This window comes from Coregonus lavaretus, assembly GCF_964263955.1.
Source record: "Coregonus lavaretus genome assembly, contig: HAP1_SCAFFOLD_419, whole genome shotgun sequence".
Lineage (NCBI taxonomy): Eukaryota > Metazoa > Chordata > Actinopteri > Salmoniformes > Salmonidae > Coregonus > Coregonus lavaretus.
Window position 1 is genome coordinate 362,870 of NW_028160234.1, and position 62,659 is coordinate 425,528.

General features: G+C 43.3%; 1 protein-coding gene across 1 annotated transcript; it reads right to left on the reverse strand.

Moving 5' to 3' along the window:
• Nucleotides 1-22,876: 22,876 nt before the first annotated feature.
• lcor (ligand dependent nuclear receptor corepressor) lies at nt 22,877-58,739 on the reverse strand. Its single transcript, XM_084196435.1, has 6 exons — nt 58,678-58,739; nt 51,006-51,085; nt 47,801-47,927; nt 45,320-45,718; nt 43,385-43,481; nt 22,877-24,145 (listed from the first exon to the last, which is right to left on the reverse strand). The coding sequence occupies exons 4-6, from the start codon at nt 45,663-45,665 to the stop codon at nt 22,954-22,956; spliced, it is 1,635 nt and encodes a 544-aa protein (XP_084052561.1). The 5' UTR covers nt 45,666-45,718; nt 47,801-47,927; nt 51,006-51,085; nt 58,678-58,739; the 3' UTR covers nt 22,877-22,953.
• Nucleotides 58,740-62,659: the final 3,920 nt, after the last annotated feature.

Here is a 62,659-nt window from a genome sequence, read left to right on the forward strand (position 1 = left end):
ATGACTTCCTGTTTCCCTGGGGTATAAATATGACGTGACACAGAGGCCTAATTCTCTTACCCATTTGTCAACATGGCAAAGACAAGAGAACACACCATTCAAGTAAGGCAGATTTGTGTCGACCTTCATAAGTCAGGCAATGGCTACAAGAAAATAGCCACTCGCCTTAACTTGCCCGTATCTACAGTCAGAGGAATCATTAAGAAGTTTAAAACAACTGGAACAGTGACAAACAAGGCTGGAAGAGGTCCCAAGTTTATCTTGCCACAACGCACAGTGAGGAGGATGGTAAGAGAAGTAAAAAAAAGTCCTAAGCTCACTGTCACAGAATTGCATCAAAGAGTGGCATCTTGGGGTCACAAAGTCTCCAAAACAACCATCAGACGCTCTCTACATGCCAACAAGCTGTTTGGGAGGCATGCAAGGAAAAAGCCTTTTCTCACTAACACTCACAAACGTAAACGTCTGGAGTTTGCTAAGCGGCACTGGGACTTCAACTGGGATCGTGTGCTTTGGTCAGATGAGACTAAGATTGAGCTTTTTGGCAACAAACACTCTAAGTGGGTCTGGCGTAAAACAAAAGATGAGTATGCCGAAAAGCACCTCATGCCCACCGTGAAGTATGGTGGAGGATCTGTGATGCTGTGGGCCTGTTTCTCTTCCAAAGGCCCTGGGAACCTTGTTAGGGTGCATGGCATTATGAACGCTTTGAACTACCAGGACATTTGAAATAAAAACCTGATGGCCTCTGCCAGAAAGCTGAAGATGGGTCGTCATTGGGTCTTTCAGCAGGATAATGATCCAAAACATGTGGCAAAATCTACACAAAAATGGTTCAGCAGTCACAAACTCAAGGTCCTCCCATGGCCATCTCAGTCCCCAGACCTCAACCCAATCGAAAACCTGTGTGGCGAGCTAAAGAGGAGAGTGCATAAGAGAGGACCCAGGACACTGGATGATCTAGAAAGATTGTGCAAAGAAGAATGGTCAAAGATCCCTCTCTCTGTGTTCTCCAATCTTGTGAAATGTTATAGGAGGAGATTAAGTGCTGTCTTGTTGGCAAAAGGGGGTTGTACAAAGTATTAACATCAGGGGTGCCAATAATTGTGGGACACATGATTTCAAGTTTTTTTTTTTTCTAAATGTGTGATTTTTTTTTTTTACACCAAAGTAATGTACTTAAATAAAAGGTTGGATTTTTCTCTTTTTTTGCATTTGGGTTCTATGTTGTTTTAAAAAAAATGATAATTTTTGGAAGTCCTCGGCCACATCTTAAACAGGGGTGCCAATAATTGTTTATACAGTAATATTGCCCTAAAATACTCACCCATACTGATTCACCCCTTCACACACACACACACACACACACACACACACACGTACTACTAATACTGCCCTGAAAAACACACAAAAACAGATCAACATTCACAAATCGAAACGAGGACAATCAGATAATTATTTTCACAACAAAATTTATTAGAAGAATAGTACAGCTGAAATGTGTTGCGAAAATGGCATTTATTCCAAATTTGAATAATAACATAACCAGTAAAATATTTTTTTTTACACATGCACAAAGACGGATCTAATCAGCCTTGCCCGAAGTTCAATGCAAAATAAAAACAAATAACAGACCACAGATTTTTATTTTTATTTTTTCACATTAGGAAACAGATTTTGTATTATTTAATTAGCCCATTTTGTAAAATCAGATTCAAAAAACGGGGAAAACAAAAACAAATAGTGCATTCAATCAATCAACCAATCAATCAAACATAATTATTGTGATCCTCTTTTAAGTGCTCAATTAAACAGACATCGATCAATCATACAAGCCTAGAATAAAAACTCCAACTCACACAGTACAAATAAAATTGAGAAATGTACATTAAAAAAAACTACAGTATGAGATAAAATATTTAAATTATACAATGTTCTGCCCAAACTGTAAACAGTAGTAGATATTGAAAAAATGAGGTCCATTCCGGTTTTTATGGAGAAAGAGAGAGAAAGCCTTCCATGTGTGAGGTTGGACTCACAGAAACAACCGAGTATAAAAACGAGCTATAAGGAAACCGTTCTATAACAGGGGGCGAGCCATCGCTTTCCACAACAACAGCACCCCCTATCTACTCCATCTGGATAGCATGAGGTATATGAACAAACCCAGAACTCTATCTCGGAAATACAGAGGAAACACCGGGCCCTGAATACAGGGCATCAGTTTGCCCATTAGAAAGTAGAGTTAGCTAGTAAGTTAGCAAAGCCTTAGCTAGGAAAAGTCACCAAGTAAGTAAGTAGAAGTAATTCATTAATTAAGAATAAACCAGTCTCGGATCATACCTGCAGTAGGGCTATCTAGAGAAGTCAGACACCCAGCGTTTGAAAACCTTTTTAAGAACACCAACCAAACTGATATCTCCATCGCAGGCATCGCAAACCAGCACCAGCACCAGCACCATACCACACCAGCACCACACCAAACATTAGGAATATATAAAGAAGAATTGCCAAGTTCAAATGCAAACTATGAAGAATTAACAACCAATGTCAGAAGAAAGCTTTTTTGAAAACGTATCACCAGGTACGTACAAGTACGCAACAAAGATGTACGTAGGCTTACCAGAATAGCAAAACATTTGCTGAAGTCCCATACCTATACAACACCAAGCCAGTTAGTCATCCATCATCAACAACACAGCAGCACTTTGAAACAGAACAAGCACAAAAAGCTGCAAATAAAATAAGCCAACTGATTTATACATTTTTCATTTTTTGTCGCGAAACTTCAACGGAACGGCGAATAAAATGACTGGCTGGCTGTGGGCGATAGTTTCTCTCTCATCTTGATGACTGTGGTTCTAGAAGTTCCAGAGGTTCCTTTTGTTTAGGTCAGATGGCTCTGTGAGGTGATTCGTTGATGTTCTGAGAAGATTTGATTGATTGGCAGGTGAGCCAGAAGGCAGTACTCACACTGTTGTGTTCAGAGGTGTTGTGTTTGTAAGAGAGGAATAGAAGGTTACACTTCTAATGAGGTGACCGTCAAAGTGCCATGTCAGGTTATAAGGTACAGTAGCTTGTCATAAGCATCTAGGACCTGTTATGTCATCCTTATGACAGCGTTATGTAGCCTTACGGCAGTGTTAAGTAGCCATTATGTGGTCCCCAGTATATAAGCCACAGAGTCTGAGGCACGGTGAGTAGAGAGGGCAGTTTACGTGCTTTGAAGACCCTCTCCACCTGAACTGAGAAGTAGATAGACATTCATTAGATTTGGGATCTTAATCTACATTTTAGAAAATATAATTTTCAAAAAATGTATTAAAAAGAGGGACCAAGGAAGAAAATAAAATAAGACTAAATTAAATGAAAGTAACGTTTCAGGACACTTAACATTTTCTTTTTACTTTGAATAATAATACAAAAGTAATATATAAAAAACAAAAACATAATAAGTACAAATATCTATAGATCACTGCTAGGCCTCAGAATCTAGAGAACGTACCTGAATAGAGTGAGAGCAGTGTTATCTTAATTCCCTGAGGATGTCTGGGTAATGTAATGTCTTGGCTGAGGATGTCTGGGAAATGTAGTGTCTTGGCTGAGGATGTCTGGGTAATGTAGTGTCTTGGCTGAGGATGTCTGGGAAATGTAGTGTCTTGGCTGAGGATGTCTGGGAAATGTAGTGTCTTGGCTGAGGATGTCTGGGTAATGTAGTGTCTTGGCTGAGGATGTCTGGGTAATGTAGTGTCTTGGCTGAGGATGTCTGGGAAATGCAGTGTCTTGGCTGAGGATGTCTGGGTAATGTAGTGTCTTGGCTGAGGATGTCTGGGTAATGTAGTGTCTTGGCTGAGGATGTCTGGGAAATGCAGTGTCTTGGCTGAGGATGTCTGGGTAATGTAGTGTCTTGGCTGAGGATGTCTGGGAAATGTAGTGTCTTGGCTGAGGATGTCTGGGTAATGTAGTGTCTTGGCTGAGGATGTCTGGGTAATGTAGTGTCTTGGCTGAGGATGTCTGGGAAATGCAGTGTCTTGGTTGAGGATGTCTGGGTAATGTAGTGTCTTGGCTGAGGATGTCTGGGTAATGTAGTGTCTTGGCTGAGGATGTCTGGGTAATGTAGTGTCTTGGCTGAGGATGTCTGGGTAATGTAGTGTCTTGTCTGTGAGGCAGAGAGTGGGCGATATAATTGTTTCTATAGACAGCATTGAAGGGTGCATTCAGAACCGCAACGCTTCGGCCTTGCGCTATTAAACCAGTGTCAGTGTTCCAAAAACATTAAAAAGAGCACTGATAGTTCTGTGTTGGCAAACGCAGCTCAGGCTACAGTATGGTTGGAGGGCACAGGCTTCACATGCCCGACAAGAGGAAACTAAAAGCATTTCACACCATCAAGCAGCAATACATACAGGCACTCACACACTCACTCACACTTTCACATTTTTTTATTTTATTTTTTTTACTTTATAGAAGGAAAAAGTGATTCTAAAAAGAGCTTTAGAAAAGAAAGACACTACGAGAGCGGTTCCAGCGACAAAAACACACCTTAAGTGCACACCTCTTTCTGAGAAAAGGATGGCTTCTTTTAAGGGCAAATATTTCATATTTAAACATTGGAATCTGTCCTGCGGACATTCCACTTTCGAAACAACTGCCCGCTCCAGCAACAATCTGTTACAAGGTATGTACACCAGCATGCAAAAAATATCCAACCAATCCGAAGCCTTGTGTCGATCCAATTGGACTCTGATTGGACACTGAAGGAGGTACATCAAGTGACATCACAAAATGTATGTCCACTTTTCCTTCCTTCCTTCCTTCCTTCCTTCCTTCCTTCCTTCCTTCCTTCCTTCCTTCCTTCCTTCCTTCCTTCCTTCCTTCCTTCCTTCCTTCCTTCCTTCCTTCCTTCCTTCCCTCCTTCCTTCCTTCCTTCCTTTCTTTAATCTGTGCCAAATCCAACGTGAAAAACACAAGACTTTAGTCAGGAGTTGACATATCGTAGGCTACACCTAACCTGACAACGGACACATTCTAATTAGACCATGAAGTGCTATTTACATCCACCCCTAACTTCTGCTTCTTCTGTGGTCCTTTCTTCTTTTGTTTCATAAATATACTGTCTTTACAGTGTCATTTAAAACCCCACCCACCCTTCACATAATCAGGTTTCAAAAGACTACCTACCGACTCTAAAGTTCCACTAGTTTAAAACTCAGTCACTCCCTGCCCAATGCTACATCATGGGGAAAACACATGCAACATACAGTCAGAAAATGAGCAAAGCAATGGGCATGGGGATACACGTGAGAGTGATATATCTGACACACTGCACTGGACTTTTGTTCCCTGAATCAAACAAAGGAAAAGGCTCTTCCCTTTCCACAAGATAAGTAAGTATCTGGGTAAGTAAGTCCTGCTGCTGGGTTGTTGCCCTCCTACGGCCTCCTCCACGTCTCCTGATGTACTGGCCTGTCTCCTGGTAGCGCCTCCATGCTCTGGACACTACGCTGACAGACACAGCAAACCTTCTTGCCACAGCTCGCATTGATGTGCCATCCTGGATGAGCTGCACTACCTGAGCCACTTGTGTGGGTTGTAGACTCCGTCTCATGCTACCACTAGAGTGAAAGCACCGCCAGCATTCAAAAGTGACCAAAACATCAGCCAGGAAGCATAGGAACTGAGAAGTGGTCTGTGGTCACCACCTGCAGAACCACTTCTTTATTGGGGGTGTCTTGCTAATTGCCTATAATTTCCACCTGTTGTCTATTCCATTTGCACAACAGCATGTGAAATGTATTGTCAATCAGTGTTGCTTCCTAAATGGACAGTTTGATTTCACAGAAGTGTGATTGACTTGGAGTTACATTGTGTTGTTTAAGTGTTCCCTTTATTTTTTTGAGCAGTGTATAGAGAGAGAGAGAGAGAGAGAGAGAGAGAGAGAGAGAGAGAGAGAGAGAGAGAGAGAGAGAGAGAGAGAGAGAGAGAGAGAGAAGCTTAGAAGTACTCACGCGGAGGATGACTGACGGGGGGCCCGTGAGAACAGTGGGTTTGTATACTTCCTGTTAGTATTCTCGGAGGGCGGTACTTAACCCTCGCTCTATCTGCAGTTAACACACAGTACACCACACACACATACTACACACATACATATACCCTGTACAATACAGTCCTAATCACACATATATATATATACAGTGCCCTCCACTATTATTGGCACCCCTGTTTAAGATGTGGTCGAGGACTTCCAAAAATGCTCCTTTTTTTTTAAACAACATAGAACCTAAATGCAAAAAAAGAGAAAAATCCAACCTTTTATTTAAGTACATTACTTTGGTGGTAAAAAAAAAAAATCACACATTTAGAAATAAAAAAACTTGAAATGATGTGTCCCACAATTATTGGCACCCCTAACAATTCCGCTGAAAATTTTAATTGATTTAAAAAAAAAAAAAAAATTCTGTAGTTGCTAAAGTTGGTCAGGGTATCTAGGAACTTTTAATTAGTAATTCATGACTTCCTGTTTCCCTGGGGTATAAATATGACGTGACACAGAGGCCTAATTCTCTTACCCATTTGTCAACATGGCAAAGACAAGAGAACACACCATTCAAGTAAGGCAGATTTGTGTCGACCTTCATAAGTCAGGCAATGGCTACAAGAAAATAGCCACTCGCCTTAACTTGCCCGTATCTACAGTCAGAGGAATCATTAAGAAGTTTAAAACAACTGGAACAGTGACAAACAAGGCTGGAAGAGGTCCCAAGTTTATCTTGCCACAACGCACAGTGAGGAGGATGGTAAGAGAAGTAAAAAAAAGTCCTAAGCTCACTGTCACAGAATTGCATCAAAGAGTGGCATCTTGGGGTCACAAAGTCTCCAAAACAACCATCAGACGCTCTCTACATGCCAACAAGCTGTTTGGGAGGCATGCAAGGAAAAAGCCTTTTCTCACTAACACTCACAAACGTAAACGTCTGGAGTTTGCTAAGCGGCACTGGGACTTCAACTGGGATCGTGTGCTTTGGTCAGATGAGACTAAGATTGAGCTTTTTGGCAACAAACACTCTAAGTGGGTCTGGCGTAAAACAAAAGATGAGTATGCCGAAAAGCACCTCATGCCCACCGTGAAGTATGGTGGAGGATCTGTGATGCTGTGGGCCTGTTTCTCTTCCAAAGGCCCTGGGAACCTTGTTAGGGTGCATGGCATTATGAACGCTTTGAACTACCAGGACATTTGAAATAAAAACCTGATGGCCTCTGCCAGAAAGCTGAAGATGGGTCGTCATTGGGTCTTTCAGCAGGATAATGATCCAAAACATGTGGCAAAATCTACACAAAAATGGTTCAGCAGTCACAAACTCAAGGTCCTCCCATGGCCATCTCAGTCCCCAGACCTCAACCCAATCGAAAACCTGTGTGGCGAGCTAAAGAGGAGAGTGCATAAGAGAGGACCCAGGACACTGGATGATCTAGAAAGATTGTGCAAAGAAGAATGGTCAAAGATCCCTCTCTCTGTGTTCTCCAATCTTGTGAAATGTTATAGGAGGAGATTAAGTGCTGTCTTGTTGGCAAAAGGGGGTTGTACAAAGTATTAACATCAGGGGTGCCAATAATTGTGGGATTTTTTTTTACACCAAAGTAATGTACTTAAATAAAAGGTTGGATTTTTCTCTTTTTTTGCATTTGGGTTCTATGTTGTTTTAAAAAAAAGGATAATTTTTGGAAGTCCTCGGCCACATCTTAAACAGGGGTGCCAATAATTGTTTATACAGTAATATTGCCCTAAAATACTCACCCATACTGATTCACCCCTTCACACACACACACACACACACACACACACACACGTACTACTAATACTGCCCTGAAAAACACACAAAAACAGATCAACATTCACAAATCGAAACGAGGACAATCAGATAATTATTTTCACAACAAAATTTATTAGAAGAATAGTACAGCTGAAATGTGTTGCGAAAATGGCATTTATTCCAAATTTGAATAATAACATAACCAGTAAAATATTTTTTTTTACACATGCACAAAGACGGATCTAATCAGCCTTGCCCGAAGTTCAATGCAAAATAAAAACAAATAACAGACCACAGATTTTTATTTTTATTTTTTCACATTAGGAAACAGATTTTGTATTATTTAATTAGCCCATTTTGTAAAATCAGATTCAAAAAACGGGGAAAACAAAAACAAATAGTGCATTCAATCAATCAACCAATCAATCAAACATAATTATTGTGATCCTCTTTTAAGTGCTCAATTAAACAGACATCGATCAATCATACAAGCCTAGAATAAAAACTCCAACTCACACAGTACAAATAAAATTGAGAAATGTACATTAAAAAAAACTACAGTATGAGATAAAATATTTAAATTATACAATGTTCTGCCCAAACTGTAAACAGTAGTAGATATTGAAAAAATGAGGTCCATTCCGGTTTTTATGGAGAAAGAGAGAGAAAGCCTTCCATGTGTGAGGTTGGACTCACAGAAACAACCGAGTATAAAAACGAGCTATAAGGAAACCGTTCTATAACAGGGGGCGAGCCATCGCTTTCCACAACAACAGCACCCCCTATCTACTCCATCTGGATAGCATGAGGTATATGAACAAACCCAGAACTCTATCTCGGAAATACAGAGGAAACACCGGGCCCTGAATACAGGGCATCAGTTTGCCCATTAGAAAGTAGAGTTAGCTAGTAAGTTAGCAAAGCCTTAGCTAGGAAAAGTCACCAAGTAAGTAAGTAGAAGTAATTCATTAATTAAGAATAAACCAGTCTCGGATCATACCTGCAGTAGGGCTATCTAGAGAAGTCAGACACCCAGCGTTTGAAAACCTTTTTAAGAACACCAACCAAACTGATATCTCCATCGCAGGCATCGCAAACCAGCACCAGCACCAGCACCATACCACACCAGCACCACACCAAACATTAGGAATATATAAAGAAGAATTGCCAAGTTCAAATGCAAACTATGAAGAATTAACAACCAATGTCAGAAGAAAGCTTTTTTGAAAACGTATCACCAGGTACGTACAAGTACGCAACAAAGATGTACGTAGGCTTACCAGAATAGCAAAACATTTGCTGAAGTCCCATACCTATACAACACCAAGCCAGTTAGTCATCCATCATCAACAACACAGCAGCACTTTGAAACAGAACAAGCACAAAAAGCTGCAAATAAAATAAGCCAACTGATTTATACATTTTTCATTTTTTGTCGCGAAACTTCAACGGAACGGCGAATAAAATGACTGGCTGGCTGTGGGCGATAGTTTCTCTCTCATCTTGATGACTGTGGTTCTAGAAGTTCCAGAGGTTCCTTTTGTTTAGGTCAGATGGCTCTGTGAGGTGATTCGTTGATGTTCTGAGAAGATTTGATTGATTGGCAGGTGAGCCAGAAGGCAGTACTCACACTGTTGTGTTCAGAGGTGTTGTGTTTGTAAGAGAGGAATAGAAGGTTACACTTCTAATGAGGTGACCGTCAAAGTGCCATGTCAGGTTATAAGGTACAGTAGCTTGTCATAAGCATCTAGGACCTGTTATGTCATCCTTATGACAGCGTTATGTAGCCTTACGGCAGTGTTAAGTAGCCATTATGTGGTCCCCAGTATATAAGCCACAGAGTCTGAGGCACGGTGAGTAGAGAGGGCAGTTTACGTGCTTTGAAGACCCTCTCCACCTGAACTGAGAAGTAGATAGACATTCATTAGATTTGGGATCTTAATCTACATTTTAGAAAATATAATTTTCAAAAAATGTATTAAAAAGAGGGACCAAGGAATAAAATAAAATAAGACTAAATTAAATGAAAGTAACGTTTCAGGACACTTAACATTTTCTTTTTACTTTGAATAATAATACAAAAGTAATATATAAAAAACAAAAACATAATAAGTACAAATATCTATAGATCACTGCTAGGCCTCAGAATCTAGAGAACGTACCTGAATAGAGTGAGAGCAGTGTTATCTTAATTCCCTGAGGATGTCTGGGTAATGTAATGTCTTGGCTGAGGATGTCTGGGAAATGTAGTGTCTTGGCTGAGGATGTCTGGGTAATGTAGTGTCTTGGCTGAGGATGTCTGGGAAATGTAGTGTCTTGGCTGAGGATGTCTGGGAAATGTAGTGTCTTGGCTGAGGATGTCTGGGTAATGTAGTGTCTTGGCTGAGGATGTCTGGGTAATGTAGTGTCTTGGCTGAGGATGTCTGGGAAATGCAGTGTCTTGGCTGAGGATGTCTGGGTAATGTAGTGTCTTGGCTGAGGATGTCTGGGTAATGTAGTGTCTTGGCTGAGGATGTCTGGGAAATGCAGTGTCTTGGCTGAGGATGTCTGGGTAATGTAGTGTCTTGGCTGAGGATGTCTGGGAAATGTAGTGTCTTGGCTGAGGATGTCTGGGTAATGTAGTGTCTTGGCTGAGGATGTCTGGGTAATGTAGTGTCTTGGCTGAGGATGTCTGGGAAATGCAGTGTCTTGGTTGAGGATGTCTGGGTAATGTAGTGTCTTGGCTGAGGATGTCTGGGTAATGTAGTGTCTTGGCTGAGGATGTCTGGGTAATGTAGTGTCTTGGCTGAGGATGTCTGGGTAATGTAGTGTCTTGTCTGTGAGGCAGAGAGTGGGCGATATAATTGTTTCTATAGACAGCATTGAAGGGTGCATTCAGAACCGCAACGCTTCGGCCTTGCGCTATTAAACCAGTGTCAGTGTTCCAAAAACATTAAAAAGAGCACTGATAGTTCTGTGTTGGCAAACGCAGCTCAGGCTACAGTATGGTTGGAGGGCACAGGCTTCACATGCCCGACAAGAGGAAACTAAAAGCATTTCACACCATCAAGCAGCAATACATACAGGCACTCACACACTCACTCACACTTTCACATTTTTTTATTTTATTTTTTTTACTTTATAGAAGGAAAAAGTGATTCTAAAAAGAGCTTTAGAAAAGAAAGACACTACGAGAGCGGTTCCAGCGACAAAAACACACCTTAAGTGCACACCTCTTTCTGAGAAAAGGATGGCTTCTTTTAAGGGCAAATATTTCATATTTAAACATTGGAATCTGTCCTGCGGACATTCCACTTTCGAAACAACTGCCCGCTCTAGCAACAATCTGTTACAAGGTATGTACACCAGCATGCAAAAAATATCCAACCAATCCAAAGCCTTGTGTCGATCCAATTGGACTCTGATTGGACACTGAAGGAGGTACATCAAGTGACATCACAAAATGTATGTCCACTTTTCCTTCCTTCCTTCCTTCCTTCCTTCCTTCCTTCCTTCCTTCCTTCCTTCCTTCCTTCCTTCCTTCCTTCCTTCCTTCCTTCCTTCCTTCCTTCCTTCCTTTCTTTAATCTGTGCCAAATCCAACGTGAAAAACACAAGACTTTAGTCAGGAGTTGACATATCGTAGGCTACACCTAACCTGACAACGGACACATTCTAATTAGACCATGAAGTGCTATTTACATCCACCCCTAACTTCTGCTTCTTCTGTGGTCCTTTCTTCTTTTGTTTCATAAATATACTGTCTTTACAGTGTCATTTAAAACCCCACCCACCCTTCACATAATCAGGTTTCAAAAGACTACCTACCGACTCTAAAGTTCCACTAGTTTAAAACTCAGTCACTCCCTGCCCAATGCTACATCATGGGGAAAACACATGCAACATACAGTCAGAAAATGAGCAAAGCAATGGGCATGGGGATACACGTGAGAGTGATATATCTGACACACTGCACTGGACTTTTGTTCCCTGAATCAAACAAAGGAAAAGGCTCTTCCCTTTCCACAAGATAAGTAAGTATCTGTCTTTAGGATATCTGTATATATACAATGCATTGTGTGTTGTGTGTTATACATATATCTATGTGTACATATATAGTATCTGTTTTTCTTTCATCTGTATCGTTAGAATCATGAGGTTAGTTTGTGTTTGTGTCGTTACATTCAGTTTTAATGATGAGAATGTAGATGAGAAATAAAAGAGGAAAGAATGGGTATTATATACGACTTGAACAGATTGCCCTTCGGCCTCCGAGCATCTCTAGTTTATGAATAAAAGAGAGAAGAGAGGAGGAAACCTTGAGTTCAAATCAGCAGAGATGGATGTAGATATTTTCTCTGTCATGATTTCAAGATCAAACGAGATTCCAAATAAATTCTAGAATGTGAATTCGTTTTCCTTTTACTCCCAATAATGTCCTTATCTATTTTCCTCTGGCTCAGAGGGAGGGACTGAATGAGAGACCTGTCTTAAAAAGACCCCCCCCCCCACCCCCCAACAAAACAAAAATAAGCTCTGAAACCTCCACTATGCTCTACATGCCGTGGGAGGGGGACAAATGGAACATGGAAGTAAAAGTGGAAAAAGCTCCTGCGTTTTAATCATTTGGAGCATCAAAGGGCAAAATGGAACTAACAACACCATGGAGGCTGTCAAGCTTTACATGGATTTATTTTCTGAGGTATTCTGCGTTGTAAGGTTAATTTTTTTAAGTTGTTGCACACCAACACCATACAATAGATGAGACAATGAAACAAATCAATTCCTTTCCCCCTGATAATGGCGTTCTATTTTTACAATCCTTGCTGTTTATAAAGCACTGAAAAATAGGTATTTGGTTGAAATTGTGTGGTAATTAGTTAACAAAAGGCTGTATAAAGAAGATCTCAGTCAAAGTGGTCAAAGTCTGGCTTTCAAGAATGGATATCATATTCCACTTTGGCCAGAGTAGAGAGTAAATACTGGGTTAACACATAGACGGTAGGCAGATCTCCAAATCATAGGGCTTTGAATTTCAATGTACTTTTCTTGGAACTGATCTACGAATGTGTATAAATCTAACTGCTTCTTCAACTGTAAAACAGGGTTCATCTCATGCATCACATTTTCTGAACTAAAAAATCTGCCACATGTCGGTCTGAGATCTTATAGTGCTACTCTTCAGTCAAACCATAAAGATACACTGCTGCAGTATCTGATAGTATCCCCACGACAACGATGACTGCAAACCATAACCGAAGAATACAAAAGGCATGTGGTTGTCAAAGAAACCAGCGGTCAAAACAAAAAGGAAGGTTCAAAAGCTAGAAACACAGCAGGCATTATCAACTTCAACCAGAAATTATCTAACAAATTAGATTTTTATTTTCTTCATAGAAACCCCTGAACTATACAAGCGAAGCGGTTAATCCCCTCCCCCCCATCCTATACTACACCACCCCATATACCATCCCCAACAGTCTTCCACCAGGCAAGCTGAGGTAGCAGAAACCAGAGACATCGTCTACGTCCAAAATGGCACCCTATTCCCTACAAAGTGCACTACTTTTGACCAGGGCCCATCTAAGTGAAGCAGACAGGCAGAAAAGCCAGAACAGTCACCAAAGCAATAGACATGCACACAATCCAAAACCAGAGAGTGAGGGAGAGACAGATAGAGACAGAGAGAGAAGGACCTTTGTGTCAATATGCATTGTGGTGAAGCAGTAAGCACATTGTGAAGGATAGAATAGGAAAGTCGGGGAGAGGGGGGTAAAGACTGAGACGGCAGACAAATTCAGACCATCCATAAAAAGCTTAAAACGTATTGGCCGATGGCATCATTTCTGATGAGGCATCTTGCTCTTTTAGATTGGGATACAGTTGGGGAAAACAGGCATCAAGAAACAGAAACAGCAAAAAAAGAAGTTGAAACACATCTAGAATATCACATTGTTTTACAGTGTACTGTATTGACATGAAACATCGTGGCCAATTATAGGCCTCCCCCGGTGTTGGGAACCAGGGGAGGAAGAAATACCGAACATCAGGATAAACACTTTGAAAGAAGAGAGAGAGACGTCTACCATTTCCTTGAGAAAAGGCTCTTAGAAGAGACACACCTCCACCTGTGAATGATGCTGCTCCTTTGTCATTGCAACATGCAAGGGCAGCCCATTCAAAGACAACAGCACAAGTGTTCTTCCAAAGAACATTGAGAATTTGATTTTCTTCTTATTTTATAACCCCCCCCCATCTTGAAATCTATTCACCTTCTTTGAATCCAAGGTGATCTTTTTAGTTTATTTACTTTGAATGCTGTGTTGTGTTTCTCTGGGCGATGAGGTAAATGAATTCCTACAATATCTGTTAAAGGCTGCTATCTGCAGTGCGGGGGTGGGGACACTAACCTTGGAAAGGCTCTCTCCTCTCTGCCTCTACAGTATAGCACTTCATTTACCCTTCAACCCCTAGTCCAGACATCTGACTTTAACAAGACACCCTTCAACCCCTAGTCCAGACATCTGACTTTAACAAGACACTCTTCAACCCCTAGTCCAGACGTCTGACTTTAACAAGACACTATTCAACCCCTAGTCCAGACATCTGACTTTAACAAGACACTCTTCAACCCCTAGTCCAGACATCTGACTTTAACAAGACACTCTTCAACCCCTAGTCCAGACGTCTGACTTTAACAAGACACTATTCAACCCCTAGTCCAGACATCTGACTTTAACAAGACACTCTTCAACCCCTAGTCCAGACGTCTGACTTTAACAAGACACTATTCAACCCCTAGTCCAGACGTCTGACTTTAACAAGACACTCTTCAACCCCTAGTCCAGACATCTGACTTTAACAAGACACTCTTCAACCCCTAGTCCAGACATCTGACTTTAACAAGACACTCTTCAACCCCTAGTCCAGACGTCTGACTTTAACAAGACACTATTCAACCCCTAGTCCAGACGTCTGACTTTAACAAGACACTATTCAACCCCTAGTCCAGACATATCTGACTGTAGCAAGACACTGTCTGTCTTTTTGTCTGTCTCCGTCTGTCTTTTTGTCTGTCTCCCTGTCTGTCTTTTCGTCTGTCTCCCTGTCTGTCTTTTCGTCTGTCTCCCTGTCTGTCTTTTCGTCTGTCTCCCTGTCTGTCTTTTTGTCTGTCTCCCCATCTGTCTTTCTAGTTGACTAGTCACACAGATAGATTAGATAGATTTTTTTTGGACTATACTCCTATTACATTTACATTTACATTTTAGTCATTTAGCAGACGCTCTTATCCAGAGCGACTTACAGTTAGTGAATACATATTTTTTTATACTGGCCCCCCGTGGGAATCGGACCCACAACCCTGGCGTTGCAAACACCATGCTCTATCAACTGAGCTACATCCCTGCCGGCCATTCCCTCCCCTACCCTGGACGACGCTGGACCAATTGTGCGCCGCCCATGAGTCTCCCGGTCGCGGCCGGCTGCGACAGAGCCTGGATTCCAAACAGGATCTCTAGTGGCACAGTTAGCACTGCGATGCAGTGCCTTAGACCACTGCGCCACTCAGGAGTCTATTAAAGGATGGTTTAGTTTTTATACTAATTCCAATAGGCCTAATTTGTTGTAAAGATTGGGCTAGGGTGGTTTGATTGATTTGATTAAAACCACGTCCTAACGATTAGAGACATTGAAAAAGGCACTCCATCTTTCACAGATTGATTAATAATAAAACATAATAGTAATAAATAATAAATAATTAGTTGTAGGATCATTGTGTGACTGTGAGGCTGAGATTCTCATTAATGTCAATGACTTTCAAGTATACAACTAACATCTATGATAAAAGCAAATGTAGAAAATCACACTACACTTTATTAAGTACGATTTAATATTAAACTTAATATTAATGTAAGGTTTTTAAAATGCTTGATTCAGTTTTAGGAATGTGCCATCTCATCTCAACAACATCTTATAGAAATGAAAATGTTCTAGGTTTTTAAGTTTTCAAATGCCCACGAAAAAATCTCCATAAAATAAAATAAAAACTATTTGAACTTTCATACTTCTACAATTCCAATACACTAAACAGGATTGCAGCATTCTGCCAGACTAAAACAAATGGTTCCTGTAGCACAGGAGTGTTGCATCTTTCCTTCCCATCCTCCCTTTGCAGTAAAACATAACATTGTGACACACATGCCTTGTAAAACTATAAACTGTAATGGGTGATTTTATGACTTTCAGATTGAAGAGGGAGAGATAGAGGCTCTTTAGCCGGACATTTCACAAATTCAAATTTTAACGGTTTTAACTGCCAGTGGTGGGAAAGGTGGCAGGACAACACAGAGATTTATGTGATATTTCCTGTTTGGTTTAGAAAGTGTCATTTTGGGGTAGTTGGGAAGTGCATGAGCGGGGGCATGTATGATTGCAAGCAGCTCAATATCATTCCAGACGGAAGGTGTGCCTCGCTTTTAAAATCCAACCAACGTTTCTCTCTTCAACAAAACAAAAGCACTGTTCCTTTAAAGTGTTTCACAAATCAAACAGAAATGCACTCAAGTTGCAGTTAGCAGGCGGGTGGTACTTGCGCCTTAACAAATGCTTAGACTTTTACAACATTTAAAAACCAAACTTGCTGTAGAAAAAGGATACATTTTACAAAATGTAATATTTTTGCAATTCTTAAAATGTGCCAAATAAAATAAAAATAACAAATGATACAAAGAGACAGGGGAACGACACGACACAGACTCATCACTACACAGACTTACTAAAAAATAAAAAACGCATCAAAAACAGGGCAAGAGTTAGAGAGTAAGAGAGGTTGTTGGTTGTGGGGGCACGTACCAGTGTTATAGGGGCACAGTGAGCCGTACTGGACTGGACAAGATACGAAGCAAAGGAGGCTGTTTTGACAGAATAAGGGAGGCAGTGCCTTCACCAGCCAAGTTACAAGCCTGATATTTTCCCAGGTCTCGGGAGTGTCACACCCACCTGGTTCTATAAAGGAGATGGCAGAGTATTATAATTGTACATGTAACCCACCCACACAAAGTGTGGATACCTGATGAAGAGTGTGTGTGTGTGTTTGCATGCGTGTGAGTGCGTGTGTGTACGTGTATGTGAATACATATAGAAATGTATGTGACTTTATGTATGGTGGTAGTGACAGTATGTATGGTGTAGTTACAGTATGTATGGTGGTAGTTACAGTATGTATGGTGTAGTTACAGTATGTATGGTGTAGTTACAGTATGTATGGTGTAGTTACAGTATGTATGGTGGGTAGTTACAGTATGTATGGTGGTAGTTACAGTATGTATGGTGTAGTTACAGTATGTATGGTGGTAGTTACAGTATGTATGGTGTAGTTACAGTATGTATGGTGTAGTTACAGTATGTATGGTGGTAGTTACAGTATGTATGGTGTAGTTACAGTATGTATGGTGTAGTTACAGTATGTATGGTGTAGTTACAGTATGTATGGTGTAGTTACAGTATGTATGGTGTAGTTACAGTATGTATGGTGTAGTGACAGTATGGGGTGAGCTTCCAAGGCTGAGTGTGCTAGAGTTAATACAGTGGTGTTGCATTCAGAAAGACCTGGGTTCGGTTTAGTAGCTATAAGAATTTATATTTTCTTCAACAACAAAAAAAATAAAAAAAATACATATAATAATAACAATAAGAATGATAAACATTAACAAGGATACTTTTAAAAAGTGCTTCCGTCAGTCCCATCTAAGAAATCTGGAAACACGAGAAAGTGTACTAAAAGAGTACTAAAACACTTGTCCTGATTTGTGTTGCTAGTTAGTGTACAATCAGCTGCTTTGAAGTGGGTGGACCTGAGGCATCATGACAACAGGATATGCAGCATGGAGGAATAATCAACAACACTTCATAACAACAAGCAAAATGGCAATCACAGAAGTATGTTTAGTTTTTTTCTTGAAAAGTATCACGGCCACTCAAGAGACAAATGCCATGTCACATGGTTTCTAGAAATTGAGGTTAGTTCAGTTCAGTTTTTTTCTCTCCATGTTTGTTTACAATCTCACATCAGAATGAAAAGAAATCGATCGATTTACCTGAAGACGTAAAACAGTAAATTAAATATATATTCATATTTATAGAGCTATTTTCATTTATATAAAGGTACAATGATTTGTTTTGGAATGCAGTTTAAAACAAGTTAAAAATAATCATAATAATAATACTAATAGACAGTAGATTCATAACGTTAACATTTCCACCTGTCCGCACATTCTCCCCTCTAGGTCTCTGACTGACTGTGTCTCTGCCTCGCCTCTGTGAGAAACTCAAATCCCTGTGAAGAAGTTTTCACCTGGAGTTATGTTACAGTAAAAAAAACTAACTAGACAATAAGCTGTCCTTCCTATCCTCCTCAAACCAGGGTGTGGTGACCAACCTAATTCCTGATATTTGCCTCCAGGGGAAAAACTAGAAGAGCGAATACCAAAATGTTCGAATTTCAAGAAGAAAATAAAGATATATTAGTTTGGCACGAACACTTCCCAAAAAAAGAGAAGTTTTACCCACGTTTTATTTTTCTGTTCTTAGTTTACTACATTTCATTAAGGTTGTTTGTTGTGTCAAATATTGGTCAGTCAGAATCCCTCCTTGCTCCTCTTGTAAAAGAAAGGACGACACAAGAAGAAGAAGGAGGAGGCTGAGCCTGTATTTCCACCATCTTTCTTTTTTTCAGGCTTCCCTGAGAGGGATACAAGTGCGAGGCACGGAAATTAGTATTTTTCCGAGGTTGAGGTACAGCACTTGGACACAGCAAGTCGATATATAATATATATGTTCTATACATTTAATCTAGTACAGGTAGTTAAGTCTGCGTCACCCTCCGACTGACAAATATTGCTGCCCCTCCCGTTAACTCTATCCTGAGAGGTCCAGTACTGAAGGCTACAGACGCCCGCAGCAGAAAAACGCTTTTCAAATACAAGCAGCAGCAAGTGGAGAAAGCAAAGAAACAGTCTGTTCCCCCCTTTTTTTTTTTTTGCGGTTGAGAGATTCATGTCGGTTTCCTACATTCGTTATCTGTGTGTATATAAGTAATTGTTAAGTGTGAAACTTCTCTGTAAAAGAGGCGAGACTCAGTCGTGTTAAGGAGGAGGACTTTTTCGGACAGGGGGATCCGTTAACCCAAGTGGCATAACTAAACAATTAAAGAACCCCAAAAATATAAATAAAAAATGAAATAAAGCGCAAATGGCAATGCACCACAGTACATTAGATACGACTGATGTAAGGGAACCACTAACGTGTTATTTTTTGTTTGCCCAATGATAAATACATAGATTTATAGTTTTCATAAATAATGTAGGTGGAGATTCTTGGCCCTTCAGGAATCCCCTCTCAGGGGTTTCAGGACCTATCTAAGTGCTGAATGTAGGAATCCCCTCTCAGGGGTTTCAGGACCTATCTAAGTGCTGAATGTAGGAATCCCCTCTCAAGGGTTTCAGGACCTATCTAAGTGCTGAATGTAGGAATCCCCTCTCAAGGGTTTCAGGACCTATCTAAGTCCTGAATGTAGGAATTTAGATGCACATCTCAGTCAGTGCTACATGTCATGATAACTAAGTACCAATTGTACAGGTTATACACATTTCTCATCAGCATCCTTTTTCATGCTCACATGCATAACGTGAAAGAAGCGCTAAGGAGGACATTTTGTCATACTTCATAATAACTTGTAAGAGTAGGAGAAAAACTAAGTTTAAATCACAATTCCACACTATCCTTTAAGTAGTGTTTTTTTTGTCAAATCGCATTCACAGCTAAGCTCAATTCAGTAGTAGTCATGCCTTGGAATGTAGAAGGCTACACAATAAGTGTTTTACTCATACCTTAAGTAAGAGTATCAATCTTATATAACTTGAAGTCATTGCTGGACTATATTTGGTCTTCTGATTGGACGGGACAGGTAACCAATTAGACACTTTGAATACTCTGCATTGTCAAAGTGTTGGATGCATTTGATGCATGACCCCTGACCTTGTGCTGCTACAGAGGTCATCATGAAGGGATTACATTGTTCCCATCGGCTACGCATAACTGCCAATCAAGCCATGGGAGGGAGTGTCAAAGCCCAAGACCAACCTATCAGAACAGGGCTAGGTAAGATTGTTAATTAGGGGTTAGAATATAATTATAACGATTATATACCAATTATTCACTCATTTAGAATACACTAGAGCATGAATCACTTGGTATGACACTCATAAACTAGGCTATACTTTGCAGATGTAAGCACCTATCTAAGAATTCCCAAATCAGCCGGAAAGAACTGGTGCATGCCATTTTGTAGAAGAAAATAAAATACTAAAATAAATAAAATATACAGGACATTTCAAGGAGTGAATGTTCATTTCATCAGTGTTGACATAATGGAGATGTTTTCTAAGTACAATTTCATGAAAGATCTCACAGACTGGGTGAGCACCAGGCAGTGTTTGGAGCGAACAGCAACATTTACCAGCAGAGCAACAGCTTTAAAAACATTAAAAACATGTTATATTTTATTTTTCCTTCTCTCGTCTTTTTTTTACCCCCCCCCCCCCCCCCTCCAAAAAAATATTTTTAAAAACATTTTCTCAGTAAGATGGGTTTTTTTCTCCCCTGACAAAACATGACGACAGATAAGATAGTTTCCCCCCCGGGGGGCAGGAATCAGATATGACAACTACACTACAGGAAATCGGACAAATTCAAGCATCAACCAGGGTACTGAGGAGGTAATAGAGAGGAAACAGAATATGTTTAGGTCCAAGCTGCAGCTCTCTGAAAGTCTTTCAGACACTAAAGCTTTTTTCTCTCTCTTTTTGCTTTCTGGTCATCCCCTCTCCTCCTCTAATCACCTCTCTTCCTCCCATCCGAACCATCCCTCTCGTTAAAAAGAGCTACGTTAAAAACCTCAAATATCTTCCTCTTTCTCTCGCGCTGTTTAAAAAAAGTGCTATTTTCAGAAGTTGAATTGCCAAACTTCTCCTCACGCCCACTTCAGTGTTTTTGTGTGTATTCTCTTCTTCACGATTCACCACAGTCTACAGGGCGTGACACTGCTAAGCCACACCCACCTAGCTCGGCTTTAAGTTCCGCCCCCATCAGAAGTAACGGAGTGAGAGAAGTCATGTCCTGCCCTTCACACTAGGTCCTGCAGGAAAAAGGAAACACGTCCGTGTTTTAGAATCATGGCTTCGTCAAGAGATTCCCCTGTCTCAGGTACCCTGAGTTAAAATTGAGGAACAAAATCATCCAGAAATGCGGATTGGCTTTAAATTCAGTGTCATCATAATAATTTATATTATATTAAATCTTCACTCCCCTCCCCTAATCCCTACCAGCCGAACCTACCCCCACTCACTGCAAAATGCCCCCTCCCTCCCTCCCTCCCACCGCCCGCCGGCTCCCCAAGTAGAAATGCACATTGTCGTAATATACTGCCTTTGAAACTACCTTTGAACATTTTAAAACCACATGGGAGGGAGAGGAACCATTTTAAAACTCATCAACTAAGACAATCTTGCTTAGTTTATGACATGTTTAGTTTTAGAGACAGTAAGGCTGTTAAAAGCCTTCGCTCAGCACAGGATAATAAAGTTGTAGCAGCAATGTTTCCACTTGCTGGTCTTGGAGAGCTACAATGCATGCTGGTTATCACTACATATGATGTCATGGTGTTAGGAGACCCCTGGCCACTAATTAGCTGAGCGCATATGCATTAGGTCGTTGGTTGGAATGAAAACCAGAGACGGCTGCAGCTCCCCAGGATCAGGATTGGGAACAGATGCACTTGTTGCAGGTGCTTGAGGTAGAAGTTGCGCTTAACCACTGACCTACGATCAGATCACTAAGCCCCAATCCAAACCTTGGCAATAAGGGGGGGAAAATACATCTGACTGTGGATCAGTGGTTAGAGGCAACGTCTACCTACTACCATTGAAGGTTTGAGGATCTCTCTCCAGGAGAGCAGCAGATATATAAAATTGCCCCTACACACTGATCTCAGGTCAGTTTTGAGGTTTCCCCCCTAATGGTTAAGGTCAGGATTAGGGCAGGGTAAACTGATCCTAGATCTGTGCCTACGGGTAACTTGTACCTGGAGTGCAGAGTTGGCCAGGCATTATGACAGACCTTAAGTGCATGATGCTAGGGCAGCAATGCCGAGGTAACCTGGTCTGTCACCACTGAGCGGCGCCGGTGAGCGCCAGACTGAAAGTGTAGTGCAAAAGAAAGCCAAAAAAAAGAAGCTAAAAAATTTTTAAATAAAAAACATTCAAACTATCCTAAAAGTGAGTAGTTATCTACTAAAACATACAAACATGCATCCCTGATTGACTATTTTGTGTGTCTTTACCTTAAAAAGGACGCGGTCAATGTTGCTTTCGTTCACTTTTAAAGAGTAGCAGAATATCGAAGGAGGAAAGAAAGTTTTGCGTTTGTTAAAGAAAAATGTCTACCTGGCGATAGAAATAATGAGGTTTTGATTCAGCTTCCTGGTGAGAGAGCTTCCTGTGACATTACTAGTTTTAGAGTTGGTTCAAAACATAAGAGACAGTTCACTTACCAATTGGTACTTTATGAGAGAGGGGGGGGGGGGGGGGGGGGGGGGTTCAAGGACCATAATAGTTTGTTCAAAAGGGTTCATTTTCAACCCCCCCCCTAATTTTTCCCAAAATTGGGATATTCCGCAGCCCAGACTGCATTTAAAAGCAATGCAGGGTCAGTGTATCAAGTTCAGAAATAGGGGGAGTTACGGTTTTGGGGGGATAATCAACATGCTTTACAAAATTGAATTAATAATTGTCACGTCACTCGTGGCTTTTGACGCATTTGTTTCGCCGCTTGATATAAAAGCTAAACAAATGTGCAATGTGCAGTGTCAAAGCGACCACCGCAGAACCAGCCGATTGGCTTAGTTTAAGTTTTAATTTCTCATCTCCAGTTTGTTTTAGAATCCTCCTCATATCCCTGCGCTTGTGCTCACCCAGATACTGCAACAGTAAATTGGCACAAATAAAGCTCCATTAGTTTCCAATGACGTAGTCTTAATGTTAAGATATTTTGTATACATATCAGGGGAAAGGAGGGGAGGATTCGGCGTCATCGTCGTCATTGTTTCTCAGTTAATCTTCAAATTCAATTTTCATTTTTTGCTCGTGGTTCAGATCGGCGGCCCCTGGCAGCGCATCCTCTCGCGGCGTGGTGGTTGGCGTAGTCTCTGACTCGGCGGCGGAATCCTGTCCTCCCATCCTCATGGTCAGTTTGAGCTTCTTCTTAGGAGGGTTCTTCAGTGTGCCCAGCCGCTCCTTCACCTTGTACTCCAGTGTGCTGTGAGGGATCCCGTATATGTTCTGGGCCTTGGACACGCTCATCTTCCCGCCCATTACCATGCCGATGGCCTCTTCTAAGATCTGGCTGTTATACTGGCGGTAGCGCCCCCTCTTCTTCCTGGGCTGCTTGGAGCCCAGGTCGCCCTCGGGGTCGGAGGTCGGGTACGGTGGACCGGAGGTCCCCTGGTCCACGTCGGAGCTCCAGTAGTCGGCCGCCCCATCCAGAAAACCTCCCAGGCTGTCTCTCAGGCTACCCCCACCGGCACGTCGGTTCTGCTTGGGCAGAATGGCCCTCAGCTTCCTGCTCAAGGCGTTCTCCACCCCACCGTGGCCCCCGGCGCCCACCATCATGGCCCCGTACCCGTACAGGTCTGAGGCGTGGGAGTCCCATGACAGGTCCATGCCCCTCACCTGGGGGATCTTCAGGTCCACGGGCGAGGAGTGGTGGCCTCCCGGCTCCCTCTTCACCACCACCTCATGGTGGCTACTGTGGTGGGTCTTGGTGGAGCCATGGTGGTGGCTGTGGTGGTGGAGGCCACCTCCGGAGGAGCTCTTGGAGGAGAACGCCCCATGTTGGTGGTTGTCCAGGAACAGAGGCAGGTCTTTGAGGTCTGAGAGGATGGCGCTGGCCTGCTTCAGCCTCAGCAGGCTGTCCAGTTGGTGGTGGTGGGCTTTAACACTGGAGGAGCCCCAGGGAGAGCCGTCCCGTGCCAGGCGGGGGTGGGTCTGTACGTGGTTCCCTTTGTTCCCTTGGTTGAGAAGCCCTGCCGCCTCCAGACTGGCCAATGAGAGAGCGGGGGGCTGGCTGAGGAGGCGGTGCTTCTGGCTGAGGAGCTCCTCCTTGATAAGCAGAGAACGGGCCAATGGTGGCTTGAGGTGGGCGGAGCTGACGTAGCTGTCCCTCAGCCCGTCCTCTAAGCTTCTCGGCAGCATGATGTCATCGTCCTCCACGTCCCGAAAGGCGTGCTCAACTCTCAGGGCACGCCTGATTGGAGGGAAAAGAAAAGAGAGGGTCGTTAACTAGGAAGTACTAAAATCAGTCGATTCAGGAAGTGACTTGTAATGAACTGAAAACGACACATTAAAATTACACTACTCTACTCTGCTCATTGGTAATGTCAACAAATGAAAAGTACCGCTTGGTTTTTTAAAGAATATTACCTTATGTTTTTTAAAGTTGCACTTTCTTCCATAATGTGTCATTGTTTAGGTGTTTGTTTTCAGCAAAACTCTTCTGCAGTAAACATGTAACAGTAAACATGCAATATTTAAATGATAAATGTACCTCCCACAGACTTTAAAGGGGCAATCTGCAGTTGCTACATCAATTTTTGGACTTCTAAAGAGGTACCCACTGATTCTTGAAGAATATAATTTATAAATGCCTCATGAGGTTAGTTCAACTGTTGTACCCCATGTTTGTAAACAAAGTAAATGTAAACAAACACTATAAAACACACACATGCATAAAACTATAAGTCTGATATCATGGATGGTCAGTCCTTGCATCCATACAGATGTAGGATCTTAATTTGATCACTCTTTTGTTGCTGAGAATTCACTTAAATCCCACACTAACACATCGTTATATTAACAGTATTGCACTTTTCATGTAGTCTACTTTTGGCCAGCTAATAGCCTAACCACCGATCAAGCAATATTACAGACAAAACGTTTCAATCCTGTTACTGCAGGATTATTTCTACTTTGAAAATATACAGTGCATTCGGAAAAGCCTTAGGTTATGTTACAGCCTAAAATGGATTAAATTGTTTTCCCCCCCTCATCACTCTACACACAATATACCCCATAATGACAAAGCAAAAACCTTTTTTTGTAATTAGTTTTGCAATTTTACAAAAATATAAAAAACTGAAATATGACATTCACATAAGTATTCAGACCCTTTATTCAGTACATTGTTGAAGCACCTTTGGCAGCAATTAGCGCCTCGAGTCTTCTTGGGTATGACGCTACAAGCGTGGCACACCTGTATTTGGGGAGTTTCTCCCATTCTTCTCTGCAGATCCTCTCAAGTTCTGTCAGGTTGGATGGGGAGCATCGCTGCACAGCTCTTTTCTGGTCTCTCCAGAGATGTTCGATTGGAGAGTCCAGGCTCTGGCTGGGCCATTCAAGGACATTCAGAGACTTGTCCTGAAGCCATTCCTGCGTTGTCTTGGCTGTGTGCTTAGGGTCGTTGTCCTGTTGGAAGGTGAACCTTTGCCCCAGTCTGAGGTGCTGAGCGCTCTGGAGCAGGTTTTCATCAAGGATCTCTCTGTATTTTGCTCCGTTCATCTTTCCCTCGATCCTGACTAGTCTCCCAGTCCCTGCCACTGAAGAACATCCCCACACCATGATGCTGCCACCACCATGCTTCACCGTAGGGATGGTGTCAGGTTTCCTCCAGACGTGACGCTTGGCATTCAGGCCAAAGAGTTCAATCTTGGTTTCATCAGACCAGAGAATCTTGTTGCTCATGGTCTGAGAATCCTTTAGGTGCCTTTTGGCAAACTCCAAGTGGGCTGTCATGTGCCTTTTACTGAGGAGTGGCTTCCGTCTGGCCACTCTACTATAAAGGCCTGATTGGTAGAGTGCTGCAGAGATGGTTGTCCTTCTGGAAGGTTTTCCCATCTCCACAGAGGAACTCTGGAGCTCTGTCAGAGTGACCATCGGGTTCTTGGTCACCTCCCTGACCAAGGCCCTTCTCCCCCGATTGCTCAGTTTTGCCAGGCATCCAGCTCTAGGAAGAGTCTTGGTGGTTCCAAACTTCTTCCATTTAAGAATGATGGAGGCCACTGTGTTCTTGGGGACCTTCAATGCAGCAGAAATGTTTTGGTATCTTTCCCCAGATCTGTGCCTCGACACAATCCTGTCTCGGAGCTCTTCGGACAATTCCTTCGACCTCATGGCTTGGTTTTTGCTCTGACATGCACTGTCAACTGTGAGACCTTATATCTACAGGTGTGTGCCTTTCCAAATTATGTCCAATCAATTGAATTTACCACAGGTGGACTCCAATCAAGTTGTAGAAACATTTCAAGGATGATCAATGGAAACAGGATGTACCTGAGATCAATTTCGAGTCTCATAGCAAAGGGTCTGAATTCTTATGTAAGTAAGGTATTTCTGTTGTTTATTTGTAATACATTTGCTAAAATTTCTAAAAAATCTGTTTTTGCTTTGTCATTATGGGGTATTGTGTGTAGATTGATGAGGAAAAAAAGTAATTTAATCAATTTGAGAATAAGGCTGTAACGTAACAAAATGTGGGAAAAGTCAAGGGGTCTGAATACTTTCCAATGCACTGTAGGTCAAATTAAGATCGTACATATGTAGCTCTGTCTATGAATTTGAGAGTGGTTACATTTCTCCAGCCCCATCCCTCAGCTTTTTACCGAAACAGGGTTGGGGAAAACGCTTTGTGATTGTTTCAACTGCCCCTTTAATTTCATGATTACTAGATATAGTATAGACACAAATAACTACGTATATATTCCCTTCAGTTTACAGACAGTACCTTTAATTGAAATTCAGTTTACTTCCTGGTGTGATGCTGGGTGTTCAATCTCCATTTCATTTCATTACATTCAAGCAAAAAGCCCATTTGAGAAAATGTTTTGGCTGTAAACTTGTGTTGGCTATTAGCTAGTTATAAATCTTGTCAGCTTGACAAAGTAGTTGCCATCATACGGATTATAACTCGTTAGCTGGTTCCATATGGTCTCATTACATGGGAGAGAGTGGCTGGTTACGTACCAAATGGCACCCTATTCCCTATGTAGTGCACTACTTTTGATGAGGGCCCATAGTGCACTATGTAGGGAATAGGGTGCTATTTGGGATGCAACAGTGTCTAATGAATTATATTTACTGTGCAAAGCGGATGTAGCCTGAGCTATATTCCACTCATTACAGCACATTATTCTCTTATCTCCTATCTTTAACAATTAAGGTGCTCATGAGACAGAGAGAGAAAGAGGCAATTAACACTAATTTCCTAGGGGTTTTAACCAGGTGTAAAATATGCATGTTGTGACAGTGTGAGTCACTTTTATAGAGGTAATTAGAGCTAACTTACTCATGTCAAACATTTAATTTACTGTCTGTCTTTCTCAAACTCAATTTGATAAGAAAATATGTCTCACGCAGAGACACAAACGTATTTAAACTGAACTGCAATTCTTAGTAGTTTATTTGTCCCCATATTGCATTAAGCATAACTATCCATTTACATGGACATTTAAAATTCAATTTGGTTTAAAAAAAAAAAAACAAGCAACTTTATTTTACCACGTAAAAAATTGAATATGTAATTTAAATGTTATTGAATCTTAATGCTGTTTAGAGATAGAGAGCCATGCACTGAGTAAACAGAGAACACACACAGTCTGCTACACTAATAAATCATGTGAGGACAATGAGAGGAGGGAAAACATAAAGGACACACAGCATAAATAACCATGACCATAATACCAATCCTCCACTGGGAGAAAGACTCATTTGCCTGAGAAGGTATAGAGGGCGCAGAATGGAGCGCATTGTGATCAGGTTCTAATTAACGGTATAGGGTAAACTGTATATAGTAACGGTGTCATAGAATTCACCTGACACAACACAATAGACATAATGCCTGCGGTTGGAGTTGAAGGCAGAGTTTTTCAGTTTCCAGCTAAACGAGGACCTTGGCATGTCTTCTATAGAAATAGTCACAAAAGGGGGAGCAACACAAGGATGCTCTTTTCTTCCACTCATTATTTGAGAAAATCGTTTTGAGCTCCCTTTCTCCTTTCTCCATTGGCCTGAAAACAGGCCTGAAAGTTATTCCTATAGGGGCTAGAAAGAAAATACTGTTTTCTAAGAAACCTGTGCTAAAGCTACCAAATGACATTTCCGTGACATGCCGTGCCTAACGTTTCTATTTCTGAACTACCTGAGGGAGAAAAAAAAAAAACAAGTGACTTTTTTCTGACCTCGGTGTCGGTACTGTTCAGTATGTAACCATAGCAACAGTAGCCTTTAAGCAGGAAGCACATATCCCTGTCCCCCGCAGACAAGCAGAGTGACAGCTCAATGCTATGTTCTAAATAGGACCATAGACATGTCCATCAAAATGGAAGGGGAAGTGTAGACAGATAGTGAATGAGCCTTAGCACTGAGGACGTCAGCAACCAAATCCTGTGAACAAACAACTTTCTACCAAACTCTGCTTTATCCTATACGTCTGCCATATGGACATGCATATGTCAAAACGTAAAACAAGGACAGATGTTGGATCTTAATTTGATCAATCTTTTGTTGCTGAGAATTTTCCTGCAAAGCAGGGAGTGCAAACTTGTGGTGTATTTGTGTTTTAAAAAGGCTTCTGAAGTTTGTAATTTCCACTTTCAAATTCCAGACCTGATTTGCCCTAACGAAAAATGTATCAACCCCTACACACATGTCCATTCATTATAATCCACATAAAATTTACATTTCCTGTTGCTACAGGATTATTTTCCTGCTGTAGCAAACTGGCTCAAATTAAGATACTACATCTGTACATATATGCGTACCCCTGATGAGGTTGCTTTCTATATGTCAAAAAGTCAAATAATGACACACATCCCTGATGAAGTAGTTATATATATATACAGTGGGGGGAAAAAGTATTTAGTCAGCCACCAATTGTGCAAGTTCTCCCACTTAAAAAGATGAGAGAGGCCTGTAATTTTCATCATAGGTACACGTCATCTTTTTAAGTGGGAGAACATGCACAATTGGTGGCTGACTAAATACTTTTTGTGTCTTACAATTACATTTAGAATATACTTGATGAGGGGGTTAGAAGACAGATTTTCCCAGTAAGAAATCTGGCTGGCTCCTCTTGAACAATACAGGGGTAAAACCAGGGGGTTTCACATTAATGATGGCTGCACCTTATAGTCTACATCATATACAGTGCATTCGGAAAGTATTCCGGCCCCTTGACTTTTTCCACATTTTCTTACATTACAGCCTACAATGGATTCAATTAATGTTTTTCCTCATCAATCTACACACAAATAAAAATACATGAGACTCGAAATTGAGCTCAGGTGCATCCTGTTTCCATTGATCATCCTTGAGATGTTTCTACAACTTGATTTGAGACCACCTGTGGTAAATTCAATTGATTGGACATGATTTGGAAAGGCACACAACTGTCTATATAAGGTCCCACAGTTGACAGTGCATGTCATTGCAAAAACCAAGCCATTAAGTCAAAGGAATTTTCCGTAGAGCTCCGAGACAGGATTGTATCGAGGCACAGATCTGGGGAAGGGTACCAAAAAATGTCAGCAGCGTTGAAGGTCCCAAAGAACACAGTGGCCTCCATCATTCATAAATGGAAGAAGTTTGGAACCACCAAGACTCTGCCTAGAGCTGGCCGCCCGGCCAAACTGAGCAATCGGGGGAGAAGGGCCTTGTTCAGGGAGGGGACCAAGAACCCGATGGTCACTCTGACAGAGCTGGCCAGACGGAAGCCACTCCTCAGTAAAAGGCACAGGACAGCCCGCTTGGAGCTTCCCAAAAGGCACCTAAAGGACTCTCAGACCATGAGAAACAAGAGTCTCTGATCTGATGAAACAAAGCTTGAACTCTTTGGCCTGAATGCCAAGCGTCACGTCTGGAGGAAACCTGGCACCATCTCTACGGTGAAGCATGGTGGTGGCAGCATCATGCTGTGGGGATGTTTTTCAGCGGTAGGGACTGGGAGACTAGTCAGGATCGAGGGAAAGATGAACGGAGCAAAGTACAGAGAGATCCTCGATGAAAACCTGCTCCAGAGTGCTCAGCACCTCGGACTGGGGCGAAGGTTCACCTTCCAGCAGGACAACGACACTAAGCACACAGCCAAGACAATGCAGGAGTGGCTTCGGGACAAGTCTCTGAAGGTCCTTGAGTGGCCCATCCAGAGCCCGGACTTGAACCCGATCGAACATCTCTGGAGAGACCTGAAAATAAACTCAGCAAAAAATAAAACGTCCTCTCACTGTCAACTGCGTTTATTTTCAGCAAACTTAACGTGTAAATATTTGTATGAACATAACAAGATTCAACAACTAAGACATAAACTGAACAAGTTCCACAGACATGTGACTAACAGAAATGGAATAATGTGTCCCTGAACAAAGGGGGGAGTCAAAATCAAAAGTAACAGTCAGTATCTGGTGTGGCGACCAGCTGCATTAAGTACTGCAGTGCATCTCCTCTTCATGGACTGCACCAGATTTGCCAGTTCTTGCTGTGAGATGTTACCCCACTCTTCCAGCAAGGCACCTGCAAGTTCCCAGACATTTCTGGGGGGAATGGCCCTAGCCCTCACCCTCCGATCCAACAGGTCCCAGACATGCTCAATGGGATTGAGATCCGGGCTCTTCGCTGGCCATGGCAGAACACTGACATTCCTGTCTTGCAGGAAATCACGCACAGAACGAGCAGTATGGCTGGTGGCATTGTCATGCTGGAGGGTCATATCAGGATGAGCCTGCAGGAAGGATACCACATGAGGGAGGAGGATGTCTTCCCTGTAACGCACAGCGTTGAGATTGCCTGCAATGACAACAAGCTCAGTCCGATGATGCCGTGACACACCGCCCCAGACCATGACGGACCCTCCACCTCCAAATCGATCCCGCTCCAGAGTACAGGCCTCGGTGTAACGCTCATTCCTTCGACGATAAACACGAATCCAACCATCACCCCTGGTGAGACAAAACCGCGACTCGTCAGTGAAGAGCACTTTTTGCCAGTCCTGTCTGGTCCAGCGATGGTGGGTTTGTGCCCATAGGCGACGTTGTTGCCAGTGATGTCTGGTGAGGACCTGCCTTACAACATGCCTACAAGCCCTCAGTCCAGCCTCTCTCAGCCTATTGCGGACAGTCTGAGCACTGATGGAGGGATTGTGTGTTCCTGGTGTAACTCGTTGTTGTTGCCATCCTGTACCTGTCCCGCAGGTGTGATGTTCGGATGTACCGATCCTGTGCAGGTGTTGTTACACGTGGTCTGCCACTGCAAGGACGATCAGCTGTCCGTCCTGTCTCCCTGTAGCGCTGTCTTAGGCGTCTCACAGTACGGACATTGCAATTTATTGCCCTGGCCACATCTGCAGTCCTCATGCCTCAGTAGAAAGGCATCTTTAGTGGCCTCTAAGTTTTCATAACTGTGACCTTAATTGCCTTCCGTCTGTAAGTTGTTAGTGTCTTAACGACCGTTCCACAGGTAAATGTTCATTAATTGTTTATGGTTCTGTCACGGTTCAGACAGACGACCAGAGGACCACAATTGCGTCACACCAGAAAGTTTATTAAAACTTAAGGGAAAAGGGAAGTAGGGAGTGAGTGAAGGTTCCAGGGGTAACAGGGATCCCGTCCAATGTGCTGGGTCTGTGCCCCCCCCCAGTGGCAGCGATGCGTCCTATGAAGCCGGTGGTGGGTGGTCCAGAAGTCCTGGGGGGGGGGGGGAGACACAGACACAACAGGGCGGATGAAACAAGGCAGCAGTACAGTTCAAGGGAAATCCAAATACGTAGTAGCAAGGCAGAAGGCTGGTCAGAGTTACCGGGATCGAAGAGTAGTCAGGAATCGTTATGGCAAAAAGCAGGTCTGGATCTCCTGGGGCAGAAGAGTATCCAAACATCAGGCAGGTCCGGGAACACAAAACCAGGGTGAGCCAGAAGCGCGAGCAAACAGGTTCCGGGTGTGAGCTTTGCAGACGATCTGACAAAGGAGAGCTGAAAGACAGGGCTTTAAATACTGGGAGAGGTAGTGGGTAATGCAGCGCAGCTGGCAGAGTAATTAGAGCAGAGCAGAGCAGGGACAGGTGGAGCTAGTTAGGCTGAGTAGAGAGAGTGGTGAGCAGAGTGGAAGAAAATTAAGGTGGTAACCCGGTGGAGTGAGAGGCTCATGACAGAACCCCCCCCCCAAGGGACGGCCCCAGAAGTCCCAAGAGCAACACCATGCCGGGCGGGAGGAGGGGAGCCGGAGGAGGGCTAGAACTCCTCCGAACGGTCCGAGTGAACGTCCTCATCCTCGGAGGAAGCCGGAGGGCCGTGGTCGGGAGATGGGACAGGTCCCGAGACAGGATCAGGCACAGGACAGGAAGCCGAGCGGGCAGGACGGTTAGGGACCCCTCTGGGGCGGCCCCTACGGATTGCAGGTTGATCAGGATGCCGTTGGTGGAAGGCGGTGATGAGAGTCCTATCCACAATCCGACTAGCTGGCACCCAGGTCCTTTCCTCAGGTCCATAGCCCTCCCAGTCAATGAGGTACTGGAGACCCCTACCCCTCCGTCTGGACCGAAGCAGGCGGCGGACGGTGTAAACCAGACCACCATCGACGAGCCGTGGAGGAGGAGGACAAGGCGCAGCAGGGACCAGCGGACTCTCATGAATGGGCTTAATCTTAGACACATGGAAAGTGGGGTGCACCCTCAGGGAATTAGGCAGTTGGAGCCGGACAGCAGTTGGGCTAATCACTCTTATGATAGGGAATGGGCCAATGAACCGAGGTGCCAGCTTCTGCAACTCCACCCTGAGTGGCAGGTTCTTCGATGACAACCACACCCTTTGACCAACATGGTAGGTGGGAGCAGGAATTCTCCGACGGTTGGCCCCGGTAGTGTAGCTGGCAACGGATCTGAGGAGTGTGGCTCGGGCTTGTGACCAGGTGCGGCGACATCGACGGGCAAAAGCAAGTGCAGATGGGCAAGTAACCTCCTCTTCCTGGCTGGCAAATAGAGGAGGCTGGTATCCATAAACACATTGGAAAGGGGACATACCGATGGCAGAGCAGGTCAGAGAATTGTGTGCGTACTCCACCCATGTCAATTGCTGCGACCAGGAGTGGGGGTTGCGTGAAGTCATGCATCGCAGTGCCTTCTCGAGCTCCTGATTTGCCCGCTCTGACTGCCCATTGGATTGGGGATGGAATCCGGAAGTCAGACTGACTGTGGCTCCCAGCAGGTGACAGAACTCCTTCCAAAAAGCGGAGGAGAATTGTGGACCACGGTCAGAAACTACATCCTTTGGCAGTCCGTGGATCCGGAAGACGTGTTCCAGGACCACCTGGGCGGTCTCCTTGGCGGTTGGGAGCTTGGGGAGGGGAATGAAGTGTGCCATCTTGCTGAATCGGTCAACTATGGTGAGAATGACGGTCATGCCACTTGAAGGGGGCAGCCCCGTGACAAAGTCAAGGGCGATGTGAGACCAGGGACGTCTGGGCACAGGCAGGGGCTGCAGCAATCCGGCTGGGGGCTGGCAGGACGACTTGTGTTGGTTGCAGATGGGGCAGGCTTGGACGAATTCCCGTACATCCTTTCTCAGAGAGGGCCACCAGAACCTCTGGGCGAGCAGGTTGTAAGTGCGGGTGGAGCCAGGGTGACAAGCTAGGCGGGAGTCATGTCCCCACTGAACGACCTGGGACCTCAGGTTTTCGGGGACAAAAAGGCGGTCAGCTGGGCAAGTGCTGGGACCTGGCTGGTTACGGAGAGCTTCCAGCACCTGTTCCTCAACAGCCCAGGTCAGAGCTGCTACGATGCAGGGACTTGGCAGAATCGACACAGGGTCCTTGGAGGGGGTGTCATCCTTCTGGAATTGACGGGAGAGGGCGTCTGGCTTGGTGTTGCGTGATCCAGGCCGGTATGACAGAGTGAAATTAAACCTGGTGAAGAACAGGGCCCAGCGGGACTGCCTGGAGTTCAACCGTTTGGCCGTGCGGATGTACTCCAAGTTCTTATGATCGGTCCAAACGAGAAATGGAATGGTGGACCCCTCCAGCCAGTGACGCCACTCCTCCAAGGCAAGCTTCACAGCCAGCAGCTCACGGTTCCCTATGTCGTAATTGCACTCAGAGGGGGACAACCGACGTGAGAAAAAGGCACAGGGATGGAGCTTCCTATCCTCCGCAGCCCACTGAGAAATCACAGCACCAACTCCCACATCCGAGGCGTCCACCTCCACAATGAATTGCCGGTCCACATCAGGCATCTGGAGGATGGGAGCGGAGGTGAACCTCACCTTGAGGGTACTGAAGGCTTTGTCGGCTGCTGGGGTCCAGGTGAAGGGTTGCTTGGTGCTGGTTAGAGCAGTGAGAGGGGCAGCAACGGTACTGTAGTTCCGGATAAACTTTCTATAGAAGTTAGCAAACCCCAGAAACTGTTGCAGCTTCTTTCTGTTCTCCGGAACTGGCCATGAAGTGACTGCTGATACTTTGGCAGGATCCATTTGGATACTTCCCTCTGCCACTATGTACCCCAGGAAGGCCACTGTCTTGACGTGAAACTCACATTTCTCTGCCTTGGCGTAGAGGGAATTCTCCAGAAGACGGTGAAGGACTTGCTGGACATGGCGGGTGTGTTCAGACAGGTTTCTGGAGTAGATTAAGATGTCATCCAGGTAAACGAAGACAAACTTGTTTAACATGTCCCGCAGTACATCATTCACTAGAGCCTGGAACACAGCAGGAGCATTGGTGAGGCCAAAAGGCATAACCAGATACTCGTAGTGGCCTGTTGGTGTATTGAATGCGGTTTTCCATTCATCTCCCTCCCGGATCCGCACTAGGTGGTAAGCGTTTCTGAGATCCAACTTGGTAAAAACAGTGGCTCCCTGGAGCAACTCAAAAGCAGAGGTGAGCAGAGGCAGAGGGTAACGGTTTTTCACTGTGATGTCGTTGAGTCCCCTGTAGTCGATGCAGGGGCGAAGAGATCCGTCCTTCTTCCCCACAAAGAAGAAGCCAGCACCAGCAGGAGATGAAGATGAACGGATTAATCCTGCGGACAGAGAGCCATTGATGTAGTCCTCCATGGACTTTCTTTCAGGAGCAGACAACGAATAAAGACGGCCCTTTGGAGGGGCTGTTCCAGGGAGGAGGTCGATGGCACAGTCGTACGGTCGGTGAGGGGGCAGAGATGTGGCTCTTGCTTTGTTAAACACTTCTCTGAGACCATGGTAGCATTCTGGGACATTGGAGAGGTCAGGAGCGGAGTTAGTAGGTACTGGCCGAGGGGGTAGTGCGGCAGCAAGCAGGCAGGTTCGGTGGCAGTCCTCTCCCCACTCCCTGATCACCCCGGTCACCCAGTCGAGCTGAGGGTTGTGCCGGCGGAGCCATGGGTAACCCAGGATGAGGGGTTGGCCTGGAGAGGGGAGCAGGTGAAACTGGATAGTTTCTTGATGGTTTCCGGACAGACCCATCGAGACCGGGGCCGTGACATGAGTGACCGATCCGAGTAAGTGTCCGTCCAGTGCCCGGGCAGGAATAGGAGGTGTCAAACGGAGGTTCTCCAGTCCCAGTTGGCGTGCCAGCTTGATGTCCATTATGTTGGCTTCGGCGCCAGAATCCACCAGAGCAGCCAGGGTGTGAGTTGAGTCAGAGAGGCGGAGGTGAACTTGCAGCAGGGGTTTGCGGTCGGAGGACTGGATGGTCATTGAACTCAACCGGACTCCCCCTATGCCCGGTGAGCTTCGGCCCTTTAAAGGGCAGGTTACCACACGATGTCCATCACCTCCACAATAGAGGCAGAGGTTTGAGGTGAAGCGGCGCTGGCGCTCTGCAGGAGTGAGAGAGGCTCGCCCAATCTCCATAGGCTCAGACTGATCAAGCTGACCTGGGTGAGTGGCAGTAGATGACAGGAGCCCAGTCGGATCTCTCCGAATGCCGGTAGTAGGTGGACCTTGGCGCCCCCTCTCACGACGACGGGTCTGTATCCTTCTGTCGATCCTGACAGTCAGTGCGATGGCTTCATCAAGAGTGGAAGGCAGTTCATGGGAGACCAACTCGTCCTTGATATAGTCAGCCAAACTATGGAAGAACGCGTCCACCAACGATGGTGTGTTCCAAGAACTTCGTCTAGCCAGGGTTCGGAAGTCGATGGAATGGTCTGCGACTGTACGTCTGCCTTGTCGAATACTGAACAGTTCACGAGACGCCTCTGCGGTTGGTGAATCCAGGTCAAACACCTTCAGCATCTCCTCAGCAAACAGGTCGAAGGTTGCACATGCGGGGGTTTGACGTTCGAACTCTGCTGTTCCCCAGAGTCGAGCTCGGCCCGTCAGGTGAGTGATGGCATACCCAACTTTAGCCCCCTCCGTGGCGAAGGTCCTTGGCTGCAAGGAGAACTGAAGTCGGCAGCTAGTCAGGAATGGCCGGACCTGGGTTGAATCGCCGTTGAACCGCTCGGGGTTTCCAATCTTGGGTTCCGGAGCAGCGGCTGCAATGACCGGGGCAGGTAACTCGGGGGCAGGGCTGGTGGGCAGACTGGCTGGGGTAAGGTTGGTGAGGAGTTGAATGATCATGGCGAGTTGTTGTTGCTGCTGCTGGAACTGCTGCTCATGCTCGTCGGTTTCCATGTCGGGGGAAGTGTGCGCTGAGTCCATAATGGTCAGATCGTACTGTCACGGTTCAGACAGACGACCAGAGGACCACAATTGCGTCACACCAGAAAGTTTATTAAAACTTAAGGGAAAAGGGAAGTAGGGAGTGAGTGAAGGTTCCAGGGGTAACAGGGATCCCGTCCAATGTGCTGGGTCTGTGCCCCCCCCCAGTGGCAGCGATGCGTCCTATGAAGCCGGTGGTGGGTGGTCCAGAAGTCCTGGGGGGGGGGGGGGAGACACAGACACAACAGGGCGGATGAAACAAGGCAGCAGTACAGTTCAAGGGAAATCCAAATACGTAGTAGCAAGGCAGAAGGCTGGTCAGAGTTACCGGGATCGAAGAGTAGTCAGGAATCGTTATGGCAAAAAGCAGGTCTGGATCTCCTGGGGCAGAAGAGTATCCAAACATCAGGCAGGTCCGGGAACACAAAACCAGGGTGAGCCAGAAGCGCGAGCAAACAGGTTCCGGGTGTGAGCTTTGCAGACGATCTGACAAAGGAGAGCTGAAAGACAGGGCTTTAAATACTGGGAGAGGTAGTGGGTAATGCAGCGCAGCTGGCAGAGTAATTAGAGCAGAGCAGAGCAGGGACAGGTGGAGCTAGTTAGGCTGAGTAGAGAGAGTGGTGAGCAGAGTGGAAGAAAATTAAGGTGGTAACCCGGTGGAGTGAGAGGCTCATGACAGGTTCATTGAACAAGCATGGGAAACAGTGTTTAAACCCTTTACAATCTGTGAAGTTATTTGGATTTTTACTAATTATCTTTGAAAGACAGGGTCCTGAAAAAGGGCCGTTTCTTTTTTTGCTGAGTTTAGCTGTGCAGCGATGCTCCCCATTCAACATGACAGAGCTTGAGAGGATCTGCAGAGAAGAATGGGAGAAACTCCCCAAATACAGGTGTGCCAAGCTTGTAGCGTGATACCCAAGATGACTCGAGGCTGTAATCGCTGCCAAAAGGTGCTTCAACAAAGTACTGAGTGAAGGGTCTGAAAACTTTATGTAAATGTAAGTTATGTACGTTTTTTAAATGTTTTTGACATTTGCAAAAAAATTCTAAAAACATGTTTAGTCCTCTATAGTCCTCAGTGGTGGTTAGTGATGTATGGTGCCTAGTGGCACTTGTTTTGCTGTATGAAACTAAAATAAACAAACTAGTGATGTATTGGTTATTATGGTGTAATTATCTTTTTAAAGGATACTGTTATTATTTGATTGTGTATGTGAATACCTGGTTATTTTTCGCACTGTAAAATAAAGTGGTATCCAAAGTAAGCTAAATGAGTGTGTTGATCTGTGTTTGGTAATATATCTGTGGTCTAGGGGGAAGGATGGAGGGATGGAGGAGGGGTGGATGGAGGAGGGGTGGATGGAGGAGGGTTGGATGGAGGAGGGTTGGATGGAGGAGGGGTGGATGGAGGAGGGTTGGATGGAGGAGGGGTGGATGGAGGAGGGGTGGATGGAGGAGGGGTGAATGGAGGAGAGGTGGATGGAGGAGGGGTGGATGGAGGAGGGGTGGATGGAGGAGGGGTGGATGGACGAGGGGTGGATGGAGGAGGGGTGGATGGAGGAGGGGTGGATGGAGGAGGGGTGGAGCGAGGGAGGAGGGTAAATCCAGATTCCACATCCCCTTCTTAAATTAATATCACATGACCTGATCATTAGATAATCCCAAACCACCAACGCTGTTTCTGATACACCAACAAGGTGTCTTACAACAGATTACACACACACACACACACACCACCCTCACCATACATTATCGCTTTGGGGCGTTAACATGTATCGAGCCTCTCAAATCCATCTTTGACCTTCCGTGTATTCTAATAATTCCTAGGTCTATTCCGTAATTATCCAGGTAATTTATTCTAACTTAAAGCAGGAAAACAAAGTTTCTACAGTGTGTTAATCATGCAAATATGACTTGAAGGCAGAACGCTCAGTTATCAAAATACACCACGGCATTGTGGGTAAGTCGATAAAAGCGGGGTAGAGAAGAGAGACAAAGGAAAACCACCAGTCCCTCAGGTCTTTGATGCAGTCTAACGTTCAACTCCTATATGATGAATAATTGATAATGGATTAATGTTAGTTACTTATAAATACCTATGTACTGTAATCATACTGATAATGGACTAGGGTTAGTTACTTATAAATACCTAGGTACTGTAATCATACTGACAATGGATTAAGTTGAGAGTTAGTTACTTATAAATACCTAGGTACTGTAATCATAATGATAATGGATTAGGGTTAGTTACTTATAAATACCTATGTACTGTAATCATACTGATTGTGGATTAGGGTTAGTTACTTATCAATACCTAGGTACTGTAATCATACTGATAATAGATTAGGGTTAGTTACTTATAAATACCTAGGCACAGTAATCATAATGATAATGGATTAGGGCAGAGCTTCTCAATTATTTTCTGTTACGCCCCCCCCCCTAGGAAGAAGTAAACATTTCGCGCCCCCCAACTCTCCGCCGCAACTGTAAATAGTATAATTTGTCTATAAAATTGTTATAAGTACACCTCTGCATAACATTGTATCCTTATTAACATTAAAGAAAAAAAGAAAAAAGAAAAATATAGATCAACTTACAACAAAGAATAACTTTATTAACATTGTTTTTTAGTCTGTAACAGAAAATACTAAAAATGCATAAATTTGCCTGAAATTTAAAAAAAAGTTCAAACCTTATTTAAACTGTAAACATTTTTTGACCATTTGATACTGAAAAATAAAATTTAATATAATCAATAAATAATAATACATTCAAATTGATCAGCAACATTAACTCAGGAGCACAATATATGAAACACTTTGACCTATAAAACAAAAATGAATAAAACAATTTGTGCTGATTTATTATTATTTTTTAAATCAAAATGAGGAAGTCAGGATGAATGGCTACAATGAGCACGTTTTGCAGTGCACAGCTTTTCGAAGCGGGGTTTGAAGCATGATACTGCAATTCTCAGCTCCTGCTCAATGTTTAGCTGGGACCTGTACTTGGTCTTCAGTGCAGCAACAGCAGAGAAGCCAGTCTCACAAAGATAAGATGTTGAAAAAGGAAGAAGAATGCCCATGGCCCTCTGCCCTATGAGTGGATACTGCCTCTCTACACTCAGCCAGAATTCACTCAGTGTCTGTGATGTGAACCTCAGTCTCAATGTGGAGTCAGACGTCATATCAATGAACTGGTCCTCCTCTGCAGAGCTGAAACCAGTTGGAGCTGGTGCATTGAAAGGATCTCTCACCCAGTCATATTGGGAAGTACTTTTTAAAGAATCCCATCAGTGATGAAATATGCTCCTTAATATATGGAATCACTGAGGTGGCATCATAGTCAGTAGTGTCAACAAATTCATGCAGGTTCTCGAATGAATCAGTATTTCCTTCATCAAGTCGCCTGCCCCACATTGCAAGCTTTCGAGTGAAAGAGCTGATCTTGTCTGTGACCTGAGGGAGGTGTTTATCTTTCCCTTGAAGCTGTAGATTTAGTTCATTTAGCTTTCCAAATATGTCACTCAGGTAGGCCAGTTTTGCCAGGAAGTTCTCATCACTAAATTTTTATGCGAGGTCATACTTGTGCTCCTGCTCCGAAAACATTCTTATCTGCTCTCTGAGCTCAAAAACTCGGGACAAGACTTTTCCTCGTGACAGCCACCTTGCTTCACTGTGAAACAGCACAGCTTGATGTTCAGCTCTCATCTCCTCACAGATAGCAGAGAAGACTCTTGTTTTTAGAGTTCTGGTCTTTATAAAATTGACTACACCTACAATGTCAGTCATAACCTCACTTAATTCAGAGAAAAGTTGCCTTGATTCCAGTGCTTCTCTGTGTATAACACAGTGTGTCCACTCAGCATTAAGTGAGGCCTTCTTGATGAGTGCCGGAAGTCCTTTTCTCATCCCTGCCATGGTCTGTGCACCATCACTGCAAACACCAATGCAGTTCTCCCACTTTAGCCCATTCTCAGTCAGGAAGCAGTCCAGCATTTTGAATAGCTCTTCAGCTGTGGCTCTGTCTCTAACATATTTACGAAAAAGTAGATCCTCACACAGGGAGTTTGTCATGTCAAAACGTACATAAGCGATAAACAAACAGCCTTTGTTGCTGTCAGTTGCTTCATCGAACTGTAAGGCAAAACGTTTGTCTTTGAGTTTATCTACCAGCTGTTCTTTAAGATCGTTAGCAATGTCATTTATACGTCTGGCGACAGTGTCATTGGACAGAGGGATATGATGCTAACAGTGCTCGCTGGTTTACTGAAGTAGCATTCACAAAGCGGGACGATTGTTTGCAATTTTCGGCACGTTTTCGCTGAAAACTCAAGCGGCTTATCAGCGTGATTGGGGTGTAATGTCTTTAAGTGACGCCTTAATGTATTTGGCTTCATGCTGTCCGCTGCCAACATTTTTAGACACAGTAAACATACCGGTCTTTCCTCGTCTCCCACCGTAGTCACAGTGAAGCCAAGCGCTACATACGCTTCATCATATTTCCTCGTCTTAGCTTTCGGGAGACTTACGTTTGTCTCAGTATCTCCGTCTCTCTTTCTTTTCATCCCTGTTGAATATTTTTCCATGGTGTCTCCTAAGGGTTTGTTATCTGCACTTCATATCTCCTGCTCTGTGCTGTGTGCTCTTGTTCGGTGCAAAAAAAACCTACTCCCTGCGGCAAAAAAAAGCATGTTCCCCGGGGTCACACGCGCCCCCCCGGCATCGCTCCGAGCCCCCCCAAGGGGGCGCGCCCCACTATTTGAGAAGGACTGGATTAGGGTTAGTTACTTAGCAATACCTAGGTACTGTAATCATACTGATAATGGATTAAGTTGAGAGTTAGTTACTTATAAATACCTAGGCACTGTAATCATAATGATAATGGATCAGGGTTAGTTACTTATAAATACCTAGGTACTGTAATCATAATGATAATGGATTAGGGTTAGTTACTTATAAATACCTAGGCACAGTAATCATAATGATAATGGATTAGGGTTAGTTACTTATAAATACCTAGGTACTGTAATCATAATGATAATGGATTAGGGTTAGTTACTTATAAATACCTAGGTACTGTAATCATAATGATAATGGATTAGGGTTAGTTACTTATAAATACCTAGGTACTGTAATCATAATGATAATGGATTAGGGTTAGTTACTTATAAATACCTAGGTACTGTAATCATACTGATAATGGATTAGGGTTAGTTACTTATAAATACCTAGGCACAGTAATCATAATGATAATGGATTAGGGTTAGTTACTTATAAATACCTAGGTACTGTAATCATAATGATAATGGATTAGGGTTAGTTACTTATAAATACCTAGGTACTGTAATCATAATGATAATGGATTAGGGTTAGTTACTTATAAATACCTAGGTACTGTAATCATAATGATAATGGATTAGGGTTAGTTACTTATCAATACCTAGGTACTGTAATCATACTGATAATAGATTAGGGTTAGTTACTTATCAATACCTAGGCACTGTAATCATACTGATAATGGATTAGGGTTAGTTACTTATCAATACCTAGGTACTGTAATCATACTGATAATAGATTAGGGTTAGTTACTTATCAATACCTAGGCACAGTAATCATAATGATAATGGATTAGGGTTAGTTACTTATAACTACCTAGGCACTGTAATCATAATGATAATGGATTAGGGTTAGTTACTTATAAATACCTAGGTACTGTAATCATAATGATAATGGATTAGGGTTAGTTACTTATCAATACCTAGGCACAGTAATCATACTGATTATGGATCAGGGTTAGTTACTTATAAATACCTAGGCACTGTAATCATAATGATAATGGATCAGGGTTAGTTACTTATAAATACCTAGGTACTGTAATCATACTGATAATAGATTAGGGTTAGTTACTTATCAATACCTAGGCACAGTAATCATACTGATTATGGATCAGGGTTAGTTACTTATAAATACCTAGGCACTGTAATCATAATGATAATGGATCAGGGTTAGTTACTTATAAATACCTAGGTACTGTAATCATAATGATAATGGATTAGGGTTAGTTACTTATAAATACCTAGGCACTGTAATCATACTGATAATGGATTTGGGTTAGTTACTTATAAATACCTAGGTACTGTATTCATACTGATTATGGATTAGGGTTAGTTACTTATAAATACCTAGGCACTGTAATCATACTGATTATGGATTAGGGTTAGTTACTTATAAATACCTAGGCACTGTAATCATAATGATAATGGATTTGGGTTAGTTACTTATAAATACCTAGGTACTGTATTCATACTGATTATGGATTAGGGTTAGTTACTTATAAATACCTAGGCACTGTAATCATAATGATAATGGATTTGGGTTAGTTACTTATAAATACCTAGGTACTGTATTCATACTGATTATGGATTAGGGTTAGTTACTTATAAATACTGTACCTAGGTACTGTAATCATACTGATAATGGATTAGGTTAAGAGTTAGTTACTTATAAATACCGCGGTACTGTAATCATACTGATAATGGATTAGGTTAAGAGTTAGTTACTTATAAATACCTCGGTACTGTATTCATACTGATAATGGATTAGGGTTAGGGTTAGTTCTCTTCCGACGCTCAAAGCCCTATATATCGTAACGTAACAAGAGGTGTTTACCTTGGAAAGCAATGGGAAATAACACATTGATCACTACAATGATCCTTTATAACAGAGGTGGAGGTGGGTGGAGGTGTGTGTGTGTGTGTGTGTGTGTGTGTGTGTGTGTGTGTGTGTGTGTGTGTGTGTGTGTGTGTGTGTGTGTGTGTGTGTGTCCTACCCCTTGACTGTGGGCGATAGGGTGTAACTGTGAGAGTTTTTGAGGACGGTGCCAGCCATGCCGTGGGCCTTCTTGGTGGAGAGGTCCAGGACTCCATCTGAGGATTAACATACACACATACACACACACTGTTTTAGCGCACAGTTCATCACAGCTTATCTAAGTATGTACTGTATAACTTGACTTCAATTGATTGTGACTTTTTAAATGAATGTAATTAACATTTTAAATGTGTCGTTCAATAATATATGTTTCTGTTACTCTGCATCACTGGGCCTGAGAAAGGAAATGACTCCAGGAGAAGAATACAACATATAAAAAAATCAAAAGAATAAATAGTGAAAATAATCATTACCTTTCCCTACGCCCTGCTCTTTGTTTAAAGAGTAATAACAATCATTATTTTCCTCTTTCCACTGACTGAACCAACCACACACACACACACACACACACACACACACACACACACACACACACACACACACACACACTCCCCCTCCTCCACTGGTTAGTAATCCCCAAAGTGCAGCTGACCTAGCTGATGACCCGTCCCATCTGAACAGAGCTGAAGGACCTCTTTAATCGTTAGGGCTTTTTGGTTGGACAAAACAAGGTGGTGATATTAAAAGGAATTTCTCTCTGTGTGTGTGTGTGTGGGGGGGGGGGGGTTAATGCCTGGGGGTTCATATTTTTAAGATTCAAACATTTGTTTATTGGGCAGGAAAACATATATTTTTCAGCGTAACGATACTTGGCATTCAGCCTCCAACTGTTTGTTAAATTTAGAATACTAATAGTTTTTGTTTGGCCCTATACAACTTTTACTGCTCCAACTATAGGTTGTGGGGGAGTTCTAGGGATTATTTGGGAAAGTTACAGGGGATGATTGGGTAATAAAAAAGAGATAACAGAGCTATAGAAGAGATATAGGGGAGAGATATAGGGGAGAGATAAGCGAGATATAGGGGAGAGATAAGCGAGATATAGGGGAGATATAGGGGAGAGATATAGGGGAGAGATAAGCGAGATATAGGGGAGAGATAAGCGAGATATAGGGGAGATATAGGGGAGAGATATAGGGGAGAGATATAGCGGCGATATAGGGGATATATAGGAAAGATATAGTAGAGATATAAGGGGGATATAGGGGGAGATATAGGGGCGATATAGGGGCGATATAGGGAGATATAAGGGGAGAGATATAGTGGAGATATAGGGGAGAGATATAGGGGAGATATAGGGGAGAGATATAGAGGAGAGATATAGGGTAGATATAGGGGAGAGATATAGCGGAGAGATATAGGGGAGATATAGGGGAGAGATATAGCAGAGAGATATAGAGGAGATATAGGGGAGAGATATAGAGGAGAGATATAGCGGCGATATAGGGGATATATAGGAGAGATATAGGAAAGATATAGTAGAGATATAAGGGGGATATAGGGGGAGATATAGGGGCGATATAGGGGTGATATAGGGAGATATAAGGCGAGATATAGGGAGATATAAGGGGATATATAAGGGAGATATAAGGGAGATATAGGGGGAGATATAAGGGGAGATATAGGGGCGATATAGGGGCGATATAGGGAGATATAGGGGAGATATAGGGGCGATATAAGGGGAGATATAGGGAGATATAGGGGAGATATAGGGAGAGATATAGGGGAGATATAGGGAGAGATATAGGGGCGGCGATATAGGGGCGGTATAGGGCGTTCTATGGAAGCTATGGGAGAGTTCTCTGGTCCAGTCCAGTTTTTTCTTCTACTTATTTATTTTATAGATTTTTTTTCTTATTTCTCTTTTTCTTATTGTTGTTGCACTGTTGAGAGAGAGAGCCTGCAAGTCAGCATTTCATTCTACTGTGTACACCACTTGTATCCTGTCCATATGACAAATACAATTGAATGCGATTTGGATGTGGTGTCTTACCCTCTGTTTTGGTCTCTGTGGTGTCAGGCCTCTTGACGGTGAGGTCCAGCGGAGAGTCCTGGTCGGCCATGAGAAGCTTGCTGAGGACGGGGTTCTGTGCAGAGGCAGCAGCGCCGGTACCACTACAGTTACTGCCGGAGGCGGGGCTGAGGCCCGGTCCCGGGGTGGGGGACGGGGGGCTGGACGCCCCCAGCAGGGTGAGGGGGGCCGGGGCTAGCGAGGCCGCTCTCGGCAGGAGGAGGCTTTGGTCCTTGATGCCGTTGGGCTGAGGGTGATGGGGGGTGTCCTGAGAAGAGGTGTTTTTTGAGGTATATTCGGCAGCGAACTGACGGATCATTCGCTGCATTATCTCACGAGCCACTAGAGGGATGTGGGGGTCCGAGAAGCTTGGGAGGTCTGCTAAAGACAAACATACACACAACATTAGACAACTATTATAACCTTCTTCATCAGTTTAACATTCCACTGACTGGTTAAAGAGCCAGCAGCACTACAACTATCAACATTAAAGCTGTAATATATAACTTTTTGGGCGACCTGACCAAATTCACATAGAAATGTCGGTTATAAATCTGTCATTCTCATTGGAAGCAAGTCTAAGAAGCGGTAGATCTGTTCTATGGGCACTATTTCTATGCCTCCCATTCTTAAAATGTTGTTTTTGCGTCTTACTTTCGGTTTTGTACACCAGCTTCAAACAGCTGAAAATAAAATATTTTTGGTTATTGAAAAGACAGCGGTTTAGATGGTAACTTTTGAGTAATTTTTTTGGTTACTACATGATTCCGTGTGTGTTATTTAATAGTTTTGATGTCTTCACTATTATTCTAGAATGTAGAAAATAGTAAAAATAAAGAAAAACTCTGGAATGAGTCGGTGTTGTAAAACTGGTACTGGACATGCACAGGACATGTTTTTTAATACCCCTCTGTAATACTACAGACAGACCATTAGCTAGGCTTCGTCGGAAATGGCACCCTATTCCCTATGTAGTGCACTACTTTTGACCAGAACCCTATTGGCCCCTAAAGTAGTGCACTAAATAGGGAATAGGGTGCCATTTGGGACGCACCACCTAGTCTACCCTATAACCCTCAACCTTCAGCCCCAAAACAACAGAAGTGATTTGGCATATAAGCCTTTTGGAAAAACATTTCCTTTCGGACCGAGGAATTGTGCCCTGTGTCCGAAAGGGGAAGCTTCCGGAAAACAATAGCGACATCCCAAATGGCATCCTGGCACCCTATTCCCTATATAGTGCGTTACTTTTAACCAGGGCCCTATGCGATCTGGTCAAAAGTAGTGCACTATGTAGGGAATAGGGTGCCGTTTGGGATGCAGCCCGTGTGGACCAAAAACATGCAGCCGGGAGCATATAGACATTATAAAAAAACTTGTAGCTAAAGGAACAACACTGGGAAGGAAGACACCACACCCTCAGACACAAAACATATCTAGGAGCTAAGGCCCCAAAATAAAAGAGTGGGTACAAAAATGTTTGTGTGTGTGTGTGTGTACACGTGTGTTTGTCTCCATCCGTGTGTAAGTGTCTATATACTGTGCATAGTGTTTGTTCAGCTATATACACAGCGTACAAAACATTAAGAACACCTTCCTAATATTGAGTTGCACCCCCACCCTTTTGCCCTCAGAACAGCCTCAATTCGTCGGGAATGGACTCTACAAGGTGCCGAAAGCGTTCCACAGGGATGCTGGCCCATGTTGACTCCAATGCTTCCCATAGTTGTGTCAAGTTGGCAGGATGTCCTTTGGATGGTGGACCATTCTTGATACACAGCGTGAAAAACCCAGCAGCGTTGCAGTTCTTGACACACTCAAACCGGTGTACCTGGCACCTACTACCATACACTTAAATATTTTGTCTTGCCCATTCACCCTCTGAATGGCACATATACACAATCCTTCTTTAACCTGTCTCCTCCCCTTCCTCTACACTGATTGAAGTGGATTTAACAGGTGACATCAATAAGGGATCATAGCTTTCACCTGGGTTCACCTGGTCAGTCTACGTCACGGAAATAATGTTTTGTACACTCAGTGTATAGCAGCTGTAGGCCAGCTGAGAGCTGAGGGCTGAGGGTTGAGGGTTGAGAGCTGAGGGCTGAGGGTTGAGGGCTGAGGGCTGAGGGCTGAGGGCTGAGGGTTGAGGGTTGAGGGCTGAGGGTTGAGGGTTGAGGGTTGAGGGCTGAGGTCTGAGGGCTGAGGGCTGAGGGCTGAGGGCTGAGGGTTGAGGGTTGAGGGCTGAGGGTTGAGGGTTGAGGGTTGAGGGCTGAGGGCTGAGGGCTGAGGGTTGAGGGCTGAGGGCTGAGGGCTGAGGGTTGAGAGCTGAGGGCTGAGAGTTCTAGGTTCTAAACTCCCTTATGGTTCTAATTTCTAGACTCCCTTATAGTTCTAGGTTCTAAACTCCCTTATGATTCTACGTTCTAGACTCCCTTATGGTTTTATAGGTTCTAGACTCACCCTTTCTGTAGAAGACAGCATTGAGGAACTCTTCGGCTTGCTTCTCCAGGCGGTTGATTTTGGACGTGTCCTGTTTCAAGTCTTCTGGTTCTGATAAGACCTGGGGGGTGATGCCAACCAAGTGTTCCTGAGAGGGACACAGAACACAACACGAAAAGGGTTTAGGATTTTAATAATAATAATAATAATAATATGCCATTTAGCAGACGCTTTTATCCAAAGCGACTTACAGTCATGCGTGCATACATTTTTGTGTATGGGTGGTCCCGGGGATCGAACCCACTACCCTGGCGTTACAAACGCCGTGCTCTACCAGCTGAGCTACAGAGGACCACGATTTTAGAAAACAGTACATACTTTATAACCAAATGTTCCTGAGAGGAACACAGACAAAGCAGACACAGGGTTTTAATGAAGTTCTCCTGGACAAAACACACAGGAAAAACTGAAAGTACTTTTTAAGTACTGTATTTTTTTTAAGAAGGCAAAGACAAATATGACAATAGGTGGCGATATATAGTTGTGGCGGAAGCTTTTAAAAGCCCTGATGAAAAATATAAGTGATGAAGAAACATCTTTGTGTGGTACTATGGACTCTTGCAGTCATTGTGTTTATAGAACAAGCAAATGAATGATCTGGGGTGGGGGTGGGGGGAATGGGCGTGACATCCTGATTGTCTCTCCTCTTTCTCCTCTTAGTGATGTGAAAACAGACAAAACAAAAAGAGGTTCAGGCAGTTCCTTTAAGGCGGCATACCTTAATATGAATCTCTCTCTCTCTCTCTCTCAGCCTCTCTCTCTCTCTCTCAGCCTCTCTCTCTCAGCCTCTCTCTCTCAGCCTCTCTCTCTCAGCCTCTCTCTCTCTCTCTCTCTCTCTCAGCCTCTCTCTCCCTTCCCCTCTCTCTCTGTTGGGAGTTTGCATAGCTGCAGATCAATGAATCAATTGTTTCCGTCCTCTGCAGGTCCTCTGGCATTTCATGCAATTAAACGCACGGAGTGAAATATCAAGATCCTGTCCCAAATGGGACCCTATTCCCTACATAGTGCACTACTTTTGATTAGAGCCCTATGGGCAGTGGTCAAAAGTAGTGCACTATAAAGGGAATAGGGTGCCATTTGGGATGCATCCAAGCCCAACTCACCCAGCCCAGGCATGGTAGGGCCAGAGACAACCCAAAGACAAGCAGAGGAAAGAGGGCTGATATGTTATATGTCATATGTTTTATGGACCATGGAGCGTACTCACAAAGTGTCTCAGAAGTAGGAGTGCTGAACCTGATAGCTATCATTCATATTATCCTATTCATTATAATCTAAAAGGCAAAACTGACCCTACTACTACTACTACTACGTTATATGTTTATAATAATATTAATAATAATAATAATAATTATTATTATTTGGTGGGTGCTTATATTTGTTCTTTTTCACACATGTACAAGTGTGTTTTAACACGCGTGTGAATTTTAGGTGCCAGATGGCCGACCTTCAGGGTTGAAGAGGTCAAGTTGAAAAAATAGAAAAGGAGCGGTTGGTTGGCGTGGCAACAGAAGAGGGGGGGGGGGCTTCTGTTGCCACGTTAAAGGGAAATCTGGGATTGGTATATCAAAAGTAGCAGGGTGTCCGCTTCTTTATTGTTTGAATCCCAGATTGCCGCATTAAAGACAAAGAAAAAATGGAGGACGAGTGGCACCCGAATGACGACAAGCCATCAATTAACAAGGTCAAAGGGAACGAGGGGTGACTAAAAGGCCAGAAAAATATAATAATACATTCCCAGAGGCAACAAATATGGGCGCCATTTTAGGATAAGAAGACATGGCTGAATGAGTGAGACGGCCAGGGATTGATCTCTACTTAAAGGGTGTGTGTGTGTGTGTGTGTGTGTGTGTGTGTGTGTGTGTGTGTGTGTGTGTGTGTGTGTGTGTGTGTTGTTTGTGTGTGTGTGTTGTGTGTGTTATTGTCGATGAGGCGATGGAAAGATGAAAAGATGCAGACTGGCTTTTGTTCCTGAAGCTAATCAGCTATTTCTAATGCAGTATGTGGGGTTTTGCTAATCAGCTAGCTGTAATGCTGTGTGGGGTTTAGCTAATCAGCTAGCTGTAATGCAGTGTGTGGGGTTTAGCTAATCAGCTAGCTCTAATGCAGTGAGTGGGGTTTGCTAATCAGCTAGCTGTAATGCAGTGAGTGGGGTTTAGCTAATCAGCTAGCTCTAATGCAGTGAGTGGGGTTTGCTAATCAGCTAGCTGTAATGCAGTGTGTGGGGTTTAGCTAATCAGCTAGCTGTAATGCTGTGTGGGGTTTAGCTAATCAGCTAGCTGTAATGCAGTGTGTGGGGTTTAGCTAATCAGCTAGCTCTAATGCAGTGAGTGGGGTTTGCTAATCAGCTAGCTGTAATGCAGTGAGTGGGGTTTAGCTAATCAGCTAGCTCTAATGCAGTGAGTGGGGTTTGCTAATCAGCTAGCTGTAATGCAGTGAGTGGGGTTTAGCTAATCAGCTAGCTCTAATGCAGTGAGTGGGGTTTGCTAATCAGCTAGCTGTAATGCAGTGTGTGGGGCTTAGCTAATCAGCTAGCTGTAATGCAGTGAGTGGGGTTTGCTAATCAGCTAGCTGTAATGCAGTGAGTGGGGTTTAGCTAATCAGCTAGCTCTAATGCAGTGAGTGGGGTTTGCTAATCAGCTAGCTGTAATGCAGTGTGTGGGGTTTAGCTACTGTCTCGATATGTGTGTGTGTGTGTGTGTGTGTGTGTGTGTGTGTGTGTGTGTGTGTGTGTGTGTGTTTGCGAGCGATAGACAGAGAGAGAAAAAGGGAGAGTGGGAGGGCAGAGAGAGAGAGGGATATTAGGGAGGAGGGACCTATTCAGGTACTATCAGTCTTTCATTTTAAATAAAGGGAATCATTCTAAGCAGGCAACCAGAATATTGCTCCTCTTCTCCCCCATCCCCCATCCCCCTCTCGCTCCCTCTCTCCCCCTCCCCCAAAAACATTATCAAGTACCAAAATATACAAGACCAAAACGAGAAAGATAGATAGGAGAAAAAAGGAGGGGGTAGAGCGAAAGAGCGAGAGCAGAAGAGAAAGAGGAAGAAATAAAGAGAGTTGAGAGTATATACAGTATGTATAGGCGTGTGTGTGTGTGTGTGTGTGTGTGTGTGTGTGTGTGTGTGTGTGTGTGAGCCACAGCAACTTTAATAACATCCAGTACCTTGACTTTCTCTCGTCTTAAGCAGCAAAAGAGACAATTTACATCAAACGACCAATCCAACACTCCCTCTGGCTCGCAATCTGTGGGAAGAAGACGACACACAAACGTCAGAGGGGTTGTGGTAACAAGGATATGCCGCTGTGTGTGAGCTGTGACAAACCACAACAACACAACTAACGATTTCATGCATTTCACAAGAAAACCCTTCAGAATAGGAAAAGCATTGAAAATAGCAACAGTTTGTTTTGAATGACGGCTGAGTTCCTTTTGATACATAAATACTGTAAACCAAGACATCAACAGTCCGGACACACACACTCAACCGGAATGTTACCCCCAATCAGTGTGTGTGTGTGTGTGTGTGTGTGTGTGTGTGCGCGCATCCGTATGAGTGTGTGTGTGCATCCCCAGCATGTGTGCTCATGTGTGTGACATCTCTGTGTGTCCACTAAGTGACAAGGCCTTTTGGTGACACTCTCTCTCAGATTAGAACATGATGCAGGTGTCTATCTCGCGCCGACGGGTCCTTTTGTGATAATTGACTCTTTGGCGAACACGACTTGTGTCACAGGCCTAGTCGGAGGGGAGCGGAGGGGAAGTGGGGTCTAGGCGCCTGGCGGCGTGCAGTGGCCTCAGATATGGGATTATTGTGTTGGTGACAGACGTAGAACCGGGCGCCTCGACATAGTGTAGTCATTAACCTCCAGTCCCCTGCCGCACTGCACCCTACCGCTTCATCTGCAGAGGAGAGTGTGTGTGTCTGTGTGGTGTGTGTGTGCGTGTGCATGTAGCATCGATGCTCCACGGACAGAGAAATACAGCGAGAGAGGAGGAATGCCCAATGAACTCAACTTTGACCTTTTGGTGCTCCATGGATAAAAAATAAAGCTACACACAGAACTCACAGCACTGCATCAAGTGGAATTGTATCATTCCCAGAGAGAGATAAGAGAGAGAGAGAGAGACAGAGGGGGGGGATGAGAGAGAGAGAGAGAGAGAGAGAGAGCGAGAGAGAGAGAGAGAGAGAGAGAGAGAGAGAGAGAGAGAGAGAGAGAGAGAGAGATCGGGAGAAAGAAAACATAAGAAAGAAGAGAAACAACAGCCTTGGAGTCATTTTTTCTGTCATCACATGTGAGAAACCACACAATTAATTTGCCGAAAGGGGGGAGGGAGCGAGAGAAAGAGAGAGAGAGACGGCGTCAACGTGACCACTTTATAGTGATGACCGTATGAACTCTGTGTCTGGGTCGTTGCCATGGAGCCATGCTTCCTTTAACCATCAGTTCAACCCACACTGCTACTGAGAGAGAAAGAGAGGAGAGAGATACTTTTTTGTCTTACATTAATGAGACATCTCATTATACTAAAAAACCCACATTACACCTCCCCCCCAACAACACCACCACATTATACAGTACAAAACAATACAGAACAACGCAGTACACAATCCAGTACCACATTACAAATGAGAGAGAGAGAGAGAGAGAGAGAGAGAGAGAGAGAGAGAGAGAGAGAGAGAGAGAGAGAGAGAGAGAGAGTACACCTATAGCTCATCTCTTGGCAGTAGTACTGTAGACTACTTTATAACTGACCTCAACCCAGAGTCTCTCAGAGCATTCACAGTCAGCCCACTGACACCCCTATCAGATCACAGTAAAACCACAGTCTACTTGAACAGAGCAATACTCAATCATGAGGCATCAAAGCCAAAGGAACTGAATAATATTAAGATATACTATAGATGGAAGGAAAGTAGTGTGGAAACCTACCAAAAAACAATTAGGCAACAACAAATTCAATCACTTTTAGACAACTTCCTGGACAAAACGTTTCATTGTAATAGTGAAGGTGTAAACTTGGCAGTAGAAAACCTAAACAGTATATTTGACCTCTCAGCTTCCGTATCAAATCTAAAAATGTCAAACAGAAAACCGAAGAAAATGAACAAAAATGACAAATGGTTTGATGAAGAATGCAAAAACCTAACAAAGAAATTGAGAAACCTATCCAACCAAAAACATAGAGACCCAGAAAACCTGAGCCTATGCCTTCACTATGGTGAATCACTAAAACAATACAGAAATACACTACGGAAAAAGAAGGAAGAGCAGGTCAGAAATCTGCTCAATGTAATTGAAGAATCCATAGAATCTAACCACTTCTGGGAAAATTGGAAAACACTAAACAAACAACAACATGAAGAGTTTTCTATCCAAAATGGAGATGTATGGGTAAACCACTTCTCCAATCTTTTTGGCCCTATAACAAAGAACAAACAGCAAAAACATATACATGATCAAATACAAATCTTAGAATCAACTATTAAAGACTACAAGAACCCACTGGATTCTCCAATTACATTGAATGAACTACAAGACAAAATACAAACCCTTCAACCCAAAAAGGCCTGTGGTGTTGATGGTATCCTCAATGAAATGATCAAATATACAGACCACAAATTCAAATTGGCTATACTTAAACTCTTTAAACATCATCCTTAGCTCTGGCATCTTCCCCAATATTTGATCACCTCAATCCACAAAAGTAGAGATAAATTTGATCCCAATAACTACAGTGGGATATGCGTCAACAGCAACCTTGGGAAAATCCTCTGCATTATCATTAACAGCAGATTCGTACATTTTCTCAGTGAAAACCATGTACTGAGCAAATGTCAAATTGGCTTTTTTCCAAATTACCATACGACAGACCACGTATTCACCCTGCACACCCTAATTGACAAACACAAAGTCTTTTCATGCTTTGTTGATTTCAAAAAAGCTTTTGACTCAATTTGGCATGAGGGTCTGCTATACAAAATGATGGAAAGTGGTGTTGGGGGGGAAAAACATACGACATTATAAAATCCATGTACACAAACAACAAGTGTGCGGTTAAAATTGGCAAAAAACACACGTCTTTCCACAGGGCTGGGGGGTGAGACAGGGATACAGCTTAAGCAAAACCCTCTTCAACATATATATCAACGAATTGGCGAGGACACTAGAACAGTCTGCAGCACCCGGCCTCCCCCTATTAGAATCTGAAGTCAAATGTCTACTGTTTGCTGATGATCTAGTGCTTCTGTCCCCAACCAAGGAGGGCCTACAGCAGCACCTAGATCTTCTGCACAGATTCTGTCAGACCTGGGCCCTGACAGTAAATCTCAGTAAGACAAAAATAATGTGTTCCAAAAAAGGTCCAGTTGCCAGGACCACAAATACAAATGCCATCTAGACACCGTTGCCCTAGAGCACACAAGAAACTATACATACCTCGGCCTAAACATCAGCGCCACAGGTAACTTCCACAAAGCTGTGAACGATCAGAGAGACAAGGCAAGAAGGGCCTTCTATGCCATCAAAAGGAACATCAAATTTCGACATACCAAATTAGGATCTGGCTAAAAATACTTGAATCAGTTATAGAACCCATTGCCCTTTATGGTTGTGAGGTCTGGGGTCCGCTCACCAACCAAGAATTCACAAAATGGGACAAACACCAAATTGAGACTGCATGCAGAATTCTGCAAAAATATCCTCCATGTACAACGTAAAACACCAAATAAAGCATGCAGTGCAGAATTAGGCCGATACCCGCTAATTATCAAAATCCAGAAAAGCGCCGTTAAATTCTACAACCACCTAAGAGAAGCGATTCCCAACCCTTCCATAAAAAAGCCATCACCTACAGAGAGATTAACCTGGAGAAGAGACCCCTAAGCAAGCTGGTCCTGGGGCTCTGTTCACAAACACAAACAGACCCCACAGAGCCCCAGGACAGCAACACAATTAGACCCAACCAAATCATGAGAAAACAAAAGATAATTACTTGACACATTGGAAATAATCAACAAAAAACAGAGCAAACTAGAATGAGATTTGGCCCTAAATAGAGAGTACACAGTGGCAGAATATCTGACCACTGTGACTGACCCAAAATTAAGGAAAGCTTTGACTATGTACAGACTCCGTGAGCATAGCGTTGCAATTGAGAAAGGCCTCCGTAGGCAGACCTGGCTCTCAAGAGAAGACAGGCTATGTGCACACTGCCCACAAAATGAGTAGGAAACTGAGCTGCACTTCCTAACTTCCTGGCAAATGTACGACCATATTAGAGAGACATATTTCCCTCAGATTACACAGACACACAAAGAATTAGAAAACAAATCCAATTTTGATAAACTCCCATATCTATTGGGTGAAATAACAGTGTGCCATCATAGCAGCAAGATTTGTGACCTGTTGCCACAAGAAAATATCAACAAGTGAAGAACAAACACCATTGTAAATACAAGACATATTTATGTTTATTTATTTTCCCTTTTGCACATAATGACATTTGAAAAGTCTTTATTCTTTTGGAACTTTTGTGAGTGTAATGTTTACTGTAGAAAATAGTATTGTTTATTTCACTTTTGTTTATTATCTATTTCACTTGCTTTGGCAATGTAAACATATGTTTCCCATGCCAATAAAGCCCTTAAACTGAAAAAATATTGAATTGAGACAGAGAGAGAAGGAGAGAGAGAGAGAGAGAGAGACAGTGAGAAGGAGAGAGAGAGTGAGAGAGGGGTGGTTGAGGGGCAGGGAGAGCGAGAACAGACCTTGGGTCATGAGAAGACAAATAAATCTGTCCTTTCAGGTGTCAATGTGGAGAAATGCAATAATCTTTACAACACCTTTTTATTCACCATCTAGTCCTACACTAGGGAGTGACACAGCTCAACTTGAATGAGTGGATACAACTCAACTTGAATGAGTTTAATGGGAATGATACAATTCCACTTGATGCAGTGCTCTGAGTTCTGTACATTATATCGTGTTGCTAGGTGCACCTTTTTACCCATGGTGTGTCAAAAGGTCAAAGGTGAGTGAGTGGGCCCCCGTGGTTCCAGTAGTTACAGTAGCCCTGGGAAAGAGCCAATTAGCTTCCGTCCAACAGCTAGCATGACCCCCCACCCTGCTGCACTCAACTGTGTGAGAGAGAGAGAGAGAGTGTGTGTGTGCATTTATATGTGTGTGTTTGCTGTGTGGTTGAATGAGCAAAGCGGAAGACGTGTCTGAAAAATGCAAAACAAATCTGAAATTGGTGGGGGATGTGTCACATGACGATAGGTGGCCATATTGACCTCGTTTCCTAGGGTTTTGAGAGAGAGTGACGGAGAGCAAGAGAGAGAGAGAGAGAGAGAGGGGGGGGAGAGAAAGGAGAGAGAAAAAGCGAGAGAGTAAGAGAGAGAGTTCTGGCTGGCTGGATTAAGGGGTTGTTAAAGGCATAATCTGTAATTGTATTTATATGTGTGTGTGTTTGCTGTGTGGTTGAATGAGCGAAGAGGAAGACGTTTCTGAAAAATTCTAAACATTTCTGAAGTTGGTGGGGGACGTGTCACATGACAATAGGTGGCCATATTGACCTCCTTTCCTATGGTTTGGAGAGAGAGAAAGAGAGAGACAGAGAGAGAGAGAGAGAGAGAGAGAGAGAGAGAGAGAGAGAGAGAGAGAGAGAGAGAGAGAGAGAGAGAGAGAGAGAGAGAGAGAGAGAGAGAGAGAGAGAGAGAGAGAGAGAAAGCGAGAGCAAAGGGTGGCTACTTTGAAATGACTTGCCTCTGGTTCGTTTAGCCATTCCTATTAAATGGGGAAAGAATAGGGTTTTAGGATAAACTGCAAAAATAACATCTGAGGTTAACACAGGTTTAGGAGATCTTATAGGTTTTCTATGAGATAATATTAATTTATGAATTATGAAGCCTTTACAGTGGCTTGCGAAAGTATTCACCCCCTTGGAATTTTTCCTATTTTGTTGCCTTACAACCTGGAATTAAAATGGATTTTTGGGGGGTTTGTATCATTTGATTTACACAACATGCCTACCACTCTGAAGATGCAAAATATTTGTTATTGTGAAACAAACAAGAAATAAGACAAAAAAACAGAAAACTTCAGCATGCATAACTATTCACCCTCTCTATAATCTTGGCACATCTAGCCACTGGGATTTTTGCCCATTCTTCAAGGCAAAACTGCTCCATCTCCTTCAAGTTAGATGGGTTCCGCTGGTGTACAGCAATCTTTAAGTCATACCACAGATTCTCAATTGGATTGAGGTCTGGCCTTTGACTAGGCCATTCCAAGACATTTAAAATGTTTCCCCTTAAACCACTCAAGTGTTGCTTCAGCAGTATGCTTAGGGTCATTGTCCTGCTGGAAGGTGAACCTCCGTCCTAGTCTCAAATCTCTGGAAGACTGAAACAGATTTCCCTCAAGAATTTCCCTGTATTTAGCTCCATCCATCATTCCTTCAATTCTGACCAGTTTCCCAGTCCTTGCTGATGAAAAACATCCCCACAGCATGATGCTACCACCACCATGCTTCACTGTGGATGTGGTGTTCTCGGGGTGATGAGAGGTGTTGGGTTTGCGCCAGACATAGTGTTTTCCTTGATGGCCAAAAAGCTCAATTTTTGTCTCACCTGACCAGAGTACCTTCTTCCATATGTTTGGGGAGTCTCCCACATGCCTTTTGGCGAACACCAAACGTGTTCGCTTATGTTTTTCTTTAAGCAATGGCTTTTTTCTGGCCACTCTTCCATAAAGCTCAGCTCTGTGGAGTGTACGGCTTAAAGTGGTCCTATGGACAGATACTCCAATCTCCGCTGTGGAGCTTTGCAGCTCCTTCAGGGTCATCTTAGGTCTCTTTGTTGCCTCTGTGATTAATGCCGTCCTTGCCTGGTCCATGAGTTTTGGTGGGCGGCCCTCTCTTGGCAGGTTTGTTGTGGTGCCATATTCTTTCAATTTTTTAATAATGGATTGAATGGTGCTCCGTGGGATGTTCAAAGTTTCGGATAAAAAAATTTAACCCAACCCTGATCTGTACTTCTCCACAACTTTGTCCCTGACCTGTTTGTAGAGCTCCTTGGTCTTCATGGTGCCGCTTGCTTGGTGGTGCCCCTTGCTTAGTGGTGTTGCTGACTCTGGGGCCTTTCAGAACAGGTGTATATGTACTGAGATCATGTGACAGATCATGTCACTTAGATTGCACACAGGTGGACTTTATTTAACTAATTATTTGACTTCTGAAGGTAATTGTTTGCACCAGATCTTATTTAGGGGCTTCATAGCAAAGGGGGTGAATACATATGCACGCACCACTTTTCCGTTATTTATTTTGTATAATTTTTTGAAACAAGTTATTTTTGTAATTTCACTTCACCAATTTGGACTATTTTGTGTATGTCCATTACATGAAATACAAATAAAAATCCATTTAAATAACAGGTTGTAATGCAACAAAATAGGAAAAACGCCAAGGGGGATGAATACTTTTGAAAGGCACTGTATGTGCTTTATGTGCTTATTTTGATTACATTAATGCTTCAAAATTCACAAAAAGTGATGTTAGTTGATGAAGATTATCTAATTGAAAAATATATATAAGATCCCCTAAGCATGTGTTTACCACAGACCTTATTTTCGGTGTTTATCCAAAAACCTTACAAAAACTCCATTCATTTCCCCACAGGCTTTGTCCAATGAGCCATGGTGAAGTTAGTGCCTACAAAAAGACTCCATTGCTATTGCTCTCGATGGGCCCTGGTCCAAAGTAGTGCAGTAGACAGAGAATAGGGGGTCATTTGGGACGCAGACATGGAGATAGTCAGAGAGGACATGCTTACCTTGAAAAAGGGTAATATCTTTGACTAGTCCCGGCCCGAACAGCCCTTCCAAAATGCTTTCAAACCCTGCAGGGAAGACAGAGAGAGAAACTAAGTACAGGATTCAGGTTTGTAGAAGAGGGAGCAGCAGGCTTATAGTTCTACAGACAGACAGACAAACAGTCCCCACCCCCCAGACACAGGCACGTACACACTAACACGAACACACCTCGGCTTTAATTTTCATTTCTTAAAAGCAAATCCCTTCTTTACCTAATATAAAATACTGTTAGCTAATGTCACTCACTTTTTATTAACTGTAAATACTGGATTCAGCTGTTGCTTGGCAACCCCGTGAAGTAACGCAAATACATATTGCAGTTTCCTTCCCCCCCACCATCCTTATTTTCTTCCCTCCTCCCCCTCACTCCCCCCCCCCCCCCCCCCCCCCCCTCCTCACTCTCTCTAAAATGGAAGAGGAGAAGAGGCAAAGAAACTGCTTGGTGAAAAAGAGTGAAGATTGGGTATAAAGGGGTAGGGGGGTTGGAGTAGAGAGGTGGGGGTGGTATGGGGTTGGAGTAGAGAGGTGGGGGTGGTATGGGGTTGGAGTAGAGAGGTGGGGGTGGTATGGGGTTGGAGTAGAGAGGTGGGGGTGGTATGGGGTTGGAGTAGAGAGGTGGGGGTGGTATGGGGTTGGAGTAGAGAGGTGGGGGTGGTATGGGGTTGGAGTAGAGAGGTGGGGGTGGTATGGGGTTGGAGTAGAGAGGTGGGGGTGGTATGGGGTTGGAGTAGAGAGGTGGGGGTGGTATGGGGTTGGAGTAGAGAGGTGGGGGTGGTATGGGGTTTGGGAGGAGGAAGGAAGGGAGAGAGGGGGTAACTCCACGGGAGGTTTTGTCCTTCAAGTCAAGCCTACTGTGATGCCAAAGGAAATGCGGGCAGATCAATACCACTTAAAATAAAAGTAGTTTGGTCTCCCTACCTCTCTCTCTTTCTACTTTGCTCTCCCCCCCCCCCCCTCCATGCAGGTTAAGAGGGAGAGCTGTTGCTAAGAGGGAGTTTAAACTAGCTTTTGGGAACAAGTTCAGCTTAACCCTGGCTTTTACACATACAGTGAGGGAAAAAAGTATTTGATCCCCTGCTGATTTTGTACGTTTGCCCACTGACAAAGAAATGATCAGTCTATCATTTTAATGGTAGGTTTATTTGAACAGTGAGAGACAGAATAACAACAACAAAAATACGGAAAAACGCATGTCAAAAATGTTATAAATGTATTTGCATTTTAATGAGGGAAATAAGTATTTGACCCCTCTGCAAAACATGACTTAGTACTTGGTGGCAAAACCCTTTTTGGCAATCACAGAGGTCAGACGTTTCTTGTAGTTGGCCACCAGGTTTGCACACATCTCAGGAGGGATTTTGTCCCACTCCTCTTTGCAGATCTTCTCCATGTCATTAAGGTTTCGAGGCTGACGTTTGGCAACTCGAACCTTCAGCTCCCTCCACAGATTTTCTATGGGATTAAGGTCTGGAGACCGGCTAGGCCACTCCAGGACCTTAATGTGCTTCTTCTTGAGCCACTCCTTTGTTGCCTTGGCCGTGTGTTTTGGGTCATTGTCATGCTGGAATACCCATCCACGACCCAGATAATTTCTTTGTCAGTGGGCAAACGTACAAAATCTGCAGCGGATCAAATACTTTTTTCCCCTCACTGTACAGATCTGGACAAATGTTTTTAATGTGGAGGGAGGGAGAGACTAAAACAATGTCATCCTAATAGTACTAACAATACAACTAATATAAAGACTGTGTGTGTTAGAGTGTGTGTGTGTGAGTGTGTGTGTGTGTGTGTGTGTGTTAGAGTGTGTGTGTGTGTGTGTGTGTGTGTGTGTGTGTGTGTGTGTGTGTGTGTGTGTGTGTGTGTGTGTTAGAGTGTGTGTGTGTGTGTGTGTTAGAGTGTGTGTGTGTGTGTGTTAGAGTGTGTGTGTGTGTGTGTGTGTGTGTGTGTGTGTGTGTGTGTGTGTGTGTGTGTGTGTGTGTGTGTGTGTGTGTGTGTGTGTGTGCGTCCCCTCACAGTCCCAGCCGTTCCATTAAATGTTGTTAAATCTTTTTTATTTTTAAGGTAATTTTGCTGTTTGCTTGAGTAATTGGAGATGTAAGGGATTTCCATGCGATCATGGCTCTGTGTAAAACTGTGCGTTGCCGTGAAATCATCTTGGACTGTGGAGAGCGTCTGCTAAATGACTAAAATGTAAAATGTAAATGTAAGAGACCCCTGACGGCATGTCTTGTGGGGTATGTATGGGTGTCTGAGATTAATGTTTTGTTCTTTTCTATTTACATTTTTGCTTTAATACAAGCAGTACATTCTGACACCATGAATTGAAATAGATTTCACCTTGTTCATATAGTTGGCAGAAATTATAAGGGATTAAATAAAGAGATGAATGTTATTTGATTATACAGAAAATATGGATTTTTTTGTCACAGTAATATTTCTCATAAAAACTAGAAGAGAAGCAGTTAATCTCTCGTCAAACTTCAACCAGGAAAGACTATCATGCATGTTGTTGATGTTAGTTCTGTATGTGCAGTAAAGGGCAAGGCGTTCTGCTCTGTTTTGAGCCAGCTGCAGCTTTGCTAGGTCTTTCTTTGCTACACCTGACCATTTTACCAGACAGTCATCAAGATGGGACAAGACCAGAGCCTGAACAACTAGTACAGTAGATTGTGTCAAAAATGCAGAACATATTTTTTATAACAGACATACCCCTCCCCATCTTCACAACAACTTTGTTAATATGACGTGACCATGATAATTGACCATCCAATGTTGTACCTAGGAGTTTAGCTTCCTCAACTTGCTCAATGGTCACACCCTATACACACACACAACTCCAGCTGAGGTTTATAACACTCTCTGGGTTCTATTGGATAAATAACTCCCCAAACATGTGATGGCAGGTGATGTAAAGCCATGGCAAGTGAGTTTCTTCAATAACAATTTATGATCAATAACATCAACGGCTGCAATGAAATCTAACAATACAGCTCCAGCCATCATCATGTCGTGGTCCTCTGTAGCTCAGCTGGTAGAGCACGGCGCTTGTAACGCCAAGGTAGTGGGTTCGATCCCCGGGACCACCCATGCACAAAAAAAAAAATTATGTATGCACGCATGACTGTAAGTCGCTTTGGATAAAAGCGTCTGCTAAATGGCATATTATTATTATTTTAACCAATCATCTGTCATCTGAGTCAATGCTGTACAAGTTGAGTGTTTCCCCATCAAGGTTGTCTATACCTGGTGGCTTATCATTATTGATGGATAACGATAGTTTTTCCACCTCGTCCACATGAACAGCAATCATACTTATTTGTAGCTCTTTTATACACAAATATGATGGTTCACTGTTCAATGTTGTCATTTCACTTCTGAGTTTTTCCACTTTACAAGTGAAAGTCATTGAAATGATTGGCAATATTGAAAAGGTTTTGTTATAAATGACCCATCAACTTCAAAGAACAATGGAGATCAATTGGATTTTTCTGCCCATTATATTATTGACGGTACTCCTAAATGTTTTCCCATTGTGTTTTATGTCATTTATCTTGGTTTGCTTTGTCATTTCTTCTTCTTTTCATTAAGTTTAGTCACAAAATGTCTCAATTGACAGTATGTCAACCAATCAGCTGAGCAGCCCTGACTTGTTTGTCACCTCTTTTGCATCATGTCTTTGAACCACAACATTTTTCAATTCATCATCATTCCAAAGGGCTCTAACAGTTCTCACAGTTAGTTTCATAACAGGTGCATACCTGTCAACAATTGGCATGAATCATTTTACAAATACTTCCAGTGCTGTATCTGTATTCACTTCTTCATATAAAAATCTGACAAACATACATTTTTAAATCTTCAAAAAAAAATTGTATGATCTCTTATAAATTACTTTAGACCCAACATTTGGCACTTTGGCTTTCCTTGTTATTGCCACAATGT

What these genes read in the sequence shown, in the direction of transcription:
- lcor (XM_084196435.1), bottom strand. Translation starts at nt 45,665, where the DNA reads ATGCAGCGAATGATCCGTCAGTTCGCTGCCGAATATACCTCAAAAAAC. An exon ending in CACAGAGACCAAAACAGAGG is followed by an intron (nt 43,482 to 45,319) that starts GTAAGACACCAC and finishes GTTAATCCTCAG; the next exon opens with ATGGAGTCCTGGACCTCTCC. An exon ending in CTATCGCCCACAGTCAAGGG is followed by an intron (nt 24,146 to 43,384) that starts GTAGGACACACA and finishes CCCTCCAATCAG; the next exon opens with GCGTGCCCTGAGAGTTGAGC.